Raw genomic sequence first — 72,089 nt, 5'->3', positions numbered from 1 at the left:
CTTGATGGCATGGGCACCGCTTAGCCCTTACGAGTTTCCGCTACTCGATGTATCCCTTTATTTGGCTTTAGGCCTTGCTCTTGAACCCGACCTTCTGGTCATTTGATGTAATAATTTGGTACTTGGATGTAAGACTCTATTATTCAGTATCTGTGTTCAGTGAACATTGATCCTTGGGTCACTGGGCACGGCGAACTCGACTTGCTAGTCGGGGTCCCCACAGAGAGTTAGGCTAACCTTCTTTGCATGTCCCAGAAACTTCCTCTCATTGTACCCAGATTCAAAAGCTCGTAACTTCACACATGGAAATTGATGTTGACCATGAACAGGAATGTCATCAGCTACCCCGCTCCATTCCTTGGAAGTGATTATCCTAGGTATCTACGAGAGAAATAAATGGCTCGAATTGGCTTGCCACTTTAATTAAAATCCCCAATTCCAACCGAAAACCCTAAGCCTAGTTGAGCCATAGAGAAGAGAGGCGAATTCCTGGCTAGCGAGAGATTAGTCGTCTGAGATGGTGCTTGAGGGGTCATTAGAGGAGACCATGGCGTGTCCGCAGCAGTCGGATGCTAGAGGGAGAGATGTGGCGGCGGTGGCCGGACGGGGGGGGGGGGGGGGGGGTAAGAGGGGAATGTGGCCAATGTCGAGGAAGCTCTTCTAGAAACGTCGGTGGCACTTGGAGGCGACGTGTTTTTCACGGCCACACGGTTGGCACACATGAGCGTTGGGGCCCCCACCCTAGGTCAGTGCAGGGGGGTGATACGTCTCCAACGTATCTATAATTTTTGATGGTTTCATGCTATTATCTTGTCAAACTTTGGATGTTTTGCATGCCTTTTATATATTTTTTGGGACTAACTTATTGACTCAGTGCCAAGTGCCAGTTCATGTTTTTTCATGTTTTTGACCCCTTTCAGAGGAGATTTTGAAACGGAGTCCAAACGGAAGAAAATCCCCGAAAAGATTTTTTCCGTAACGGAAGAAGATCGGGAAGCTTGAGAGCCAAGGCAGGGGAGCCCCAGGGGCCCCACAAGCCCCCACCCCACGGCCAGGGGGGAGGCCGCGGCCCACAGGCTTGTGGGCCCCCTGGGCGCCCTCTGCCCTAGGGGTTGCGCCTATATATTCCCTAAAAATCCCAAAAAATCAGGAGATCATCAAAAGTACTTTTCCGCCGCCGCAAGCTTCTGTCTCCGCAAGATCCCATCTGGGGCACGTTCTGGTGCCCTGCCGGAGGGGGGATTCGGATACGGAGGGCTTCTTCATCAACACCATGACCTCTCCGATGATGCGTGAGTAGTTCTCCATAGACCTACGGGTCCATAGTTAGTATCTAGATGGCTTCTTCTCTCTCTTGGATCTTCAATACAAAGTTCTCCATGATCTTCATGGAGATCTATTCGATGTAATCTTATTTTGCGGTGTGTTTGTCGAGATCCGATGAATTGTGGATTTATGATCAGATTATCTATGAATCTTATTTGAGTTTCTTCTGATCTCTCTTATGCATGATTTCATATCCTTGTAATTCTCTTCGAGTTGTGGGTTTTGTTTGGCCAACTAGATCTATGATTCTTGCAATGGGAGAAGTGCTTGGTTTTGGGTTCATACCGTGTGGTGACCTCACCCAGTGACAGAAGGGGTAGCAAGGCACGCATCGTGTTGTTGCCATCAAGGGTAAAAAGATGGGGTTTTCATCATTGGTTTGAGATTATCCCTCTACATCATGTCATCTTGCTTAAGGCGTTACTCTGTTCGTCATGAACTCAATACACTAGATGCATGCTGGATAGCGGTCGATGTGTGGAGTAATAGTAGTAGATGCAGAAAGTATCGGTCTACTTGTCTCGGACGTGATGCCTATATGTATGATCACTGCCTTAGATATCGTCATGACTTTGCGCAGTTATATCAATTGCTCCACAGTAATTTGTTCATCCACCGTGATATTTTCTATTTTGAGAGAAGCCTCTAGTGAACACTATGGCCCTCGGGTCTACTCCACACCGTATTTTCAGCCTTACACTTTTTACTTCGTTGCACTTTTCGCCTTCAGATCCCACTTTGCAAACAATCTTGAAGGGATTGACAACCCCTTTGAAGCGTTGGGTGCAAGCTTGTTTGTGTTTGCGCATGTACTTTGGACTTGACGAGACCCTCCTTCTGGATCGATACCTTGGTTCTCAAACTGAGGGAAATACTTACTGCTCCTGTGTTGCATCCCCTTTCCTCTTCAAGGGAAAAGCCAACGCAAGCCCAGTCTCCGTCAACGTGTCAATTTCTGGCGCTGTTGTTTGAGAAGTAGCAAGGGGCAGGGCGACCATGGCAGCAGACGGGGCCGCACGCGGGCGCTGGCTGCAAGAGGCCCAATAGGCCGTCGGTTGCTCGGCGATGGTGGCGGAGGAGCGGCGAGCCTCAACGCGCTACTCGGTGAAGAGGAGGCGTGAGTAGATCTCGTGAGGAGGCATCGGTGGCTTGGCGTTGTGGACGGCCTCGACGAGATTGTCGTATTCGGCGTCGAGGCCCTTGATGACGTAGTCGATGAACTCCTCGTCGTGAAGCGGCCGACAAATAGAGGTCAACGTGACCGCGAGTATCTTGATCTTGTTGAAGTAGGTCGTCACGGCGGAGTCCAGTTTCTTGATGTCGTCGAGCTTGTTGCGAAGAGCCATCGAGTGACAGGTGGAGACCTGGGCAAAGGCATGCTCCAGGGTCGTCTAGGCATCCATGGAGGTGGCATCGAAGAGGCAGAGGTCGGCGACCCCATCGCCAAGGGAACCTTGGATGGCAGAGACGATCGTTTGGTCCTGCTGCACCCACACACGGTGTTTCGGGTTGATGGCCTGGCTGTGGATCATGGCGATGACCTGTTCATGAGAGTTTGTAGTTTTTTGATAATACGCAATCGCTGCTGAATCATTGCTTTGAGAGTTTGTAGTTTGTTTTGGGGGGACTGAATCACTGCTGATGACCTCTACTGGAGGGGTAAATTTTCTGGTCCTTTGTTTCACTTTCACGACAACAATAGCCAGTAGGCTTCGGCAAGCAGAACAATAACAACAAAGGGAAATCTGAAAGTTTGATTGAAAGTTTGAATCACCCAAAGCTACCATCTTCATCCTATGCAAATTTTGAATAACAAGAAGAAATCTCCAAGCCTGGTTGAAAGATGAAACCAGAGTATTTCCTTCTTACAAAAATTTGAAACAACAAAGGAAGTCTGGAAGTCTGATTCGAAGTTTGAAGCAATCTTCTTCATCCTATACAAATTTGGCGCATGCTACCAATCAATCGGCTGATCTTTCTCTAAGATCAGCCTCCTTGTCAGTCGTTTGATCAGATGCGCATAGCCGTTGGATCACACGGTTTCAGCATGCAGTGCATCTTTCCTGCACTTGCCTCCCCATCACCATGACACCCCCGCTCGCAATGATCCTCTCAAGTCCCGGTGATGCTCCAATACAACACCGCCGGCCCAGCGATGTTTCATCACAGCACCAGCGGCCCCTGTTGATGCTTCAGTACAACACCAACGGCCTGGTGACGTTCCGTAGCATTAGCAACACCAGCGCCCCCCTCCCCTCGGCGACGCGGCATACAACACCGCCGGCCCGGCAATGTTTCATCGCAGTACCAGCGGCCCCCGTTGATGCTTCAGTACAACACCGGCGGCCTGGTGACGTTCCATAGCATTAGCAACACCAGCGCCCCTCCCCCCGGCGACGCTCCATAGCAACACCGGCTTGTTGCGTTGCAGCCTCGCCGCTGGCACTCACAACACCACGCCCGGTTACACCATAGCTTCGTCGCTCACCGCTTGTTGCACTGTAGCTCCGCCGACGGCGCCTGGCACCATGGTCGTTGAACTGCAACTCCTCCGCCTGCCACTCGCGTGTTTCATTGAAGCTTCGTCGTCGCCGCACGGCAGCACGGTTGTAGAACAGCAGCTCTGCAGCTCACCGCTGCCAACTGCATACTAGCGCGCAGGGATTGAGGAGCTCCTCCATCCACGACTGCAAGATTGCAACGCGGGCGTCTGTAGCATGGTGCGTGCTGCACAAGCGGGGTTATAGCAGTGGCCACGGCGTCGGTGCAGCCTCGCAGTGCGGTGGTCGGTGGAGCTGTAATAAATCGTCTCTTTACGAGATGGGGATGCAACCGATATTTCAACTGATGATGGATCGCCATGTCGTTGGGACGGCAGCGCTCGCATGGTGTTGCGGAGGATGGAGGTCAACCGGTGTGGGGAACAAATGAGAGCTGGGTGGAGATGTGAACGGAGATAGATAGGAGGTGTTCGAGAAAAGATAAGGCAGCAGATGGGTGGCTGTGGAGAAAATGGGTGGATCTCGAGGAAATGAGCGGTGCGTCATTCGTGGTCCTGCCCTGATACGTGTGGCGTCCAAGCAAAGCGGATGATTTCTTGTAGAAATCATCCGTTTGTTTCTAAACGTTTTCCAATTTTGAATAACAAAAAATAAATCTTCAAGTTTGGTTGAAAGATGAAACCAGCAGCAAAAAATATTTGGGAGTATTTTCCATCTTACTACAAAAAATTTGAAACAAAAGGAAACCCGAAAGTCTGATTTGAAAGTTCGAAACAAGCACCCAAAGCAACCATGTTCTTCCTATACAAATTTTGAATGACAGAAAAAACCCTTGAAGCCTGGTTGAAAGGGACGCGGCTCGTCTGCAGTGCCTTCATACACGGCAGAACTACAGTACGTGTCAAAATCAACCATTGGTTCACTTTTCATCCCATTCAATGGACTTGTGCTACTCACCAACAAACGAGCCGAAGGGTCCAACGGACTTGCTTGTTTCTCTATACTCTGAATCTTCTCGCGCCAAAAAAGTCGTGGATCATTGAGTCGCTATGCCCTCGTTGCTATTGAGCTGCAGCAGTTGTGTCGTCGTGCCGCCATTGCCACCGCCACGTTACGTCCAACGGAGCCGCCTCCACGTCGTCATCGTCGAGCTGCAGTCGCTGCATTACCGTCGAGCCACTGTTGCCGTCATGTTGCCCGAGATGCCGCAGTTACACAGCATCCCATCCTTTATCTTGTCCTCTGAAGTCTGAAGTGCCCCAAGTTTGCTAGTGGTCTGTAGGTAGAGCTATGCCAAGCACCAAATGATGCAGTAAACCCTACACATACATGCCAAGCACCAAAAATTGCAGGTACAACCGTGCCAAGCTGAAAGGATCGATATGGTTGATTAGAGGGGGGTGAATAGGCAACGACCACTTTTTAATTATTCTGAACAAGTTAGGGTTAACAACATAAAGGTTCTCTAAAATGACAACTAGATGATCAACCTATATGATGCTACCAACTATAATCGCTAAGGCAAGTAAGAAATAGTCTACAGCAATAACATACACAATGTAAAGATTAGAGATAACCGCAAGTGGAACCAATGAAGACGAGGATGTGTTACCGAAGTTCCTTCCCTTTGATAGGAAGTACGTCTCCATTGGAGCGGTCTGGAGGCACAATGCTCCCCAATAAGCCACTAGGGCCACCGTATTATCCTCACACCCTCACACAATGCAAGGTGCCGTGATTCCACTATGGGTGCTCTTGAAGGCGGCGACCGAACCTTTACAAACAAGGTTGGGGCTAACTCCACACAAAGCTTGGAGGCTCCCAACAAGACCACAAAGCTTCATCATAATGGAATGTGGCTCCGAGGTGACCTCAACCGTCTAGGGTGCTCAAACACCCAAGAGTAACAAGATCCGCAAGGGATTAGTGGGGGGAATCAATTTTCTCTTGGTGGAAGTGTAGATCTTGGAATTCTCAACCAATCCCTAGGAAATCAACAAGTTTGATTGGCTAGAGAGAGAGATCGGGCACTTTTGAGCTTTGGGAGCAACAATGGAGCTTGGGAGGGTCAAAAGGTAGGGTTCTTGAGAAAGAAGAACCCTTTATATAGTGGGGGAAAGAATCCAACCGTTTTCCTCACTCACAGCACGAGCCTAGCGGTACTACCGCTAGCTGCAGCGGTACTACCGCTGACCCACTAACGGTACTACCGCTGGCTGCAGCGATACTACCACTGACCCTGCAGAGGTACTACGCTGGCTGCAGAGGTACTACCGTTGTGCCCATGGTAGCGCAAAGATACTACCGGGCCAACCACCACCAAGAAAGTCTTCGCAAAAAGTCCGACGTAGTACAGCCGCAAGGATGACTGTAGTAAAGTCCTGCAGCGGTACTACCACTCGGCCAGCGGTACTACCGCCAACTCTAGCGGTACTACCGCCAGGGCCAGCGGTACTACCAACAGAGGACATTTTTGCAAGAAGAGAAAGACCAGAGAGGGGAAAAGCTCCATAGTTGCAAGGGAAAGGAGATGGAGAAAAAGTGTGTGCGTGCAAGATTGATTCCACCCAAACCTTCCCAATACGGATCCCCTCTTAATAGTACAGTGTTCCTACGACTCAAAACCACCAAAGAGAATCTTAGAAGACAACGTGCTTTTTTCATGGAGGATGCCGAGTCGTCTTGTGTCTTTGTCATGTATTATCTGAAATGCTCAATGCACACGATTAGTCCACTAAGGTACTGTCATCAATCACCAAAATTACTTAGGCATAAATATGCCCTAACAATCTCCCCCTTTTTGGTGGATTGATGACAATACCGGATTTGCACAGTAGAAAGTATGTGAGCATAAAGATAATTTAATAGAGATAATTGAAGAGCATATGACTCACAGCATATGATAAAAATAGGTCTCACAATAAAAACAAGTCTCACATCACACGTAGTAAAGATAGCAAATACGATCAAACCAAGTTCAAAGCAAACACGATAAAGATAAAGCAAAGCTAAAGCAAAGCAAATCCAGCTCCTAGACTCTCTCCCCCTTTGGCACAAGACACCAAAAAGGGGGCACACCTAAGACACAGGTGGTCACTCCTCATCCCCAGACACATCCTGGCATCCGGATCCTGCTCGTCCTGTTCCTCCTCAATGTCCTCCTCAGAAGCCTCCACCTAAGCATCAGACCCAGTCCACTGGTAACCTTGGGCCCTCATCCAGTCAGTATCTGGAGTGATGTCGTCCTTTGAGCCGCTTGAGATAGCCACATTAAGGGTCCTTAAGACACGCTTGTGCCTTTGATGGTTCTCCTTCTCGGCCACATGAGACTGATACTGTCCCTTGGCCTGCATACAAAAGAGAGTCTTCATCTGATCCTTCAGCTTCACAGCCCAAGATGGCATAGCAGAAGAGCGGGTATGCGAAGCAGGTCCTCCTCCAGCAGTAGTCTCTGCGTCAGTCTCCATGGGCTGAGAAGAAGTCAGGTGTTGGCCCATTTGTCCTTTACACGCAGCTTGATAGGATCATGCACAAAGTAGTCAGATTCAATAGGGAGGACCTCGTCCGGATAGGTATCTTTCCACTTCTTATGAGTAAAGGCAAACAGGTAAGGCCCTTAGATGGGAACCTTACGGTTCATGATGCAATTCCAGAGCTCACATAACATCACATCAGATATGTCGAGAGGCGCAGTGTCCTTATTCCTTGCCTCCTCACGCAGCCAAAGCATCTCAGCCAGATGTCCATGCACCTCGTCCTTGTTGCCAATACAAGGGAACAGGGTGTTGTGGAAGATCCGATGCATGACATCCAGATGCGTGGGAAGCACACCCTTTTTTATGTAAAGATGTTGCAGCCTGTCCTTGGGGGTGAAAGTAGACTGACTTGGAGCATGAGGACGCAGCCCAAGAACAGTTTCTTGTCCCTGGAAGTCGACCTTTAGGAGCTGCATGAACTCCACCCAGGTACCAGTCAGCTTGTGACCAGCCATCATCCAGGTCATGGTGTGCTCGTCATCAGGTTGAAAGTGAACGGTGACATAAAACTGGGCCACAAGATCTGGATCAAAGTCATTTCTAAAGGTGATGACTTCCGTAATGCTAAGCTTTTCAACCAAGGAGAGGGCCTCGCCAAAGTAGTCATGATGCCGCCGAAGGTGAGCGGTGTCGATCCACTACACTGGGACATAGATCTTCTTGAAGGGCATGATGATGTCACGAAAGATCATTGCCTGTTCCCGTGACCAAACATGATCGCAACCCTTGAGTTGAGCTTTTTCATTAGCATAGGGATCACGGGTACGGAGTTCCACAAAGTCCTTAGAAGGCATAGTGTGGACGTTGGGCCCTTTGGACTTGGTGGCAACCTTCTTGAAACACTTCTTTGTAGAGTTCAGACTGGAAGTTGCGGAACCTTCTGGAGCCTCTGGATTGCGGTACTGCTTTGAGTGGGTGTTACGTACAGGATTCGAGCGACGAGAACCACATGTGACACACAAGACACACACAAAGAAAGAGCGACAAAAGGAGTCATGGCAATGTTCAAAAATCATAAGAAGAAGCACACATTGCCAAGGGAAATCAAAAATAAAATGCCCCCCTGGAGGTAGTACCGTTCGCCCTGGCGGTAGTACCGTTGGGGTCATAGCGGTAGTACCGCGGGGCTAGCGGTAGTACCACTGCCCCTCAGCGGTAGTACCGCCAGGCTGGCGGTAGTATCGCTGCCTCCATAGCGGTAGTACCGCCCGAGTGGACCAGTAGTACCGCTAGGGGTTGACTTTCAGATCTAGTCAGATTTGAAGCAACTAAAAAATACTAGATTCGTTTCAAGAGATCTACGACTAACAGATAAACTTATCACAAGAACCACCATAGTTCTAAAACATGTGGAACTCTAGATCATCTAGATGAACACAAGCCTAGTCAATGGGATCCAAGTTTAGATCAAATCCATGAGATGTATGATAAGAGCTACCAGATCTAAAACATGGAGAACTAGGGCATGTCAAAATATTTGCAATGAAGAACTTTAGACCTAAAATCTCCTAATATGTCTCCTCCGTTCCATCCAAAAACTAAGCAAAAAGCATATCCATGGATCCAATGCAACAAGCTCCTAACCCTAGAAAAACATATACCAACCAAGAGAGGAAGGGAAGGAGAAGTACCGGAGTCCATGGCACTTGAAGGAGGAAGGGGGAGGGGATCAAGCCCTCCAACTGGAAAGAGAGGGGAGGCTCCACGGAAGGAGATCCAAGCAGGGAGATTTCAGGTGGAGGGAGAGAGCACCACGAAGAAGATGAAACATGGGCAAGAGAAATGGCCCCCTCTCCCTTTATATAGCCCTCAGGTCACGGGCGGAGCGATAGTACCGTTGGGTCATAGCGGTAGTACCGCTCCCTCTGGCGGTAGTACCGCTGGGGTCATAGCGGTAGTACCGTCATCCTGGCAGTAGTACCGCTCCCTCTTGAGAGAACCCTGAAAAGCCCTAGTCAAGCCATGATAGGTTGGGTTCCTGGCGGTAGTACCGCTCCCCTAGCGGTAGTACCGCTGGGGTCCTCGCAGTAGTACCGCTCACCCTGGCGGTAGTACCACTGGGGTCCTGGCGGTAGTACCGCTCCAGAAAAGCACAAAGAGACTTAGGACTTCGTGGAAATGATGTGGGCAACACCAGCAAGATATACTGACTAGTCATATTGTATCCTTTCTTCAACAAGAGAGAAAGGTGGGCGGTAGCTGGAGCCACCTATGTTTGAGACAAAGGTATGACACCGCGAAGAATTATCCTTGGGTTCATGAACAACGCTCGTCTTTGAAGCACAAGTGCCATTTTATAATGGCCAAAGTGAAAGACTTGATCGATTTATGCATAATGGGGGGAGGGAAAGTTCATTGAGAGAACAACACTCCCCCTATGTCCATGCCTACACCTAGAACAAGATATAATGCAGAGTGAGGTGCAAAGTGCCTAGTTTCAATCCACATTACTTGAATCAATGATATTTAGCTCATGTCTTAACTCCCGGAACCTTGCTTCATCTAGGGGCTTAGTGAAAATATCTGCAAGTTGCTCTTCGTTGTTGATGAAGTGAACCTCAATATCACCTCGCTTGATATGTTCACGAATGAAGTGATGGCGAATATCAATGTGCTTGGTCTTGCTATGTTGCACCGGATTGAGGGAAATCTTGATAGAACTTTGATTGTCACATACAAGATGCACTTTGTCACAAGTGACACCGTAATCCTTTAAAGTTTGCCTCATCCATAGCAACTGTGCACAACAACTCGCAGCTGCCACATACTCAGCTTCGGTGGAAGATAGTGAGACACAATTCTACTTCTTTGAAGACCAACTTACCAGTGAACGACCAAGGAATTGTCATCCTCCAGAAGTTGACTTCCTCTCCACACAGTCTCCCGCCCAATCTGAGTCAGAATAGCCCACTAGGTTGAAGCTTGCTCCTTTGGGATACCATAGGCCAAAGTTTGGGGTATGAACCAAATATCGAAAGATTCGCTTAACATCCATATAATGGCTTTCTTTTGGTGCAGATTGAAACCGTGCACAAATCCCTACACTCAACATGATATCCGGTCTAGATGCACAAAGGTAAAGAAGGGATCCAATTATGGAGATATATACCTTTTGATCCACTGCTTTACCATTGGGACCACTGTCAAGCTTGCATCTGGTTGGCATGGGAAACTTGACTCGCTTGAGATCCTCTAGCTCGAACCTCTTGAGCATGTCTTGAGTGTACTTGTCTTGTTTGATGAAGGTCCCTTCTAAGCCTTGTTTAATCTTGAACCCGAGGAAGAACTTCAACTCACCCATCATTGACATCTCAAATTTCTCGGTCATTAGTGCAGCAAATTTTTCATTGAAAGATTCGTTAGGGGAACCAAAAATGATATCATCAACATATAGTTGGCATATGAACAAATCCCCTTTGACCTTCTTGGTAAAAGAGTGGGATCTATCTTCCCAATTTCAAACCCACGATCTCGTAACAACTCAGTAAGGTACTCATACCACGCACGTGGGGCTTGTTTAAGGCCATAGAGTGCCTTATTAAGTTTGTACACATGATTGGGGAGCTTGGGATGTTTGAACCCAGGGGGTTGTTTGACATAGACCAACTCATTTAAAGGACCATTAAGAAAAGCACTTTTTACATCCATTTGTTGTAATTTTAAATTATGATGAGAAGCAAATGCAAGAAGCATGCGAATAGATTCTAGACGAGCAACACGGGCAAAGGTTTCATCGTAGTCGATACCCTCGACTTGGGAGTAGCCTTGAGCCACCAATCTTGCCTTGTTTCGAACCACAATCCCATTGGCATCTTGCTTGTTTTTGAAGATACATTTGGTCCCGATGACATTATGTTCCTCCTTTGGTCTTGGCACTAATTTCGAGACTTGATTACGCTCGAAGTTGTTGAGTTCTTCATGCATGGCCATAAGCCAATCCTCATCGTCGAGCGCTTCCTGTACCTGTTGAGGTTCACAATACGAAACAAACGCGTGATGCTCACAATAATTCGAAATTTGTTAACGAGTGGATACTCCCCTTTTTAAACTACCAAGAACGTTCTTCATAAGATGTGACTTGACTCTCAGCTTGTTTGCAATCTTGGCTGCACGACGCTCCAAGAGTTTTGCATTTGATAATTGGGGAGCATCGACTCCAGGGCCAGCGGTACTACCGCCAGAGGACATTTTTGCAAGAAGAGAAAGACCAGAGAGGGGAAAAGCTCCATAGTTGCAAGGGAAAGGAGATGGAGAAAAAGTGTGTGCGTGCAAGATTGATTCCAGCCAAACCTTCCCAATACGGATCCCCTCTTAATAGCACGGCGTTCCTACAACTCAAAACCATCAAAGAGAATCGTAGAAGACACCGTGCTTCTTTTCCACGGAGGATGCCGAATCGTCTTGTGCATTTGTCATGTATTATCTGAAATGCTCGATGCACACGATTAGTCCACTAAGGTACTGTCATCAATCACGAATTTACTTAGGCATAAATATGCCCTAACACAAGCACAATCTGAATATAGCAGTTTTTAGTTTTCTTAGGAAAACTGAAGTGCACTCTACTAACACATTTCTGAAATTTGTAGAACTGAAACTCAAGTGTTACTACAATATTTAGCACTGAATCATCCAAGCAATGAAAATCAAATAATTTTGCAACTCTGAGCATTGAAACTCAAGTATAACATAGTAATATTACTACTTATATAAACCCCCGAAATACAATGGCACCGAGAAGCCACATTACATGAGAGCACTTCCTTTAAATATCAAAAGAACTCGTTGCGGCAAAGGACTTCAATGTCTTCTACTCTAGAAGTATGCATTACAAAAAATAATTTTATCGCAATGTTCAGCTACATTATTGAACATACTAGCAGAATACAATTTCGGATCACACTTACCGTCAACAAATCAGTAAAACTAGTTGCAATATAATTATCTGTGAAACAATTACTCCCCGTCACATTATGATTGCTCCAATAATTATTGTTTTCTATGGAGTGGGATTGTGATGGTCCGATCTCACCTTCTCTTTGGTGAGACCAAAGATTACAAAAAGTTCCAGCGAGGTCTTAGTTTATATTTTAACTAACAAGAAATTTGTAATATATAAAGAACATACCTTAGTTAATTTCATTGCTCTCTTAACTTTAGTTTGTCCTTTCTTTGGAGCCCCTTTCTTCTTGTTCTTATGTTGCTTATCAATCCAGCTCAGTTTTTTCTTTCTAGTTTTTTTCTTAGGGGATTTTTTCTTTAGGCGTGCAGCAGCTAAGTGCTCATTTGATTCTTCATGTACCATGTGGGTAGAACATCCCTCCATGTGGTTACTTTGATGGGCATTTTTCATTCGACATAGAAATTCCTTAGTAAGGCTATCAAGTGCACTTTCAAGTAGAATACTTGCGATTGAGAGATTTGTAGCACCGATCAATATCAAACATCGGGTTGTCAACTACATTTCTACCACTTCTGTCCTGAATAGTTCCACATCGTGCTTCTCTAGTCCATCTCTTCAGAATATAATGTTCAGGCAATAACTTAGTGTTCATCAGATCAAGAAATTTTATAGCATGGGCACACAATATACCAATTCTCTCAAACTGGCGACAAATACAGGAAGTTGTTTGTTCAAAAGGATCCCCAATAACTTTGGATTCATCTTCGAAACTGATTGTTATGGCAAATTCATAGCCCACATCCAACTGTTTTTTGAATGATGCAATAGATCTCTCAAATTCCGCCTGAAAACTTTCAAATATGATAAGAGTGTAAACCTTGCTTGCTTGGACCAACATGGGAGTATTCATTTTGACCCTAGGCAATAGCTCCCTAGACTCACACTCTCAATTCAACCCAGCATCACGTTTCACTTGCACGGACCTTTCAAAATGTTTGAAAAAGCGAAGAATATCAAGATATGCTTTTAAGTGGTTCTTGAGGTCATTATTTAGGCTCTCATTTAGTTGTGTGCTTCGCATTCCCAAGGTGAAAGCATCCATCATAAAACATTCATCCCACTTATCTTTTACCTTATAGATGCTATCAAGCCAAGTTTGTTTTTCTATTTTACCTCGCATGGTGTAAAATGCTTCCTCAAATGTATTCTTGTCCCGATACTCATACATGCAAGCACTGGAGCCTGCAAGAATATGTGATTCATCGTCCTCCTCAGCCCCCCTGTGCTTGAACCTCCTTCTGCGCCTCCTGCGCCTCCTCCTTTTGAGAAGATAAATGTTTGATGGCATTCTGCATTATGTGAAAAGAGCATAAACCATGTCGCGACATAAGAAACACATCCTCAACCGCATTTTCCATTGCAACATCTTGATCTGTATATATAGTTCTTGGATGCTTCTGATTATGTACAAACAGAGAAGTTTCAAATAGCCATTTGAAAGCCTCATATGTTTCCGGAAATGCAATTCAGCTCCCGGGGCAAAAGAAAGTTTGAAACGAAAAAAATCAAGACAAAAATTATTTGTGTACTTTGTCACATATAAATGCTACCTGTAAATTTTGAGGCAAAATGGTAAAACATGTTGGCTTGTGCAAAAAAAAAATTGAACATCAAAAGTTACGTCAAAATGTCACCCTAAATTTGCTTTTTTTTCTGACGAAACATCGCTGCTCCTTATCGCATGAAAATTGTCATACATGTTTGCAACATTAATACAATCATCTACTCACTCTGTCCCAAAATAAGTGACTCAACTTTGTACTAGCTCTAATATAAAATTACATTAAGCTTGAGACAGTTATTTTGGAACGGAGGGAGTATAAAAAAATTCAGAATTTTTCAAAAACATTCAATACTTTTTTTCGTATTACTATTCACCCGGGAGAAAAACATCGCACCCCATATGTTTCACTATATAGAAGGCAGGCACCAAATATAACGGTTTGCCCGAATCGAACCCAACGAATACACCAAATGTCTATGTTCCTTGTTGGTTTCAAATATTGTGTCAAAAGTAACTACATTACCAAAACGAGCACCAAATGTCTATGTTCCTTGTTGGTTTCAAACATTGTGTCAAAAGTAACTACATTACCAAAACGAGCACCAAATGTCTATGTTCCTTGTTGGTTTCAAACATTGTGTCAAAAGTAACTACATTACCAAAACTAGCACAATCAATTAATATTTTTTTGCATCAGCCCAAAATATATTTGTGATCTGTTTACCATTGCCTAGTTAAATGGCATATTTGGGCGACAATTTATATTTGTGATCTGTTTTGACGCAACGGTACAAGCCTAGAAAACAGTCGTTCAAGTAAGATGGTGTGAGAACAAGCCGCGCCTCGTCTTATAAACCGGGGCAGCTTCCCATAAACCGGCGAGGTGGGACTAATGATACGACGCACGAGCAGCCGAGCGACGCAGCTCAGCGCGCGAGCGAGCAGCGAATGGCCCGTCGGTCCAGACTAGCATTTGCGGCCCATGCTAGAGAGCCGGAAAGGCCAGCCCAGACTAGCCGACCTTGAGAAATACTACTACTGCTGGGAGCACCATCTTGGATTTTGTATATACTTCTGCGTTTTGCTAATAATATCAATAATACACTTCTGCATTTTTTCACCATGCTTACATAATCATATGAAAATAAAAAAAATCTTATTAAGATAAAAAAAACTCATTGCTCATAGAATGAAAATAAACAGAGAAAAGGCGATCCTTTGACGCCCATCGTACGTGTAGGAAACGGTATTTGTCCTCTGCTTCACCATGTTTGGAGAGTCGGAGTCCACCAGCAGCCAGCGAGCTTCCACAAGCAAAGCAAAAGGAATAATCGCTCAATGCATCCAGTATTTTTTTTTCATTTTACACAAAGTGAAAATATGCAGCACTGGAGATACATGCATGCTCTTTCTTAGAGAAGAGAACATAGCCTCGTACGGAACAGGTGGCACGACAGGGCAAGGTTTATTAGAGCATCTATATCTACAACCGGAGCCTCATATTGGTCCAAATGTTCGAGCGGCCTGTCCGGTCACTATTCGAATAGAAAAGAGTCATACAATCTTATCTTGTAAATCTGGTCCAAATGTCCGAACGAACTGTCAGTGTCCATAGCCGGGGCAAATATAGGAAAGCCCAGGGGTGCCCATCACGTTTGACTCACCTCCAGGTCTCAAACGGAAACACATGTACAAGCCATCGGTCCGACAGACGCCTTCTTCTATTTTTGATGAGGACGCATTCAGGGCATCGTGTGACGTCGCTCACGCGTGCCATCTGAGGGATCAACTGCAACTATTTAAGCCCATCCAAGGATCTCATAGACCTAATAGCTTGATGCTGGGAATTCTTTGCCCTGATATCTACCTAACACGAGCTTCACATTAGACTTATTAAGTTCACCTCCAACATCACTCATACAATCACTCTTCTGAATCTATCCAACCGACTCGGACCAACTTGAATCTCTCCTTGGGTGGGGCTTTCCCAAAAATCCACATAGCCAGCTTCAGGTGCGCCTTCACCAGAGCATAAGCCCCCGCATCGCGTGCTCTCAAGCACACATGACCTTTTGGAGTCACCCAACAAAGTCGACGCCGCCCGCCGCGATCCTCTAGGATCCATCACCTTTGCGGGTAATGGATATGGAAATGGCACCAACGCCCTCATAGATCTCCTGCCACCGAACAACTTCGAGACCCACTCTGGGGGGGGGGGGGGGGCAGGGCTCGCACGGGTGGCATCTTGATGATGAGGGGGTAGTGGCTAGGAATCTTGTCGAAAAGGACGGGAACGTGGTGCGGTGGTCGAGGGGTGGGTGGCGGAGTGAGAGCGCTGATGAGAGACCGGGTTTCTCGGTCATCAAGATGCCGCATGATATTACACCTGTACATGACATACTTTAGAATTTCCAGTATGGCACATGTATGAAGAGGTATAATACATGACAATGGTCACAACAATAGATAACAAGGTCTCAATTGATGCATCGACAATTGACCCGGCAAAAGGTATATTTGATTTGCTACATGGTTTGATTCATCTCAAACGGAGAGTGCCTACCTTGTCCAAAGTCTGAAATCACATAGTTTTTACACCACAATAATAGATAGCTTACAACCAAATAAACATATCACAGTTTACATACCAAATAATTGGTTCAAGCGTGATTCCATATATGCTCAACAAAATCATTTTGAAGTTGAATGTGAGTTACCAAATCATGCATTTCATGATGAAATTAGATGAATTGTGTAAACATTCACATTCCATTCTCACGCACAACATTTTGACCCTGAAATTGAAACCATTGGTAGAAGATTTGATCCTCATTCTCATCCTCTGCAACTATGTTGTGCATGATGGAGGCGGGCGGTAAGGCGGTAAGGCGTCCATGTTGGAGGGCACCGATCCTTCCGCAGCGCAGTCAGGCCGGGGAGGCGTCGCTTGGGGTGGCTCGTTCGGGTCGTCGCCGTCGTCGGCAAGGCCCCACAGAGACCTTCGAAAGGATGGCGCGGCACACGAACATTTTCCCCTTCCTCTTCCTCATCATCCCATGTCGCCTCCAAATCCCCATGGATGTCTTCATCGCCTGAAGATGTCACCTCGACGAGGGTACTGTCGAACGACCCGGCAGGGCCGCTTGGCACAAGCCCCCTTCGTCGAAGGTGGGCATGCTGGCTACCTGCTCTGCCCCGTCCTCGTAGTTGTAAAACGGTAGCGCGACCTTGGGAAGATCCTTTGGGTCCATGCTGAGCAAAATTGACAGGGCCACGCTCAGCTCCACGGATGTGAGGCTGGCAGAGTGCAGCCTCATCGCGTCCCCGTTGCCGGTGTACTCCCACAATGTTCTCGAGCGCACGTGGAGGGGAGTTGTTAGGGAATATTTATGCCTAAGTAATTTTGGTGATTGATGACAATACCTTAATGGACTAATCGTGTGCATTGAGCTTTCAGATAATACATGAAAAAGGCACAAGACGATTCGGCACCCTCCATGGAACAGAAGCACAGTGTCCTCTACGATTCTCTTTGGTGGTTTTTGAGTCGTAGGAACGCCGTACTATTAAGAGGGGATTCGTATTGGAAAGGTTTGGGTGGAATCAATCTTGCACGCACACACTTTATCTCCATCCCCTTTTCCTGCAACTTTGGAGCTTTTCCCATCTCTAGTTTCTCTCATCTTGCAAAAAGGTCACCTAGCGGTAGTACCGATGGGCCTAGCGGTAGTACCGATAGAGCTGGCGGTAGTACCGCTGGCCCAGCGGTAGTACCGCCCCTGGTCAGCGGCAGTACCACTCCAGGACTTTAGTACCGCCATCCTTGTGGTTGTACTTCGTTGGACTTTTTGCGCAAACTTTCTTGGCGGTGGTTGGCCCGGTAGTATCTTTGCGCTACCATGGGCTCAGCGGTAGTACCGCTGAAGCGGGAGTACCGCTGGATTGCCAGCGGTAGTACCGCTTGGCTCGTGCTGTGAGTGGGAAAACGGTTGGATTTTCCCCCCGCTATATAAAGGGTTCTTCTTGCTCAAGAACCCTACCGTTGACCCTCCCAAGCTCCATTATTTCTCCCTAAGCTCAAAAGTGCCTGAGCTCTCTCCCTAGCCAATCAAACTTGTTGATTTCCTAGGGATTGGTTGAGAAGGCCTAGATCTACACTTCCACCAAGAGAAAATTGATTCCCCCACTAATCCCTTGCGGATCTTGTTACTCTTGGGTGTTTGAGCACCCTAGAAGGTTGAGGTCACCTCAGAGCCACATTCCATTGTGGTGAAGCTCCGTGGTCTTGTTGGGAGCCTCCGAGCTTTGTGTGGAGTTTGCCCCAACCTTGTTTGTAAAGGTTCGGTCGCCGCCTTCAAGAGCACCTATAGTGGAATCACGGCACCTTGCATTGTGTGAGGGTGTGAGGAGAATACGGTGGCCCTAGTGGCTTATTGGGGAGCATTGTGCCTCCACACCGCTCCAACGGAGACATACTTCCTGTCAAAGGGAAGGAACTTTGGTAAAACATCCTCGTCTTCATTGGTTCCACTTGCGGTTATCTCTAATCTTTACATTGTGTATGTTTTTGTTGTAGACTATTGCTGCGGCAACAAAAGTCCTTCCATGGCGCTTACTAATTCTTCTTGTTACTTCTCTGATTTGCGTTGGTTTTTCCCTTGAAGAGGAAAGGGTGATGCAGCACAGGAGCAGTAAGTATTTCCCTCAGTTTGAGAACCAAGGTATCAATCCATCAGGAGGGCCTCGTCAAGTCCAAAGTACCTGCGCAAAAACAAACAAGCTTGCACCCAACGCTTCAAAGGGGTTGTCAATCCCATCAAGATTGTTTGCAAAAGTGAGATCTGAAGGAGGAAAGTGCAACGAAGTGAAAAGTGTAAGGCTGAAAATATGATGTGGAGTAGACCCTGGGGGCCATAGTGTTCACTAGAGGCTTCTCTCAAAATAGCAAATATCACGGTGGGTGAAAAAATTACTGTCGAGCAATTGATAGAACCGCACAAAGTCATGACGATATCTAAGGCAATGATCTAGCATATAGGCATCACGTCCGAGACAAGTAGACCGATACTTTCTGCATCTACTGCTATTACTCCACACATCGACCGCTATCCAGCATGCATCTGGTGTATTGAGTTCATGACGAACAGAGTAACGCTTTAAGCAAGATGACATGTGTAGAGGGGTAATCTCAAACCAATGATGAAAACCCCATCTTTTTACCCTTGATGGCAACAACACGATACGTGCCTCGCTACCCCTTCTGTCACTGGGTGAGGTCAACGCACGGTATGAACCCAAAACCAAGCACTTCTCCCATTGCAAGAATCATAGATCTAGTTGGCCAAACAAAACCCACAACTCGAAGAGAATTACAAGGATATGAAATCATGCATAAGAGAGATCAGAAGAAACTCAAATAAGATTCATAGATAATCCGATCATAAATCCACAATTCATCGGATCTTGACAAACACACCGCAAAAGAAGATTACATCGGATAGATCTCCATGAAGATCATGGAGAACTTTGTATTGAAGATCCAAGAGAGAGAAGAATCCATCTAGTTACTAGCTATGGACCCGTAGGTCTATGGTGAACTACTCACGCATCATCGGAGAGGTCATGGTGTTGATGGAGAAGCCTTCCGTGTCCAAATCCCCCCTCCGGCAGGGCACCAGGACGTGCCCCAGATGGGAACTTGCGCAGACAGAAGCTTGCGGCGGCGGAAAAGTGATTACGATGCTCCCCTGATTTTTTGGGGAATATTTGGGAATTTATAGGCGCAAGATCTAGGCCAGGGGACCTCCAGGGGGCCCACAAGCCTGCATGGCACGGCCCCCTGGCCGCGTGGTGGGGGCTTGTGGGGCCCCTAGGGCTCTTCAGGCTTGGCCCCCAAGCTCTCCGATCTTCTTCCGTTCCAGAAAACATATTTTCGGGAATTTTCTTCCGTTTGGACTCTATTTCAAAATCTCCTCTGAAAGGGGTCAAAAACATGGAAAAAACAGGAACTGGCACTTGGCACTGAGTTAATAAGTTAGTCCCGGAAAATAAATAAAAGGCATGCAAAACTTTGAAAGTTTGACAAGATAATAGCATGAAACCATAAAAAATTATAGATACGTTGGAGACGTATCAAGCATCTCCAAGCTTAACTCCTGCTCGTCCTCGAGTAGGGAAGTGATAAAGAATGAATTTTTAATGTGAATGCTACCTAACATAGTTGTCCTTTGCAACTTCTTTCACGTGGCATGAATATTCAGATCCGTACGATTCGAAACAATAGTTTGCTATTGACATGAAAACAGTAATACATCAAGCAAACTAGCAAAGTAATCATGAACTTTCAAAATAACAAGGCCAAAGAAAGTTATCCCTACAAAATCATATTGTCTGGCTATGCTCCATCATCCTCACACAACTAATGTAAATCTTGCACAACCCCGGAATTGGCCAAGTAATTGTTTTCGCACTCTTACTTTCTCAAACTTTTTATAACTATCACGCAATACATGAGCGCGAGCCATGGATATGGCACTATAGGTGGAATAGAGTGTGTGGTGGTTGTGAGACAAAAAGGAGGAGATGGTCACATTGACTCGGCGTATCAATAGGCTATGGAGATGCCCATTAATAGATATCAACGTGAATGAGTAGGGATTGCCATACAAGAGATGCACTAGGGCTATAAGTATGTGAAAGCTCAATGGGAAACTTGTGGGTGTGCATCCAACTTGCTTGCTCACGAAGACCAAGGGCAATTTTGAGGAAGCCCGTCATTGGAATATACAAGCCAAGTTATAAAACGAAGATTCCCACTAGCATATGGTAGTGACAAAGCAAGAAGCTCTCAATCATGAAGAACATGGTGCTATCGTGAAGCACAAGTGTGGAAAAAGATAGTAGCATTGTCCCTGCTCTCTTTTCTCTCATTTTTTTTATTTGGGCTCTTAGGCCTCTTTTTTTTCTTTTTTATTTTTTTATTATTTTTGGGCTCTTTGGCCTCTTTTTTATTTTTTTATTTCCTCACACGGGACAATGCTCTAATAATGATGATCATCACACTTTTAGTTATTCAAAGCTCAAAAATCACAATCATGATGACTCCATAGGAAATGCCTCAGGCAGTGTACCGGGATGTGCAACGATCTAGTATGATCATGCAATGGCAATATGAAAGTGACGGCACAAGTCATGAGACGGAACGGTGGTAGTTGCATGGCAATATATCTCGGAATGGCTATGAAAATGCCATAGTAGGTAAGTATGGTGGCTGTTTTGAGGAAGGAATTTGGTGGGTTTGTGCATCGGCGAGAATTGCGCGGCGCTAGAGAGACTAGCAATGGTGGAAGGTGAAAGTGCATTTATACCATGGACTCAACATTAGTCATAAAGAACTCACATACTTGTTGCAAAAGTTTTTATTAGTAATCGAAACAAAGTGCTAAACGCATACTCCGAGGAGAAGGGTTGGTAGGTGTAAACCATCGCGCGATCCCGACCTCAACACAAAGGATGACAATCAATAGATCAATTATGCTCCGACTTCCTAACATAGCGGTTCACCATACGTGCATGCTACGGGAATCACTAACTTCAACACAAGTATTTCTAGATTCACAACACCCTACTAACATAGCTTTTAATATAACCAAATCCGTGTCTCAAAACTAATTGAGAGGAATCGAAACTTCTCTTTCTACTCAATGCACATGAAGATGGAGGTTTTTGCATCCTCTTTGGGTACCTAGCACATGGGACTTCTTTCATAGCATAAGCCAACTACCAAATCACGCATCGTCGTGCTCTAAAGATATAAGTGAAGCACAAGAGCAAAAGTATCTAGCTCACAAGATATAAGTGAAGAACTAGAGCAAAAGTATCTAGCTCAAAAGATATAAGTGAAGCACAATGAGCATTCTAGCAAAATCACGATGAGTGCATGTCTCTCTCTCTCAAAAAGGTGTGCAGCAAGGATGATTGTGACACAACAAAAAGAAAAGACTCCTATGATACAAGATGCTCCAAGCGAAACACATATCATGTGGTGAATAAAAATATAGCCCCAAGTAATGTTACCGATGGATTGAAGACGAAAGAGGGGATGCCTTCCCGGGGCATCCCCAAGCTTAGGCTTTTTGGAGTCCTTGAATTTGGCTTGGGGGGACTTGGGCATACCCAAGCTTAAGCTCTTTCCACTCCTTATCTCTTTGTCCATGAGAACGTCACCCAAAACTTGAAAACTTCACAACACAAAACTTAAACAGAAATTTGTGATAACATTAGTACAAGAAAATAAATTATCACTTCTTTTGGTACTGTAGCAAACTTGAATTCCATCTATATTGATGATGAGCTACTGTATTCTCACTTTTCCATGGCTAGTACCCCCCCCCCCCCCCCGATACTAACCATAGTTTCATCAAAACAAGCAACCAACTCAACAAAAACAGAATCTGTCAAAAACAGACCAGTCTGTAGCAATCTGTATACTTCGTATACTTCTGGTACCTCAAAAAATCTGAAGAATTACGACGGTCTAGGGAAAAACATATCAATCAGCAGCAAAAAGAATCAACTCAAAATCTCTTTCTGATTAAAAATGAAAAATCATCTCGTGAGCGAAAATTTGCTATCTTTTTCCAGCAAGATCAAACAACCATTACCAAGACCAATCATAAAGGTTTTGATTGGCTCAAACACAAAAAGAAACACACAAAAAACAATCACAACAGAATTGTGAAAGTGTGGATTCAACAAAACAGAAAGAAAAAAGATAAATTCATTGGGTTGCCTCCCAACAAGCGCTATTGTTTAACGCCCTTATCTAGACATAGTAGCGATAGAATCACGTATCATCGTCTTTGGTGCTCAAACCATAAGTAGACCTCATCATGGATTCACAAGGCAATCTTATTTTCTTTCTAGGAAAGTGTTCCATGCCTTTCCTTAAAGGAAATTGAAATATAATATTCCCTTCCTTCATATCGATGATAGCACCGATAGTCCTTAGGAAAGGTCTACCAAGAATAATAGGGCATGTAGGATTGCAATCAATGTCAAGCACAATGAAATCCACGGGTACATAGTTCCTATTTGCAATAATAAGAACATCATTGATCCTTCCCATGGGTTTCTTGATAGTAGAATCAGCAAGATGCAAATTAATAGAACACTCTTCAATCTCATTAAAACCCAGAATATCACATAAAGACTTTGGAATCGCAGAAACACTAGCACCCAAATCACACAAAGCATTGCACTCATAGTTTTTGATTTTTCTTTTGATGGTAGGTTCCCACTCATCATGAAGCTTTCTAGGGATAGAGACTTCCAATTCAAGTTTCTCTTCAAGAGCTTTTATCATAGCTTCGACGATATGATCGGCAAGGCTTTGTTTTGGCTATAAGCGTGCGGAGAGTTTAACATGGATTGCATCAAAGAAATGCATTCAATCAAGGAGCAACTATCATAATTGAATTCCTTGAAATCCACAGTAGTAACTTCATTACTACTCAAAGTTTTAACGTCTTCTACTCCACTTTTAACGCTTTTAGCATCAAGATAGATGGACTCCGAATCATTGGGGCACTTTTCAACCAAAGTGGATTCATATCCAGCCCCATAATCATTAGGTTTGACACTAGAAAACAAAGATTCAATGGGAGTCACACCAGACACTTTAAGATCTTCGTGATTCTCATCATGAGAACACGCCTTTTTAAGCCATTCATGTCTAGCACGAATTTGTGCAGTTCTTTCTTGGCTCTCAATCATGGAAACACGCATAGCTTTCAAAGTTTCATCCATGTTGATTTTGGGAGGAGCACATCTAACTTTCAAAGCATCAACATCACAAGAAATCCTATCAACGCTCTTAGGCAAATCGTCGATTTTGAGTAGTTTTTCTTCTATGGACGCATTGAAAATATTTTGAGAGTTGATGAACTCTTTGATATTACTCTCTAGATCAGAGGGTAATCTATTGTAATTTCCATGGGTCTGTTGTAGGAGTTGCCAAAGTTATTAGAGGAGTTACTAGGAAAAGGCCTAGGAACATAGTTTCCTCTAAAAGCATTGTTGTTGCCAAAATTATTCCTACCAACAAAATTTACGTCCAAGCTAGCGTTGCTACTCTCAATCAAAGAAGACAAAGGCAAATCATTAGGATCCAAAGGAGCACTTCTACTAGCAACCAAATTCATTAACTCATCCATCTTAGCACTCAACGAGTTAATTTCTTCTATAGCGTGTACTTTCTTACTAGTAGGTGACCTTTCAGTGTGCCACTGAGAGTAGTTCGGCATGATGTTGTCTAAGAGCTTTGTGGCTTCTCCTAACGTGATTTCCATGAACGTTCCACCTGAGGCGGAGTCCAAGATATTTCTAGAAGCGAAATTCAAGCCAGCGTAAAAGATTTGAATAATCATCCAAAGACTCAAGCCATGAGCGTGACAATTCCTAATCATTAATATCATTCTCTCCCAAGCTTGTGCAACATGCTCATGATCAAGTTGCTTGAAATTCATGATATCATTACACAGAGAGATGATCTTAGCCGGCGGAAAATACTTGGATATATAAGCATCTTTGCACTTATCCCAAGAATCGATACTATTTTTGGGCAAATAAGAAAACCATGTTTTTGCACGAACTCGCAACGAGAAAGGAAAAAGCTTCAATTTAATCACGTCATTATCCATATCTCTTTTCTTTTGCATATCGCAAAGCTCAATGAAGGTATTGAGATGGGATGCGGCATCTTCACTAGGAAGGCCATAGAATTGCTCTTTCATAACAAGATTCAGCAAAGCGGCATTAATTTCGTATGATTCCGCACTAGTGGCGGGAGCAATCGGAGTACTAATAAAATCATTATTATTAGTATTCGAGAAGTCACAAAGCTTGGTGTTTTCGTTCATGGTGACTTCAGCAACCAAGCAAGCACACGAGCAAACAAAAAATGGGTGAGAAAAAGGGCGAACGAAAAGGCGAACGAAAAGGCAAACAAAAAGGCGAACGAAAAAGGAAAATTGGTGAAGTGGGGGAGAGGAAAACGAGAGGCAACTGGCAAACAAAGTAAATGCAAGAGATGAGTTTGCGACACTTACTTGGATGAGTTCTTGACTTGATCTTCCTCCCCGGTAACGACGCCAGAAATTCTTCTGCTGTGGCAACAAAAGTCCTTCCCTGGCGCTTAGGAATTCTTCTTTTTCTTCTCTGATTTGCGTTGGTTTTTCCCTTGAAGAGGAAAGGGTGATGAAGCACAGGAGTAGTAAGTATTTCCCTCAGTTTGAGAACCAAGGTATCAATCCAGAAGGAGGGCCTCGTCAAGTCCAAAGTACCTGCGCAAAAACAAACAAGCTTGCACCCAACGCTTCAAAGGGGTTGTCAATCCCTTCAAGATTGTTTGCAAAACTGAGATCTGAAGGCGGAAACTGCAACGAAGTGAAAAGTGTAAGGCTGAAAATATGGTGTGGAGTAGACCCTGTGGGGCATAGTGTTCACTAGAGGCTTCTCTCAAAATAGCAAATATCATGGTGGGTGAACAAATTACCGTCGAGCAATTGATAGAACCGCGCAAAGTCATGACGATATCTGAAGAAATGATCTGGCATATAGGCATCACGTCCCAGACAAGTAGACCGATAATTTCTGCATCTACTACTATTACTCCACACATCGACCGCTATCCAGCATGCATCTAATGTATTGAGTTCATGACGAACAGAGTAACGCTTTAAGCAAGATGACATGATGTAGAGGGATAATCTCAAACCAATGATGAAACCCCCATCTTTTTACCCTTGATGGCAACAACACGATACGCGCCTCGCTACCCCTTCTGTCACTGGGTGAGGTCACCGCACGGTATGAACCCAAAACCAAGCACTTCTCCCATTGCAAGAATCATAGATCTAGTTGGCCAAACAAAACCCACAACTCGAAGAGAATTACAAGGATATGAAATCATGCATAAGAGAGATCAGAAGAAACTCAAATAAGATTCATAGATAAAATCCACAATTCATCGGATCTCGACAAACACACCGCAAAAGAAGATTACATCGGATAGATCTCCATGAAGATCATGGAGAACTTTGTATTGAAGATCCAAGAGAGAGAAGAAGCCATCTAGTTACTAGCTATGGACCCGTCGGTCTATGGTGAATTACTCACGCATCATCGGAGAGGTCATGGTGTTGATGGAGAAACCTTTCGTGTCCAAATCCCCCCGCCGGCAGGGCACCAGGACGTGCCCTAGATGGGATCTTGCGGAGACAGAAGCTTGCGGCGGCGGAAAAGTGATTACGATGCTCCCCTGATTTTTTTGGGAATAATTGGGAATTTGTAGGCGCAAGATCTAGGTCAGGAGACCTCCACGGGGACCACAAGCCTGCATAGCGTGGCCCCCTGGCCGCGGGGTGGGGGCTTGTGGGGCCCCTGGGGCTCTTTTGGCTTGGCCCCCAAGCTCTCCGATGTTCTTCTGTTCCAGAAAAAATATTTTCGGGGATTTTCTTCCGTTTGGACTCCGTTTCAAAATCTCCTCTGAAAGGGGTCAACAACATGGAAAAAACAGGAACTGGCACTTGGCACTGAGTTAATAAGTTAGTCCCAGAAAATAAATAAAAGGCATGCAAAACATCCAAAGTTTGACAAGATAATAGCATAAAACCATCAAAAATTATAGATACGTTGGAGACGTATCAACTATCTCTTACTTGCCTTAGTGTTTATAGTTGGTAGCATCATATAGGTTCATCACCTTGTTGTCATTTTAGAGAACCTTTATGTTGCTAACCCTAACTTGTTAAAATTAATTAAAAAGTGGTCGTTGCCTATTCACCCCCTCTAGTCAACCATATCGATCATTTCAATTGGTATCAGAGCCACGTCTCTTTATTAAGGGTTTCACCATCCGAAGAGTATGGAAGATGATGAGGGAGTTCCCCATGGGCAACCCGAGGCCATGGCCTTGACTTCGGTCACAAGGGACGACTTGAATACGACTATGGCCACCCTCAAGACGTCCTTGACGAACGAAGTCAAAACCATGCTTAAAGAGTTAATTAAGGGAATTAAAGGTTCACCTGAACCGGCGTTGGTAGTTAAACCCACCAACAGAGATTCGGAGGCCAATTCCTCTAAGTAAACTGCTAAATGTATGCGACCTTCTTCCCCTCTCGAAAATGATGGGACTGGAACCTATGCCTCAGTTCCACCTCCCATGGTCTATGGAGGACCTGTTACTACACCGCGTCTTAATCATGTTGGTCCTCCTCCTAAGCTTGTTAAGGGTGATTTTGCTAACTAGGTGTTTTCTATTAAGTCTCATTTGAATCACAACTCAACAAATTTATGGAGAATCATCGAGCAAGGCTACTGTCATCATGACCCAAGCAACCTCACTCCAAGAGAAGAAGCGGACAATCAATATAATCACTCTGCATTGTTTATTCTACAGTCCGCAGTACCTCGTGAAGATCTTCCTCACTTGCGCCCATTCACTCTGGCGAAGGACAGTTGGGAGAACATTATGGTGCTATACAAGGGAAGCTCAAGCATTCAATGGTCCAACTATGAAGTGGTACTTGATAAGGCCGATGAGTTTGTGATGAAGGAATATGAGGACCCTCGTGATATCTATCGAAGGGTGACAGCTATTGCTGTTGCTCTCAAGGATCATGGGAGCAAGGATGTGGATGACACATGGATCAAGCGCAAGTTTCTCAAGGCCATCATGTGTTTCAACAAAGCCATGTCATCAGTCATTCGCCAACGAGCAGATTTCCACTCCTTGTCTTCCAATGAGGTGTTGGATGAATTCATTGCAATGTCAATCATGAACGAGACCGCTGACAATGCACTTGCTCGCGTTCGGTCAAGGACAGCTTCACCCAACCTTGCTTTAAAGGCAAAGGCTGCCTCTGAAGAAGAATAAGAGGATGAGGAAGAGGAGAGCTGCCCTGAAGACACTAAGTATGCTTATCACGAGCACATGGCTCTTGCGTCAAGGCAATTCTGGGGCAACAAGAGGAACTCAAGACCCAACTTCACCAAGAACAACTCAAGTGGTTTCAAATCCAAGCAACGAGTGAGGACATGCTATAACTGCGGTAATGTGAGTCACTTCGTGGCAGAATGTCCTTATGAGAAGAGGGAAGATAATGGGGGCAAGCTCATTCGCAAAGACAAAACCAAGTCATTCCCAAACAAGAACATCTTTGTCAAGAAACCCCACCCAAAGGGTATGGTGGCACTTGAAGAGTACCCCTCTGATGATGATCACGATGACGATATGGTGGCAACTGCGATTGTCTCCATTGCCACCCCTTCTCCCAAGAGTGTGTCTCTCTTCAACGCCCCCAACGATAACCACATCACCAAGTGCCTCATGGCCAAATGTATCGATCAGGTAACACCCAGCATTAAGACCAACATCACTACTGCTCCTTCATTGTTGAATTGTGTTGATGATAGTGATGTTGTGGAACTTAATGAGCATGATCTTGACAAATTTTTGTGTACGATCAAAGGAGAACACAAGAAGCACTTTGTTGTTCTTTTGGAACAACTGGGTGAGGCTAATGACCTCATCGAGTCTCATGAGGAGACCATCTCCGAGCTGCAAGGACATAGTCGTGACTATGCTGATGAGATTGCTGAACTATCTATTGCACTAGAAAAGGAGCGCACTCTTCGTTTGGCTCGTGAGGAGTCATACAACGATGACTGCGCTAAATTGCAAAAGGAACTAGATCATTCTATTGTTCTTACTCGTATGCTTAAGTCTGAAAAGGATACTCTTGGGGTTGGCCATGACAAACTCAAAGTGGAGTTTGACACACTTGACAAGGCTCACAAGGTCTTGAAAGGTGCTCATTTCTCCCTGAAAGAGTCTAATGATCAACTCCAAGCAAAGCTTACCAAGGAGATCTCTACTTGTCCTCCTTTCGTTATAATTGATAATGCTTTTACAACTAACCCTTGTTGTGAGCATGTACATCTTGTGGAGGAAAATGCCAAGTTGAAGGATAAACTTGAGAAGGGCCTTGTGTCATGCATCCACGGCGAGAAGAACCCGAACGACCTCTTGAGCAATCAAAAGGGTTTGGTAGGAAAGGAGGGACTTGGACTTACATCCAAGTCAAAAAGAAAAAGGAAGAACAGGAACAAACGATCCCCTACCCTCATGGACATCTTTGTCAAAGAGGGCGAAGGGACTCAGGAGGTGAACAGGAACAAGGTGGAGAATGGTAGCGTCAAGAAGGGCAAAACCATTCCTACCAACACAGCCGGCAAACTCAATCCTTCCTTTGTTTTATGTCGTGTTGGTGATGGGCATGTTTATGCCAGATTTGTTGGTTCTTACTATGAGTCCATTGAATGGGCTAATTGGGTTCCTAAGACCCTTGTCTCTCACATTAAAGGACCCATTCAAAAATGGGTACCTAAAACCAAGCCTTGATCTATTGCAGGAGTTTGCTTCCGGTGGGGTGTCATGGTTGCCCGAGAGTGGAGCAACAAATCATATGACCGGAAGCAAGGACTTAGTGGTGGATGTGCATCCTTCCCCATCTATGCCCACCCATGTCCAATTCGCCGATGCATCATCGTCAAAGGTATTGGGATTTGTCAAGGTGGTCATCTCTCAAGAGTTATCTATTGAGAAGGTCATGCTTGTTGAGTCCCTTCCTTACAATTTACTTTCGGTTCGTCAACTTGCAATTATGGGCTTTTCCACATTCTTTAATCTTGATACTGTGGTCCTTTTGTGGAGCAAGACTCTTAAAGTAGCCTATGTTGGATATGCGAAAATGGTCTCTATGTGGTGAACTTTTCAAAGCGACCCACTAAGACTGCGTCTTGTCTAATGGCTAAAGTTGATGTGGGATGCTTTGGCATCGCCGACTAGCTCATGTCAATATGAGATCTTTGCAAAGTCTCCTCAAAGGGGACCATATCCGTGGACTAACGAATGTGAGTTTTGCCAGAGATCGTGCTTGCAGTGCCTGCATTGAAGGAAAGATTCATGAAACTGCTCATTGTCCAACGGCTCTCATTTACACTAAGAGGCCGTTGGAGCTCCTTCATATGGATCTCTTTGGTCCTCCATCATTTGATAGTCTTGGGGGCAGAAAGTACTGCTTGGTGATTGTCGATTACTACTCAAGATACACCTAGGTATATTTCTTCAAGAGGAAGAGTGAGACTCAACAAACTATCATCAACTTTGCTAATGAAGCTCAACGTCAACATGAAGCAAAGATTCTGATGATTAGAAGTGACAACGACACCGAGTTCAAGAACTACACCTTGGATGAGTTTCTAGGTGATGAGGGAATTAAACATCAATATTCAGCACCATACACCCCTCAATAAAATGGTGTGGAGGAAAGGAAGAACCGGACGTTGATGGACGCTGCAAGAATAATGATGGCGGAATTCAAATCTCCATATAACTTTTGGGCCGAAGCCATCAACACAACATGTCATGCGTCCAATCGGCTCTATATCCGCAAAGGCTTGAACAAGACCCCATATGAGATTCTCACCGGAAACAAACCCAATCTCAAGTACTTCCGGGTATTCGGGTGTAAGTGTTTCATTCTCAAGAAAGGTGCACGTTTAGCTAAATTTGATTCTAGATCACAAGAGGGCATCCTTGTTGGTTATGCTACAAACTCTCGTGTTTACCGTGTCCTCAACAAGTCCACCGGGCTCATTGAGGAAACGTGTAACGTGGAGTTTGATGAAAATAATGGCTCCCAAGTGGAGCAAAGTGGTCTATGTGATATAGGTGATGAAATTCCTCCCCAAGCCATAAGAAGAATGGGGATTGGTCAAATGCTCCCCATTGAGGAACCCCTTGTGGCCGAAGGAGAAGGACAATGCTCTACTCAAGTGGAGCCATCATCCTCACAAGCCCCATATGCTTCCTATGAACAAAGAGAAGACCCTCAACCAGTTAAACAAGTTCAAGGACAAGATCAATTGCTCAAAGATGGTGATGTGTCCCATGATGTCCAAGTGCTTACACAAGGTTCCGAATCTGCTCAAGATCAAGATCAAGTGCAACTACAAGATCCAGACCAAATAGAAGCACAAGATCAAGATCAAGAGAAACCACAAGAACAAGGACAAACGAGTGAACCTTTTCAAGTCGAAAATCAAGTTGATCAGGATGTCGTCTCTCAATTCCCTTCTGCGGCACCTAAGAGGGCTACTGGTGCCAAGGGAGGATCATAACGCAAGGGCAAGCAAAGTAATCAAGTCGATGCTCCCCAGTTATCCAATGCAGAACTCTTGGAGCGTCGCGCAGCCAAGATTGCGAACAAGCTGAGAGTCAAGTCACATCTTATGAAGAATGTGCTTGGCAGTTTGAAAAGGGGAGTATCCACTCGTCAACAAATTTGGAATTATTGTGAGCATCACGCGTTTGTTTCATATTGTGAACCTCAACAGGTACAGGAAGCGCTCGATGATGAAGATTGGCTAATGGCCATGCATGAAGAACTCAACAACTTCGAGCGTAATCAAGTCTGGAATTTAGTGCCAAGACCAAAGGAGGAACATAATGTCATCGGGACCAAATGGATCTTCAAAAAGAAGCAAGATGCCAATGGGATTGTGATTCGAAACAAGGAAAGATTGGTAGCTCAAGGCTACTCCCAAGTCAAGGGTATCGACTACGGTGAAACCTTTGCCCATGTTGCTCGTCTAGAATCTATTCGCATGCTGCTTGCATTTGCTTCTCATCATAATTTCAAATTACAAAAAATGGATGTGAAAAGTGCTTTTCTTAATGGTCCTTTAAATGAGTTGGTCTATGTCAAACAACCCCCGGGGTTCGAACATCCCAAGCTCCCCAATCATGTGTACAAACTTAATAAGGCACTCTATGGCCTTAAACAAGCCCCACGTACGTGGTAGGAGTACCTTACCGAGTTGTTACAAGATCGTGGGTTTGAAATTGGGAAGATAGATCCCACTCTTTTTACTAAGAAGGTCAAAGGGGATTTGTTCATGTGCCAACTATATGTTGATGATATCATTTTTGGTTCCCCTAACGAATCTTTGAATGAAGAATTTGCTGCATTAGTGACCGAGAAATTTGAGATGACTATGATGGGTGAGTTGAAGTTCTTTCTCGGGTTCGAGATTAAACAAGGCTTAGAAGGGACCTTCATCAAACAAGCCAAGTACACTCAAGCATGCTCAAGAAGTTCGAGCTAGAGGATGTCAAGCCGGTCAAGTTTCCCATGCTAACAAGATGCAAGCTTGATAGTGATCCCAATGGTAAAGCAGTGGATCAAAAGGTATATCGCTCCATGATACATCTCCGTCGTATATACTTTTCCGAACTCTTTTGCCCTTGTTTTGGACTCTAATTTGCATGATTTGAATGGAACTAACCCGGACTGACGCTGTTTTTAGCAGAATTGCCATGGTGTTGTTTTTGTGCAGAAATAAAAGTTCTCGGAATGTCCTGAAAATTTACGGAGATTTTTTCTAGAATAAAAGAAAAATACATGCGCAAAGATCCATCGGAGGGGGCGTGCCAGTGGGCCACAAGCCCACAGGCCGCTACCACCCCCCCTAGGGCGCACCGTGCAGGCTTGTGGGGCCCACGTGGCACCACCGCCCCCAAACTCAGCTCTATATCTTCCGTCTCGCCCGGAAAAAAATCAGAGAGAAGGTTTCATCATGTTTTGCGATACGGAGGCGCCGCCACATCCTGTTCTTCATCTGGAGGGCAGATCTGGAGTCCGTTTCGGGCTCCGGAGAGGAGAAATCGTCGCCATCGTCATCATAAACCTTTCTCCATCGACAATTCCATGATGCTCTTCATCGTTGGTGAGTAATCTCATCGTAGGCTTGCTGGACGGTGATGAGTTGGATGAGATCTATCATGTAATCGAGTTAGTTCTTGACGGGGATTGATCCCTAGTATCCACTATGTTCTAGATTGATGTTGCTACTACTTGGCTATGCTTAATGCTTGTTACTAGGGCCCGAGTGCCATGATTTCAGATCTGAACCTATTATGGTGTCGCCAATATATGTGTGTTTTAGATCCTATCTTGCAAGTTGTAGTCACCTACTATGTGTTATGACCCGGCAACCCCGGAGTGACAATAGCCGGAACCACTCCCGGAGATGACCATAGTATGAGGAGTTCATGTATTCACCGCGTGTTAATGCGTTGGTCCGGTTCTTTATTAAAAGGAGAACCTTAATATCGTGTAGTTTCCATTAGGACCCCGCTGCCACAGGAGGGATGGACAATAGATGTCATGCAAGTTCTTTTCCCTAAGCACGTATGACTACATACGGAATACATGCCTACATTAGATTGACGAACGGGAGCTAGTTACTTATCTCTCCGTGTTATAGCTGTTACATGATGAATCACATATGTCATACTCATCCATCACCGATCCACTGCCTACGAGTCTTTTACTACTGGTCCTCGCTACGTTACTTTGTCTAGGCTTGTCCCTTGCTACAAAAGGGATTGGGCCACTTTGCTGCTACTGCTGTCACTTTGCTGCTACTGTTGCTACTGTTGTTACTTTGCTCCTGCTGCTACTGTTGTTCCTTGCTACTCCGTTGTTACTTGTTGCAAGCCTTTTCCGACACCGTTGTCGGGGAAGAATATTTCCCGTCCACGGGCAACTTACTGGCGCCATTGATACAACAGTTAGGAATAGTCTGCCGTCAACAGATCGTTTCTGGCACCGTTGTTATCATACTACTTTGCTACTGATACTTTGCTTGCAGACACTAATCTTTCAGGTGTGGTTGAATCTGACACATTCAGCTACTAATACTTGAGAATATTCTTTCGCTTCCCGTCGTGCGAACCAACAAATTTGGGTTGAATACTCTAGCCTCGAAAACTGCTGCGATCCCATACGCTTGTGGGACATCACTCCATGATTGGATCCCTTCTTTACCTTTGTGCATCTAGACCGGATATCATGTTGAGTGTAGGGATTTGTGCATTGTTTCAATCTGCACCAAAAGAAAGCCATTTTATGGATGTTAAGCGGATCTTTCGATATTTGGCTCATATCCCAAACTTTGGTCTATGGTATCCCAAAGGAGCAAACTTCAACCTAGTGGGCTATTCTGACTCGGATTGGGTAGGAGACTGTGTGGAGAGGAAGTAAACTTCTGGAGGATGCCAATTCCTTGGTCGTTCAGTGGTAAGTTGGTCTTCAAAGAAGCAGAATTGTGTCTCACTATCTTCCACCGAGGCTGAGTATGTGGCAGCTGCAAGTTGTTGTGCACAGTTGCTATGGATGAGGCAAACTTTAAAGGATTACGGTGTCACTTGTGACAAAGTGCCTCTTCTGTGTGACAATCAAAGTGCTATCAAGATTTCCCTCAATCCGGTGCAACATAGCAAGACCAAGCATATTGATATTCGCCATCACTTCATTCATGAACATATCAAGCAAAGTGATATTGAGGTTCACTTCATCAACACTGAAGAGCAACTTGCAGATATTTTCACTAAGCCCCTAAATGAAGCAAGGTTCCGGGAGTTAAGGCATGAACTAAATATGATTGATTCAAGTAATGTGGATTGAAACTAGGCACTTTGCACCTCACTCTGCATTACATCTTGTTCTAGGTGTAGGCATGAACATAGGGGGAGTGTTGTTCTCTCAATGAACTTTCTCTCCCCCCATTATGCATAAATCGATCAAGTCTTTCACTTTGGCCATTATTAAATGGCACTTGTGCTTCAAAGACGAGTGTTGGTCATGAACCCAAGGATAATTCTTCGCGGTGTCATACCCTTGTCTCAAACATAGGTGGCTTCGGCTACCGCCCCCACCTTTCTCTCGTGTTTAAGAAAGGATACAAAATGACTAGTCAGTATATCTTGCTGGTGTTACCTTTTTTGTTACACTGACTAGTTGGTGCCCACATCATTTCCATGAAGTCCTATGTCTCGTTGTGCCTTTTTGAGCGGTACTACCGCCAGGGTAGTGGTACTACCGGCATGACCCAGCGGTACTACTGCCACGACCCCAGCGGTACTACCGTCAGGGGTAGCGGTACTACCGCCAGGACCCCAACCTATCGAGGCTTGACTAGGGCTTTTTAGGGCTGTCTCAAGGGGGTGCGGTACTACCGCCAGGGGGAGCGGTACTACCACCAAGGTACCGGTACTACCGCCATGACCCAGCGGTACTACCACTGGGCCCGTACCCCTTGGACTATATAAAGGAGGGGGAGCCGTTTTGTCTTGCCCTGCTTCTTCTTCCTCGTGGATCTCTCTCACTCTACACCGAACTCCCCCCGTTTAGATCTTTCTCTGCGGAGCCCCTCCTCTCCTTTCAGTTGGAGGGTTTGCTCCCCTCCTCCTTCCTCCGTCAAGTGCCATGGACTCCGGTAAAGCTCCTCCCCCTCTTCTCTTGGTTGGTGTGTTTGGTTCTAGGGTTAGTAGCTTGTTGATTTGGATCCATGGATATGATTTCTGCTTGATTTTTGGATGGAATGAGGGAGATATCTTAGGGGATTTTAGGTCTAATGTTCTTCATTGCAAATATTTTGACATGTCCTAGTTCTCCATGTTTTAGATCTAGTAGCTCTTATCATACATCTCATGGATTTGATCTAAAACTTGGATCCCATTGACTAGGCTTGTCTCCATCTAGATGATCTCAAGTTCCATACGTGTTAGGGCTATGGTATTCTTGTAATGAGTTTATTTCTTAGCCGTGGATCTCTTGAAACGAATCTAGTAGTTTTTGTGGGTTCAAATTTATCCAGATCTGAAAGTCAACCCCCTAGCGGTACTACCGCCAGCCGGGTGGTACTACCGCCAGGGGGAGCGGTACTACCGCCAGGGCCCCAGCGGTACTACCGCCAGGGTGAGCGGTACTACCGCGAGGAGGGTATTTTCTTTTTTATTTTATTTTGATTTCTCTTGGCAATATGTGTTTCTTCTTATGATTTTTGAACATTGCCATGACTCCATTTGTGGCTCTTTTTGTTGTGTGTGTGTCTTGTGTGTCACAGGTGGTCCTCATTGCCCGAATCCTGCACGTAACACCCAACCAAAGCAGTATTGCACTCCACAGGCTCTAGAAGGTTCCACCACTTCCAGTCTGAATCCTAAGAAGAGGTCTGATACGTCTCAAACGTATCTATAATTTTTGATGGTTTCATGCTATTATCTTGTCATCTTTGGATGTTTTATGTACCTTCTATATCTTTTTTGGGACTAACTTATTAATTTAGTGCCAAGTGCCAGTTCCTGTTTTTTCTGTGTTTTTGGCTCTTTTCAGGTCTGATTTTGGAACAGAGTCCAAACGGAATAAAATCCCCGAAATAAATTTTTCCTGAACGGAAGAAGATCAGGGGGCTTCTGGGCCAAGCCAGGAGAGCTACAGGGAGCCCACAAACCCCCTATCCGCCACCATGGGGCGGCGGCCAGCAGGCTTGTGGCCTCCCTGGCGCCCCCCTGACCTAGCTCCTTCGCCTATATATTCCCTAAAATACAGAAAAAATCAGGGAATCCTCGAAAACACTTTTCCGCCGCCGCAAACTTCCGTTTCCGCGAGATCTCATCTGGAGACCCTTCCCGATGCCCTGCCGGAGGGGACTTTGGACTTGGAGGGCTTCTACATCAACATCATCGCCCCTCCAATGACTTGTGAGTAGTTCACTTCAGACCTACGGGTCCGTAGTTAGTAGCTAGATGGCTTCTTCTCTCTCTTGGATCTTCAATACAAAGTTCTCCATGATCTTCATGGAGATCTATCCGATGTAATCCTCTTTGGCGGTGTTTTTGTCGAGATCTGATGAATTGTGGATTTGTGATCAGATTATCTATGATATATATTTGAGTCTTTGCTGATTTCTTATATGCATGATTTTATATCCTTGTAAGTCTCTCCGAGTCTTGGGTTTTGTTTGGCCAACTAGATCTATGATTCTTGCAATGGGAGAAGCGCTTGGTTTTGGGTTCTTACCGTGTGGTGACCTTTCCCAGTGACAGTAGGGGCAGCAAGGCACACATCGTGTAGTTTCCATCAAGGGTAACAAGGTGGGATTTGTCGTAGATATGAGATTGTCCATCTACATCATGTCATCTTTCTTAAGGCGTTACTCTGTTCTTTTGGACTTAATACACTAGATGCATGTTGGATAGCGGTCGACGTGTGGAGTAATACTAGTAGATGCAGAAAGTATCAGTCTACTTGTTTTGGACATGATGCCTATAGATATAATCATTGCCATAGATGACGTCACGACATTGCACGGTTCTATCAATTGCTCGACAGTAATTTGTTCACCCACCGTCTACTTGATTTCATGAGAGAAGCCACTAGTAAACACTACGGCCCCCGGGTCTATTCATACCTATCGTTTCCACTTTCGTGTTTACTTTGCTTTGTTACTTTGTTGCTTTCAGTTCTCACTTGGCGAACAATCTATAAGGGATTGACAACCCCTTCATAGCGTTGGGAGCAAACTTTTTGTGTTTGTGCAGGCACTTGAGATACTCCTTCACTGGATCGATACCTTGGTTCTCAAACTGAGGGAAATACTTACCACCGCTGTGCTACATCACCCTTTCTGCTTTGAGGGAACACCAACGCAAGGCTCCAAGGCCACGGGGGAAATCATTTGCATATTTTCCTAGGAAGTCCCTTAAGGCGTAGCCGTAGCAGAAGGATTCCTGGTGCCGTAGCACGTTTCTGGCGCCGTTGGAAGGTCTTTTGTTGCAGTAGCAGAAGTATTTCTGGTGCCGTTGCCGGGGAAGGAGAGATCTATCCAAGTAGGTCTCACAAAATCATCTCTTGCATTTACTCTTTTTCCAGTTGCCTCTCGTTTTCCTCTCCCCCACTTCACATTTGCCGTTTTCATTTGCCTTTCTCCCTTGCCGTTTTCATTTGCCTTTTTGCCTTTCTCCTTTGTCTTTTTCGTTTGCCTTTTTCGTTCGCCCTTTTCTCTCGCTTGCTTTCTGTTCGCTTGTGTGCCATGTGCCTTCAATATGCTTTCATCTTCGCTTGCTGAAAATCTATTGATATGGATCCTCATCCACTAGCTAATCTCTTTAAGAGACCCACTTATGTGGAACCAATTGCTAGTGAGTTGAGTGCACTTGAATTTTTCTATGGAGTTTTGCTTGAGATGCGTGAATCTGAAAATCGTGATGAGGAAATTTATGAAGTGATTCACGAGGGCTCCTTGAATGAAAAGCATGATTGCAATGGTTTCACTATAAATTCTATTAGTGACAATCATGCTAAAAATATGCAAAACCCTAAGCTTGGGGATGCTAGTTTTGCTTTGTCCACTACTTGTTGCAATAATCATGATTGGGGTGATGATCTTTCTTATGATCTTGAAAATTTGTTCAAACCTCATGATGAATATGATATTTGCAACAATATTGAAAGTGGGATTGGAGAAGTCATGACTTTATTTGATGATAATCCCACTATTTTTGAAGAGCGTCAACTTTGCATGCATGTGGATCATGAAAAGAATATACTATGGGATAGCTATATTGTTGAATTTGAATATGATCCCACATGTAATTGCTAAGAGAAAGAAAAATTATGTGGTAGAAACTGTCATGTTACCAAATTACCTCTTGTTATGTTGAGATTGCTATTGTCTCTTTCTTCTTCCTTGCATATGGTAACTATTGGTTGTCTTGACAATGTGTTTTTCTATAAAATGCCTATGCATAGGAAGTATGTTAGACTTAGATGTGATTTTCACATGCTTTAGGATGCTCTCGTTGTGCTTCAATTCTTGTCTTTTGTGAGAGCATCATTCAATGCCCAGCTAAGGGCGTTAAACAAAAGCGCTTGTTGGGAGGCAACCCAACGAATCTATCCTTTTTCTTTCTGTTTTTTGTTTTTCACACTTTCATAATTATGTTATGATTGTGTTTTTTGTGTTTCTTTTTGCGTTTGTGCCAAGCAAAACCGTTATGATTAGTCTTGGGGATGATCGTTTGGTCATGCTGGAAAAGACAGAAACTTTCTGCTCACGAAACGAATTTTAATTTTTTTTCTATAAGAGCTTTTGAGTTGATTCTTTTTTCTGCTGATTACTACGCAAATTCTTCAGACCTTAGTAATTTGTAAGAATTTTTGAAGTACCATAAGTATACACAGTATACAGATTGCTACAAACTGGTCTACTGTTAACAGATTCTGTTTTTGTTGTGTTGGTTGCTTATTTCGATGAAACTATGGATAGTATCGGGGGGTATTAGCCATGGAAGATTGAAGATACAGTAACCCAACATCAACAAAAGTAGAATTTCAGTTTGCTACAGTACCTAAGGAAGTGGTGGTTTGCTTTCTTATACTAATGTTATCACGAGTTTCTGTTTAAGTTTCGTGTTGTGAAGTTTTCAAGTTTTGGGTGAAGTTCTTATGGACAAAAAGATAAAGAGTGGCAAGATCTCAAGGTTGGGGATTCCCAAGGCACCCCAAGAGATTCAAGGATGCCGTAAAAGCCTAAGCTTGGGGATGCCCCGGGAAGGCATCCCCTCTCTCGTCTTCAATCCATCGGTAACGTTACTTGGGGCTATATTTTTATTCACCACATGTTATGTGTTTTTGCTTGGAGTGTCTTGTATCGTAGGAGTCTTTTATTTTTGTTGTGTCACAATCATCCTTGCTGCACAACTAGAGAGAGAGACATGCACTCACCGTGATTTTGTCGACCTTCACTTATATCCTTTGGTAGACAATTCAGCTCACATGTGCTTCACTTATATCTTTTGAGCTAGATACTTTTGCTCTGTGTGCTTCACTTATATCTTTTAGAGCACAGCGGTGCATGGCTTGGTAGTTGACCTATGCGTTGGAAGTAGTCTCAAAAGGGGTAGTTATCCAAAGGGATACGAAAACTTCCACCTTCATGTGCATTGAATAGTTAGAGAAGTTTGATTCCTCTCAATTAGTTTTGAGATATGGTTGTGGTAATATTAAAGTTATGCTAGTAAGGTGTTGTGGATCTAGAAATACTTGTGTTGAAGTTAGTGATTCCCGTAGCATGCACGTATGGTGAACCGCTATGTGATGAAGTCTGATCATGATTAGTCTATTGATTGTCATCCTTTGTGTGGCGGTCGGGATCACGCGATGGTTTATACCTACCAACCCTTCCCCTAGGAGTATGCGTTGAATGCTTTGTTTCGATTACTAATAAAACTTTTGCAACAAGTATATGAGTTCTTCATGACTAATGTTGAGTCCATGGTTTATATGCACTTTCACCTTCCACCATCACTATCTTCTTAGTGTCGTGCAACTTTCGCCGGTGCACAAAACCCACCATTAGCCTCCCTCAAAACAGCCACCACACCTACCTACTATGGCTTTTTCAAAGTCATTCCGAGATATATTGCCATGCAACTACCACCATGACATGGGCCACCACTTCTACATTGCCATTGCATGATCGTAAGATAGCTAGCATGATGTTTCCATTAATGTCTATGCCATGCTAGATCGTTGTCACGGTACACTACCGAAGGCATTCCATATAGAGTCATCGTTGCTCTAAGTTTTGAGTTGAAAGTGTGATGATCATCGTTGATGGAGCATTGTCCCATGCGAGGAAATAAAAGAGGCCAAATATGCCCACCAAAAAAAGAGAGGCCAAAGAGCCCACATAAAAAAAGAGAAAAAGAGAGAAGGGACAATGCTACCACCTTTCCACACTTGTGCATATTAAGCACCATGATCTTCATGAATGAGAGTATCTCGTTTTGTCACCACCATATAGCTAGTGGAAATTTTCATTATATAACTTGGCTTGTATATTCCAATGATAGGCTTCCTCAAAATTGCCTTAGGTCTTTGTGAGCAAGCAAGTTGGATGCACACCCACTAGTTTTCTTTAAGAGCTTTCACATACTCTTAGCTCTAGTGCATCATTTGCATGGCAATCCCAACTCATTCACATTGATATCTATTGATGAGCATCTCCACAGCTCATTGATATGCCTAGTTAATGTGATCATCTTCTCCTTATTTTGTCTTGCAACCTCCACCACACTCCACACCACTTATAGTGCTAACACCATGGCTCACACTCATGTATTGCATGAGAGTTGAAAAGGTTTGAGAAAGTAAAGGTGTCAAACAATTACTTGGCCAATATCGGGGTTGTGCATGATTTAAATTCGTTTTGCAATGATGATAGAGCATAGCCTGACTATATGCTTTTGTAGGGATAACTTTCTTTTGGCCTTGTTATTTTGAAAGTTCATGATTACCTTGCTAGTTTGCTTGAATTATTATTGTTTCCACTTCAATAGCAAACTATTGTTTTGAATCTAATGGATCTGAACATTCACGTCACATAAGAGGAGTTACAAAGGACATCTATGCTAGGTAGCATGAAAGCATCAAAAATTCATTCTTTAGCACTTCCCTACTCGAGGACGAGCAAGAGTTAAGCTTGGGGATGCTTGACACGTGTCAAACGTATCTGTAATTTTTTATGGTTTCATGTTGTTCTGTTTTCATCTTTGGATGTTTTATGTACCTTTTATATCTTTTTTGGGACTAACTTATTAATTCAGTGCCAAGTGTCAGTTCTTGTTTTTTCTGTGTTTTTGGCTCTTTTCAGATCTGATTTTGGAACGGAGTACAAACGGAATAAAATCCCCGAAATAAATTGTTCCCGAATGGAAGAAGATCAGGGGGCTTGTGGGCCAAGCCAAGAGAGCTACACGGAGCCCACAAGCCCCCTATCCGCCACCAGGGGGCGGGGCCAGCAGGCTTGTGGCCTCCCTGGCGCCCCCTGACCTAGCTCCTTCGCCTATATATTCCCTAAAATACAGAAAAAATCAGGGAATCCTCAAAAACACTTTTCCGCCGCCGCAAGCTTCCGTTTCTGTGAGATCTCATCTGGAGACCCTTCCCGGTGCCCTACCGGAGGGGACTTTGGATTTGGAGGGCTTCTACATCAACATCATCGCCCCTCCAATGACTCGTGAGTATTTCACTTCAGACCTACGGGTCCGTAGTTAGTAGCTAGATGGCTTCTTCTCTCTCTTGGATCTTCAATACAAAGTTCTCCATGATCTTCATGGAGATCTATCCGATGTAATCCTCTTTGGCGGTGTGTTTGTCGAGATCCGATGAATTGTGGATTTGTGATCAGATTATCTATGATATATATTTGAGTCTTTGCTGATTTCTTATATGCATGATTTGATATCCTTGTAAGTCTCTCCGAGTCTTGGGTTTTGTTTGGCCAACTAGATCTATGATTCTTGCAGTGGGAGAAGTGCTTGGTTTTGGGTTCTTACCATGTGGTGACCTTTCCCAGTGACAGTAGGGGCAGCAAGGCACACATCGTATAGTTGCCATCAAGGGTAACAAGGTGGGCTTTGTCGTAGATATGATATTGTCAATCTACATCAGGTCATCTTGCTTAAGGCGTTACTCTGTTCTTTTGGACTTAATACACTAGATGCATGCTCGATATCGGTCGACGTGTGGAGTAATAGTAGTAGATGCAGAAAGTATCGGTCTGCTTGTTTTGGACGTGATGCCTATAGATCTAATCATTGCCATAGATGACGTCACGACTTTGCGCGGTTCTATCAATTGCTCGACAGTAATTTGTTCACCCACCGTCTACTTGCTTTCATGAGAGAAGTCACTAGTAAACACTACGGCCCCTGGGTCTATTCACACCTATCGTTTCCACTTTCGCTTTTACTTTGCTTTGTTATTTTGTTGCTTTCAGTTCTCACTTGGCGAACAATCTATAAGGGATTGACAACCCATTCATAGCGTTGGGAGAAAGCTTTTTTGTGTTTGTGCAGGCACTTGAGATACTTCTTCACTGGATCGATACCTTGGTTCTCAAACTGAGGGAAATACTTACCACCGCTGCGCTACATCACCCTTTCCGCTTCGAGGGAACACAAACGCAAGGCTCCAAGGCCACGGGGGAAATCCTTTGCATATTTGCCTAGGAAGTCCCTTAAGGCGTAGCCATAGCAGAAGGATTCCTGGTGTCGTAGCACGTTTCTGGCGTCGTTGGAAGGTCTTTTGTTGCAGTAGCAAGGTCCTTCAAGAAGACTGCTACCAAGACCAAAGGGGTCAACGTTCGCACTATGGCCCCTAAGGATTTTCTCGCACTCCGCATCCGTGATCCCTATGTTGATGACAAGGCTGAGCTCAGGGGCGTCGATCATGTTTGGTCACGGGAACATGCCATGGTCTATCGTGACATCATCATGCCCTTCAAGAAGCTCTTTGTCCTAGTGTAGTGGATCGACCTCACTCACTTTCCGCGGCATCCAGGCTACTTTGGCGAGGCTCTCTCCTTGATTTAAAAGCTTGGCCTTACAGATATCATCACCTTCAGATAGGACTTTGATCTAGATATTGTGGCCTAGTTTTATGTCACTTTCACTTTCAACCTGATGACGAGTGCACCATGACCTGGATGACCGGTAATCAGAAGTTGACTGGTTCCTGGACGGAGTTCATGCAGTTCCTCAAAGTCGACTTTCAGGGGGAAGAAAATGCTATTGGGATGCGTCCTCATGCTCCTACTTCGTCTACTGCCACCCCCAAGGACAGGCTGCGACAACATTACATAAAAAAAGGTGTGCTCCCCACGCATCTGGATATCATGCATCGGGTCTTCCGCAACTCTCTATTCCCTCGTATTGGCAACAAGGACGAGGTGCATGGTCATCTGGCTGAGATGCTTCTGTTGTTTGAGGATGCAAGGACTAAGGAAACTGCGCCTCTCGACATAGTTCATGTGATGTTCCATGAGCTCTGGAATTGCAACATGAACCGTAAGGTTCACATCTACGGGCCTTACCTGTTTGCCTATATTCAGAAGAGGTGGAATGATATCTATCTGATAGATCCCTTCCCTATTCAGGCTGACTATTTTGTGCATGATCCTATCAACCTTTGTATAAAGGACAAATGGGCCAACCCATCAACTTCTTCTCAGCCCATGGATACAGACACAGAGACTGCTGCAGGAGGAGGACCTGCTTCGCATACCCGCTCTTCTGCTATGCCATCTTGGGCTGTGAAGCTGAAGGATCAGATGAAGACTCTCTTCTATATGCAGGCCAAGGGACAGTATTAGTCTCATGTGGCCCAGAAGGAGAACCATCAGAGGCACAAGCGTGTCTTAAGGACCCTTAATGTGGCTTTCTCAAGCGGCTCAAAGGACGACATCACTCCAGATACTGACTGGATGAGGGCCCAAGGTTACCAGTGGACTGGGTCTGATGCTTAGGTGGAGGCTTCTGAGGAGGACATTGAGGAGGAACAGGACGAGCAGGATCCGGATGCCAGGATGTGTCTGGGGATGAGGAGTGACCACCTGTGTCTTAGGTGTGCCCCCTTTTTGGTGTCTTGTGCCAAAGGGGGAGAGAGTCTAGGAGCTGGATTTGCTTTGCTTTAGCTTTGCTTTATCTTTATCGTGTTTGCTTTGAACTTGGTTTGATCGTATTTGCTATCTTTACTACGTGTGATGTGAGACTTGTTTTTATTGTGAGACCTATTTTTATCATATGCTGTGAGTCATATGCTCTTCAATTATCTCTATTAAATTATCTTTATGATCACATGCTTTCTACTGTGCAAATCCGGTATTGTCATCAATCCACCAAAAAAGGGGAGATTGTTATGGCATATTTATGCCTAAGTAATTTTGGTGATTGATGACACTACCTTAATGGACTAATCGTGTGCATTGAGCTTTCAGATAATACATGACAAAGGCACAAGACGATTCGGCAACCTCCGTGGAACAGAAGCACGGTGTCCTCTACGATTCTCTTTGGTGGTTTTTGAGTCGTAGGAACGCCGTACTATTAAGAGGGGATCCGTATTGGAAAGGTTTGGGTGGAATCAATCTTGCACGCACACACTTTATCTCCATCCCCTTTTCCTGCAACTTTGGAGCTTTTCCCATCTCTGGTTTCTCTCATCTTGCAAAAAGGTCACCTAGCGGTAGTACCGCTGGCCCTAGTGGTAGTACCGCTGGGCCTAGCGGTAGTACCGCTAGAGCTGGCGGTACTTCCGCTAGAGCTGGCGGTAGTACCGCTAGAGCTGGCGGTAGTACCGCTGGCCTAGTGGTAGTACCGCCCCTGGTCAGCGGTAGTACCGCTCCAGGACTTTAGTACCACCATCCTTGCGGTTGTACTTCGTCGGACTTTTTGCGAAGACTTTCTTGGTGGTGGTTGGCCCGGTAGTATCTTTGCGCTACCATGGGCTCAGCGGTAGTATCGTTGCAGCCAGCGGTAGTACAACTGGAGTGCCAGCGGTAGTACCGCTGGAGTGCCATCGGTAGTACCGCTGCCGCCAGCGGTAGTACCGCTGGGCTCGTGTGTGAGTGGGAAAACGGTTGCATTCCCCCCCCCCCGCTATATAAAGGGTTCTTCTTGCTCAAGAACCCTACCTTTGACCCTCCCAAGCTCCATTGTTGCTCCCTAAGCTCAAAAGTGCCCGATCTCTCTCACTAGCCAATCAAACTTGTTGATTTCCTAGGGATTGGTTGAGAAGGCCTAGATCTACACTTCCACCAAGAGAAAATTGATTCCCCCACTAATCCCTTGCGGATCTTGTTACTCTTGGGTGTTTGATCACCCTAGACGGTTGAGGTCACCTCGGAGCCACATTCCATTGTGGTGAAGCTCCGTGGTCTTGTTGGGAGCCTCCAAGCTTTGTGTGGAGTTTGCCCCAATCTTGTTTGTAAAGGTTCGGTCGCCGCCTTCAAGAGCACCTATAGTCAAATCACGACACCTTGCATTGTGTGAGGGCGTGAGGAGAATACGGTGGCCCTAGTGGCTTATTGGGGAGCACTGTGCCTCCACACCGCTCCAACGGAGACGTACTTCCTGTCAAAGGGAAGGAACTTCGGTAACACATCCTCGTCTTCATTGGTTCCACTTGCGGTTATCTTTAATCTTTACATTTTGTATGTTTTTGTTGTAGACTATCTCTTACTTGCCTTAGTGTTTACAGTTGGTAGCATCATATAGGTTCATCACCTTGTTATCATTTTAGAGAACCTTTATGTTGCTAACCCTAACTTGTTAAGATTAATTAAAAAGTGGTCGTTGCCTATTCACCCCCCTCTAGTCAACCATATCGATCCTTTCAGGAGCAATGCGACACCTCAGTAACTCGTGAACAATCATCGCCCCCGTTAATTATGCGTCCCCGTGGGTGGCGATTCGCTCCAGGATCGGCGTCGCCCTCGGGTCAGTGAGCTTCTCGTGGCCCCACAAGAGAGGCTGCTCCGACAGGCCGTGGGGATAGTCATAAGAGAGCTGACTTGGCCGCGTCCATGAAGATCCAGCGTTGCCGATAACCTTCTACCTTCTTCCCGGCCTAAAGGCGAATGGTATTGCCCTTGACGTCGACAAAGGAAACACATGGGAAGCGCTGGTCATGGGCGATGAACTGCAGGCTGAAGAAGTGGCGAAAGAGCGCCACCGAGGGCTTCACCCCACGAAAGCTTCACAATAGAAGACAAAGATGGTCAAGAGGAGGACGGAATTGGGTTGGAGATGCAACGCCTGGATCCCGTAATGAGAAAGGATGGCGTAGAAGAACTCGGAAAAGGGTGAAACCAACCCAACATAGACGCTATGGAGAAAAAAGGGGTAAGCGGATTTCGCGAGGTTGCTCTGTGAGCCCGGCCAGATCTTCTCGCCCCCACTCATTCTGGTCGCCGGCGACCATTGGCAGCACCTGACCCAAACCCTTGCTCCTAAATATGGTGGAGTATTGGAGGGCAGGCCCGACGACGGGAGGATTCGCGGCAGACGTCGCGGCCTTCGCCTTCTTACTAACCGACGCCATCGACGCTAGGTGGTCTGAGATGGGGAAGAAGAGCCGCTGCACCCAAGATCACATCGAAGTGGACCGCACGCGGAGGAAGGAGGTGCCGTGGGATGAATGTGAAACAAGGGAGAGCAATGATGGGCCTGCGCCGTGCACATGCTTTATAAAGACGTGGGTAGTTGCCGAGGCGTCGTGGGGAGTGGGGGTATCCCATGCACATCGCGCACCATTTGCCATGCCTGTCCCGCAAGCGGTTAGGACCCACGCTGTCCTGCCTCGCCTACTGGCGGACTCATACCTTCGGCCTTGGATGCGGCGTCGGCCTCGCGTCCAACACATTTAACTGTTGGGCTTCACGGACTAGGCCCACTCGAGGGTCCCCACCACCCGAGGCGCGTGTCAGCAAGCCACGCCAGGGGTCACGCCAAAGTCCCCCTCCTCACGAAGTCGCCCCTCGAGGTTGTGTCGGGTGTGGATAGGGAGGTGAAGAATGGTCGATGTGCCATCGACGACCAAGAGGACAAGGGTGGGAGTCGTGCACGTCTGCTTCGTGTCCACGTCACCGCAAACCTGATCCAAATTTGGGCCGAAAGTACATTGTGGATGGACGAGAGACGGACGAAGGTCTCTTTACGTTCACACGAGCCGTATTTTCTATCGAACGGACGCATATGGATAAAATGGGTTCAATGTGGTTGGAGTTGCCTTAATGCCACGGCTATAACTAAAAAGCAGTACATTGCTAGCAGTGAGTACAAAAGACATTTTCTTCTTCATGATGTCACTAACTATATGAAAACGGTGTATGGACTAGTGTATTCACTAATTTTCATTTCAGGCTCTATATATACCCCCGGGTTAATAAGCGAATACGGAGTATATTGGAAAACTTTATTGAAAATAAAACACACAATGGCGCATCGGCCGTTGAAGTTGACGGCTGTCCCAGGGTCAGCGAACTCGCAACTGCCAGTTCTAAGAGCATCTCTAGTAGAACCCTCAAATCCTTAAATGTAAAATCAGTTTTAAGGGTTGAGAATTGCCCAATTTTAACACTTTTAAGGGTTGAAAAACAGGGGTAAAGAGTAGAACCCTCAAACCCAACCCTTATAACGGAATATTCCGTTATAAGGGTTGGGTTTGAGGGTTCTACTCTTTGCCCCAACCCCAACCCTTAAAACTGTTATTTGGCATTGCATAATTTTCACTAGAAAAACATAATAAACCTCCAAACAAACACGGAAATAAAGATCATTGATGCATGGTTTAATAGTTTTTACATCAGACAATCATCATCTTCCCCCTCTCATCGGCACCATCACCAAAAAATTACACTTGGCGCCATTTTCTAGACCACTTCCACGTTCATCAAGCACCTCCATTGTCGCCGGTGGTGGAGTCTTCCACATTGCCATCGCCACCACAACTCATCGGAGTGTCACCTCGAAGAGTAGAGGACGCACCACGGAATATCCTCTTCCTCTCCGCGATGTCCTCCTTATAGTCCTTCCACCATTGCAATTGTTCTTGATCCATGTCCTTCTTGGACATCATCATGTGCTCCTTCTCTTCCACCATGAGTTCTTTCCATACCTTTGCCTCTTTCACCTTGATCATCCTCTCCTCCAAGTCGGCCTTGCGCTTTGCTTCTTCACGCTTTGCTTCCACTTGTGCAAGCTTGACCTCTTTCTTCTTCTCGGTGATAAGAAGCTTCGTCTCCAATGTCTTCGTTGTCAATTCCTCTCTTGCCTTCATCATTTGCTCCATCTTCTCCCTTAGGCTTGACGCCTCTCCTTCCATCTTCACCCTTACCTTGCCTTTCTTGGTTCCCTCGGGCTTGCCCAAGTTCCTCTCCCCCTCCTCATCTTCACTATCATCCATCCTAAGCATTGCCGACTTCTTGGGTGCGGTCTCTTGATCCCTCAACTTCCACTTGTCAAAGGTTTGAAGAATTGCCCAAGCATGTTTAAATGGGAATGGCTTGCCCTTGGAAGCGGCCATCTCCTTGTACCTCATGCCGACAATTGTCTCCTATCAACCACACATAATCACATAAGAACACAACAATAGCCACACATAATCACATAATCAAAATAGTGAAGAGATATGTACTCACATAATCACATCAACTCCCACCGGCCTTGAAGCGACCGGTAAGTGCGAGAGTTGAACCCACTATTCTTCGGCTTGATCCTACAATAGTTGTCCTCGATCCTTTGCCAATACCGTTTACCGGTTTGGTCGGTGCCGATGGTTGCATCCATCCCCACAGCTGCCCAAGCACAAACTAGTTTGAGGGTTGGACCTCTAAAAATATTTACGGGTTTAAGGGTTTAAGGGTTCTAATCTACGCCGTTTTTGGATAAAAACTGTAAAAAAACGGTTATTTTTAAGGGTTTAGGGGTTTGAGGGCTCTACTAACTTGCTCTAACACCAGAGGAGCGTCCTCCACGCGGGACGGTTCCTCCCAAAGACGACAACCTCTACCCATTCAAGCGCCGCCGATACGCCGCCGCTGGTGCCAACGACCCCGCCGACCCCGCCGTGGACCCCGCCGAGCCCGTCGAGGACGCCGAGGACGCCGCCGAGCCCGTCGAGGACGCCGAGGACGCCGCCGAGCCCGTCGAGGACGCCGAGGACGCCCCCGAGCCCGTCGAGGACGCCCGTCGAGGATGCTGCCGCGGCGGCCGTGGCATTCGTCGCGAATGTCGACATCCTCGCCGACACCATCGCCGCGCACGAGGTCGCATTCGCCGCGCACAAGGAGGCCCTCGCCGCTGCAGAAGCCCTCACATCACCGGCAGCCATCGTCGTGGCCCCGGCGGCCGCGAACGAGGAGGCGCTCGAGGTGGCCCTCGACGCGCTCGCGCAAGCGGAGTCCATGGCGGCGCACAAGCCGGCCCTCGCCCAGTTATTCGCGACGTTCGCTCAGCTCCTCGCCGAGCGCTCGGCTACCCTTCGCCCGCGCGTGCAGGCCCTCACCGCGCCAGCCGCGCCCGCTCACCCGGGGCCACAGCCGCCGTCAGAGGTATGTTTAGCATTGTTCCTGCACGGTGATTTGAGTCAGGAGCAGTTTGCTGCATGATATGGTTGAGAATTGGAGATGTTGTTTATCTGTCTCAAATGTTGCGGTCTGTGAGTGTGTAATTTACTCTTTCATCTCCTTTTCCGAGTTGTAGCTAAAGGTAACTTGCATCGTTCTAACTTCTAAGAGAAGCTCCATCACTTTAGCGGTCAGTTTATTTCGAAGTAAATCATTTCGAGATGTTGTGAACTCGTCACTTTTGCAGTCCAAGAGCGAACTTGTATCCTGTGTGCCCGCGTCCAGGTGCTCGCCCATAAACAGAAGTTTTGTCGTAATCTCCATACCATACCCTGTAGTCTGCAGATGGTCAACACTGCAATTTGATTGTATTTACGGGCATTTTTTTCATTTATAGTCGCTGCAGTCCAAACTTCCTTCGCACAATTCTGCTTTCTAAGTATATGGTCACAATTCTGCTATGTTATTTTTGTTTGTTGTAGTAAAATTATGGAACTTATAATGCAAAATCAGTTGTTTTCATTCAGCCTTTACAAAAAAGATTTAGCCCATTTATTTTGTGTTGAATAACCTGTGAACAAAATGTTGATCCATATATAGTACCAAATTAAATCTAGTTTCTGCACATGAGCTGTATTTCCTGGTTTTGTTATTTTATTTTATTTTTACAAAACTCAAGAAAAAAACCAGTGGACTTAAATCTGTTTTGCACAAGTGCACATATGTTGGTGTAGATATTGTTTGGTTTCTTCACTTGTTTCTTGATTAGTTGAAGTTGATGATGGCAAAGTACAGCATGTTTTCATGGCCTCTTCTGATCCAAATTACCGTGCAGGAGCCATGGGAAGACACGCACGCGAATTTGGCCTACAACGGCGATGAAATCAAAAACTAGGTATGTGGAGTCAGGAGCAGTTTGCTGCATGGTATTGTTGAGAATTGGAGATGCTATTATGTTGTTTATGTGTCTCAAATGTCGCTGTCTGTGAGTGTGTAGTTTACTCTTTCATCTCCTTTTCCGAGTTGTAGCTAAAGGTAACTTGCATCATTCTAACTTCTAAGAGAAGCTCCATCACTTTAGCTGTCAGTTTATTTCGAGGTGAATCATTTTCGAGACGTTGTGAACTTGTCACTTTTGCAGTCCAAGAGCAAACTTGTACCCTGTGTGCCCGCGCCCAGGTGCTCGCCCATAAACAGAAGTTTTGTCGTAATCTCCATATCATAATCTGCAGTCTGCAGATGCTCAACACTGCAATTTCATTGTATTTACGGGCATTTTTGTCATTTATAGTCGCTTCAGTCCAAACGTCCTTCGCACAGTTCTGCTTTCTAAGTATATGAGCACAATTCTGCTTTGTTGTTTTTGTTTGTTGCAGTAAAATTATGGAACTTATAATGCAAAATCAGTTGTCTTCATTGAGCCTTAACAAAAGAGATTTAGCCTATTTATCTTGTGTTGAATAACCTGTGAACAAAATTCTGATCCATATATAGTACCAAATTAAATCTAGTTTCTGCACATGAGTTGTATTTCCTGGTTTTGTTATTTTATTTTATTTTTTCAAAACTCCGAGAATTGGATTGTTAATCTTCTGCAAGAAAAAAACCAGTGGACTTAATCTGTTTTGCACAAGTGCACATATGTTGGTGTAGATATTGTTTGTTGCATGAGCATGATATTTGGTGGCTTACTTTAGTGGAGTGCTAATATGACTGCTTGGAAAAACCATATTATGATAGCTTTTGTTAGGACTTGGGACTTTTCTGAAGTTGTTGTACTCTTGTACAAAACCAATAGTAATTGATTGGACATAGTAGGTGCCATGTGGAGAAACGCATGAATCTCTCTGCGTTTTCTCGAAAAAAAAAAAGAGATGGTCTGCAGCAAGTAAAACCTATTTGCTGGTCGTGTTATTTTATTTTATTTTTCCAATACTCTGAGAATTAGATTGTTTATCTTCTTTGGCGATAAAAAAATGTTGTAGTGGTCTTGAATCTGTTTTGCACAAGTGCACAGATATTGGTGTAATGCTATTTGCTGCATGAACATAATATTTCAAGTCTTACTTTAGTGGAATGTTAATATGATTGTGCTTGGAAAAACTATATTATGATAGGTCTTGTTAGGACTTGGGACTTGTCTGAAACTGTTGTAGTATTGTACTTGCTTGGGAGGTGCCTTGTGGATATACGAGTCTTTGTGCACATGATAAAAGATGGGCTGGAGCGAGTAAAACGTACTGATTCCACATTTCTGTCCTTCGTTTAGATAAGTATCATCTGCTGCTAGCAGAAATTATGGAACCTACAAAACCAAATTCATGTTGTATCTTGTGATATATAGTATAAAAGCTTAGTTGCACATTATATTACCTCAGGTTTTAACTTGATCTTATTGTAATTGATTATTAATTTGTCAATGCAGAGTAGATCAAGGTTAGAGCGCGGAGAGTTGACAATTCACCTCTTCAGAAGTTTGCCCCCCACAGACACGACGACAGAAACACCGAGCACCTACTTTTGACATGTAGATAGATAGGTTCAGGTTCAGAAATCTCAGCTGCTAAACTTGCTTCAATATTCTTTTGTCTTGCGGTTCCATGATTCAGAACTGCTTGGACCTTAATTGGAAAATGCAGTGGGTTTTCCCATGAGTTGCTGGCATGTTTGCAGCAGTGCTGTACGAACAAAATCCTGATTTTATCCAACAACACTTCTTCCAGATACTGGAGGTTTTTCTCCGGTCTCCATGACCGATCTCTTTCCTTTTAAGAATGGTGGAACCGGGTGAGAAGTGTAGTGCCTCAAGTGTAACCCTTCCTTATATGGAACCTATTGCATGTGGGTCCACCTTGTCAGAGTTATGATGATATCATTTGTGCCATGAGTTCTTGTGATGACCTTTGTATTTTTTTCCTTCCTTCCCATGCATGCATGCATATCATATCATTGTTTGCCTTGTCTTGTGTTGTGTTATACATTTCTTGAGATGTGGTGATCTTGTGGTTAGCTACTTTGTGATGTTGTGTATGTGTCGGGGGTGATCTATGTTTTCATGTGTGTGTGACTAGTTTCAAATAAAGTGGGCTTGTCATATTTGCAAACCTCTCTCTCTCTTTTATATCTCAAGCCAATATTCACTTGTTCCAACCCTGATTCAAAAATGCCCATGATTTAGTACATTTTGTGGTGGATGTCAAGATGTGTTTTTGCTGTTTTGTAACTTAGTTTTAAGGGTGCAACTATTCATAAAATAGACCTAACAAATTCTGTTTTGTAAATATTTAATTGCTCCAGATATTTCTTTTCTATTTTAATCAATTAGGTCATAATTTCTTATGACCAGGGGCATTTTTGTTTTGATTTTAACCCCAACAGATTTGTGTGTGATTTACATCCTTTTTCTTGTTTGTTTTAAATAGAAAAAACCCCTCAGGTTTTTCTCCTCTCCTATCTGGCGCCAACTAGTGGGCCTCCTCCCACTAGCAGGCCCAGCACCCCTCTCTCGCGCGTGGCTTCTCCTATAGACGGCGTGTTCGTTCCCCCCTTCTTCCGTCATAGCTCCACTCCAGCAGGTTCAGATTAGCGTCGACTTGACGGCGTCACGGACACCGAGGAATGTTCCTCGCTCCTTCCCTCCATAAAAGCGACCCCCTTGGCGTCCGTGCAGTAGGGTTCCTCTCTCTCGCGCCGCCACCTCCTTTCCCCTCTCCACCTCGCTCTCGGAAGATCCGCGTCAGGTAAGGTAGTGCTCCTCCGCCATGGCCGTGGATTGAGGTCCTCCTCGCCGCCGCGTACGAGCTTCTTCTTCCTCCCCGACGACTCGGCGAGCACGCGGGGTCATCCACGAATCCATCCCCGCGGCTAGGACGACGCGAGCGCCCCTGCTTCCTCTTCTCCACGACGGAGACAAACCTCCTCGACGAGCAGGCCAGAACGGCGACCACCTCTTCTTCCCCTGCTTCCTCCCCGTCGCAGCCGACTTCTCCTACCCTAGGGTGAGCAGATCCGTCTCCTACCCCCTTCCCTGCAGTAGATCGTCGCGTAGGAGCAGTAGCATGTCGACGTACTACGTCTCTGTCGCCGGCGCCGCCGTGCACCGTAGCTAGGCTGCTGTGATATGTCTCGGGCGGTATTAGCACCGGAAATGAGTTCGTGTGTGTGCGGGCTCCCTGCCCTCCACGAGCCGGAGTTGGATTTGGCTCGCATCGCCGACGAGAGCCCTCCCCTGTTCCGGTCTGCCGCCGGTAGCAGTTCAGCAGAGACGACCCCCTTTAGTTGATTCTTTGCGCGATATAGTTCAGACGTCGTAGCGTAGCCTAGTGGTATGTGGTGTGGTGTGCCTGTGTTGAGGGCGTGGGTTCGATCCCTCCCCTCGGCAACCCTTTTTCTTTCTCGTGTAATTTTTTTTCGACACAGTAGCAGGAAGATCAACCATACCTGGAGAGAACCCCCTCTCTGGTCAGATCAGTGACCGTAGCACAGTGGTGGCTGCCTTGTGCATGTGTGTGCTCGAGCAGCAGGTCTGTGGTTCGACCCCCACTACCTTCCTTTTATTTTTTCTGTCCCTTGTTCTCTGTTTCACTATTTTTGCAGCCTTGTTCTTTGTAGTGAGGTAGCCATTTTTGGTGCACATACATGTTTGTGCTACCTCCCCTCATAATCTGCAAGTATGTCCATTTGTTGGTGGCTTGTGAATAAGTGGTGATGCACTTGTGTGTGTGTGTATATGCACTTAGTAGAGTGGTGGATGCATGTGCTTATAGTCTTGTGATTATCACTTTAGTTGAGATTGGTTTTTATCTCCTTGCTTGTGCTGTATAGTAGTGGATGATGATGTGGTGTATGTTTGGGTGCTTGTGAGAGGTGCATGTGTGTGTGTGTGTGTGCATACACATGAGGTTAGTCACACATGGATGTGTGTGTATGGTGATGCTTCCTAGTATACGATCTTATGTAGGCGATGTGCATGTGTGTGTGTGTTGCACACACATGAGGTGTTGCTAGTGTAGGTATGCATGTGAGTGCGATTACCATATGCATGTGTTAGCATTCTTTGTGTTGCTAGCATGTGTAGGTGGTGTGGGTTTCTACTAGATGACATGCATATACGTTGAGGATATGCATGTGGTGAAAACAGACCCACTTTGCAACACTTGTGCACCTTCACATGTCCATATGTGAGAGGGCATGGTGATTTGTATGTGTGGATAGCTTGGTAGAAGTGGTTGTGAAGTTGATGTGCATGACACAAACATGGGGTTCAAACCCCCATGTCACTTTTTCATTGTGCACATGGGCTCAACCATGTAGTAGTTGATATAGTGAAACTACATGAAATGATGCACTAGTCCCTAGTCATGATTTGGAGTAGTTTCCTCTTCCTTAATTTGTGGTCACTTGTTCCAAGTAAGTGCCCACATATTATATAAGATTTTGTGGTAGAATTTCCCAAGGAATCCATTGGTGAACTTAGATTTGCCATTGGAGCATTTTTTTGGAAATTCATATTTGCATTTTCTTCTAAGTTTAGAGCTTGGTTCCATGCATGGTGATGTGCTCTTGTATTTGATTCTTGGTTGTGGTAGTAGAGGGTGACCCCCTCTACCACATGTGGGTTTAAATTCATGATTTGGAATCCATGTGTGCAAGTGGTGCCCATCCAAAGTGGTCATGTGGCTGGAAATTCCAGCTTAGTGAAATCTGGAATTTCACCAAGTCTGAGAATCTGGAAACATTTTCTTATCCTGTAGATGAGGTTGTGCTGGTAATTGTGTTGTGATCTAGCCTTAGTTCACTGCTAGGAATTTGGACCTGATATGTTTGTGAATCTCCCTGTTAAATTTCATCCCATTTGGAGTCCAGTAGGTTATGTTTTGGTTGCTATCAAAAAGCTTCAGAACAAAGACAGAAAGTCACGTGCAGGAATTTTCACAAAGTCCCTGAGATCTGATGGTTTTGGGAAAGTTTGTAGCCTTGTATCTTCCTGTGTTTAATTCCTTTTTGTGTGATTATTGCTTGTGCTGGTAGTAATCTTGTCTAGATATAGCCACATATATTATTTGTCATATTTGGAGGGCTGTAGCTATGTTGCATGTAGCTCACAAAGTGCTAAGATGCAGATTATGGCAGATTGTGTAGTATTGTCATTTTGATGTTTGTGAGTGCTTAGTTAATGTTGTGGTGTTCTTCCTTGCTCCAATCCATTCATGTTGGGTTGTTATATGTCTTGGCAACCTGGGAATACCAGATTTGTGCCAATTGAGTGTGTGGTGAAGATTTTGACACGTAGGGCTTCATATCTTGTTTCGTTGATTCCCGTTGATCCGTATCTCCGATTGTAATGTTCTTTGCATGGTTTTGCATCGTTTTCGCGAGACGCATCTGATCATGTCATTCTCATGCATGTAAAAATAGCTTAGAGTACAGTACTGTCCAGGAACTTGTATTAGCTTCTTTTGCTTATGCTAGTGATAGGAATAGTGATGCATGCTCATTTTTCATCTCATGCATCATGTGCTTGTTGCATCTTGAGGTGCTGTTGTTCATTAGATGTTATTATTATGTTGGGTAGCACCGGGATCGGAGAACGAGTACGTGGATTCGGGAGAGTACGTGCAGGACGAACAAGAACCATTCCAAGCTGAGGATATCACATGCAAGATGATATGACCTTGATTCCATCTCTAGACTTGTTATGCTAGTTTGCGTTTCCATGTCATATTGCTCGCTGCCTACCACTGAAATATTTGCCTCTTGATATGCCATGAACCCAAACACTGATATCTTCCTAGCAAAACTTGTATGGCTAAGTAGGCTTTGCTCAACTACTAATGTTAGCGTTGCTAGATGCAGGTGCTTTGACTCATGTGACAACATGAGCTTGATATCAGTATCTTAAATTCTGTTATTTAATTAACGCACCTATATACTCCCTCCGTTCCTAAATATAAGACCTTTTAGAGATTGCACTATGTACTACATACAGATGTACATAGACGTATTTTAGAGTATAGATTCACTCATTTTGCTTCGTATGTAGTCTTCTAGTGAAATCTCTAAAAGGTCTTATATTTTGGAACGGAGGGAGTCTTGGTAAATGATGGGAGGCCTAGCCTTTTGTCGGGTGCTTTGTTCCGTTATTGCCGCCTTAGTTACCGGTTACCGGTGTTTGATTCCATAACGATCGCTCCTAACACGTCCGGGGTTGTTATGGGGACCCCCTTGATAAATCGCGTAGTGCTAAGGCTCGTCCGGCAGGACCCAACATTGGTGTTAATTTGCTAATCACTTAATAATAATCTGCATAGGGAGTAGCTACCCCGAGGAATTTAATCAACAACCCGGGCCAGTGCTCCTCATGAGTGTTGGTCCAACATGGACAGACTGCGGGGGACACCATAGGGAAACTTGAGGTTTGGCTCCTGTAGGCTTTTCCATCCATCGTGTCCTGAGACTGAGATACGCGGCTATTATCAGGGTCGTCGACACGTCGGGAGGTCCTGCTAGTCTTGCCTTACCTTAGCGATATATCCTGCGTATAGGAATCTTAGTGAAGCTTTGGTTTCCCCGAGAGTTGAGGTTTTCCTCTAAGGAATCCGACGAGATCACGAGATTCGTGATAGAGGATTACTTTGCGGCCCGTGTACGTTTGTGATGGACTAGTTGGAGCACCCCTGCAGGGTTTAATCTTTCGGAAAGCCGTGCCCGCGGTTATGTGGCAACTTGGAATATTTTGTTAACATCCGGTATTAGATAACTCAAACATAAGCTAATAAAATTGCCAACTGTGTGTGTAACCGTGACTGTCCCCTCGAAGATCTCTCTTCGATCGAGAACACGGTGGGGTTATGAATGTCGTAGGTAGGTGATCAGGATCACTTAGTGATCAAGTAATCACGACCGCTAGAGTAGACCACCTTCATAAATGCTACGTAAGATAGCCACCAAATATAGCTTAGGATGCTGCAACCTTAAACACTTCACCTTACCCCACCTAATAACTTGACTAGTTCTGGCACCAAGGTCTTAGATTGCTGAGTCCCCGTGGCTCACGGATTCCTCCAAAATCCCAACAGGTAGAGGTACCCCAGAGACAGAGGATCCCGACGGCACTCAGCTGGCGTGGCAGTACGACGAGGAGACAGACCGCCTTTACGTGAACTATCCAGAAGATTGAGGCGTGGTCGAGATCGTGGGCCTGCAGGCAGGGTAGCATAGCATTTCTATGTTTTGTAGTCCGTAGCGGAACTACCTTGGTTGTATGTGTGTTGTACTCTGAGATATTTATGAGAAGGCAATTGAATCCCTGATTGTCTACCTTTATTATTATGTATGTGCTGTATTACCCGTTTGCGAGACGCTTAGATGCGCTCCTTTCCAATTCGGGGCCTCGACCCCCAGATCGGAAAGGACCGCATCTTGGTCGTTACAAGTTGGTAATCAGAGCCTTACGACCATAGGAGCCTTTGTGTGATCGTACTTGGCCGAGTCGAGTCTAGAAAATGTTTTGAGTCTTAGTTATATCGGAGAGTAGGATTCTTTTTTCTCCTCTTCTATGCTCTGGTGAGGTTCCCGTCTTAGGAAATCTTTAACTCTACTCCTTTTCTCGCTCAATTTTTTTTAGGATCACGCGGGTATTTGTGAAGTCTATATGATTTCGATGTGACGGAATCCTGTCTTGGTGCCTCCTATCTGCTCTAAGTCTCAGGGGAGTTGAGCTCTAGGGGATTCCCGCGCACATCACCATCATTCAGATTTCTGAGTATCTAAGAACGGAGGGTGTTCGTTATTGCTTCAATACTGGTAGTGGTGATATAACCCCGATGTCCCCTGTACTGGTGTAGATTGTTCGGGGGTACTACCACACTTGGTATCGTTGTGATCACGAGGATCTGTTGTAGATGAAGGTCCGAGATGCTGGTTGTGTGTTGAAGGATGTGATACAGGTGACGGGTTAGTTTAGGAGTTGTGTGAAATACTCCTTGTATCCGTGTACCAGATTGCATGAACAGTTATTTCGGGAATTCATAGGTGGGATATCTAGTAGTATCTTATAGGACTATCTTCCTACAGACGCTTGATTGAGGTTTGGGAAATCTCGGTCATATGTTTGTTCCGAGCAGTTCTAGCTCACACTTGTTTGAAGTGGTCCTTATCGGAATTTTGTCGTCCGTCACTTTGAGGATGCATTCTTGCTATGTTGTTCAAGTGCAATTGCTAAATTCTGTTCACATATTCTGTCTTTTGATTCAACAATATCTTCAATTATTCTGTGGACTAATATGTTGTCCGTCTTCAGGATGGCTCCACCGACTCGTCAGACCCTAGGGCGTGAGGATATGCCGCCTCCACCACCTCCTCCTCCTCCGCCGCCGCCGCTTCCTCCTGTAGAGGCCTGGCAGGGGATGATGGCATCTACTAATGCAAACAGTCAGATGCTGTTACAGTTGATCCAGGAGAGAGCCAATCAACAGCAGGGCAATTTCCAGCAGGGTGGCAATCACTTCGCCAATCTGAGTCAGTTCCTGTCGAATCAACCAAAGACGTTCACTTCTTGCGACCAGCCATTTGATGCAGAAGATTGGATCCGTGATATGAACAAACATTTCGAGTGTAGCAATGTGCGTCCGGAGGACTATGTCAAGTTTGCAATGTTTCAGTTGAAGGGACAAGCTTCTATATGGTGGCAGCAGCTCAAGGACTCCAGAGGCGACATGGTGATGTCTTGGGACGAGTTTTGTCGTGCCTTCAGGTCCCACTACATCCCTTCCAGTTTTGTAGAGGAGATGCGTGAGAAGTTCAGGCGTTTGAAGCAGGGCACCAATTCTGTGTACAAGTACAATGTCGAGTTCCACGAGCTGGCCCGTTACGCGCTGGAGGATATCCCAGATCAGAAGAGCAAGATCTATCAATTCAGGGGTGGCTTGAAGGAAGACTTGCAGTTAGCTCTTTCCTTGCACGATCCTGAGGAGTTTGACAAGTTCTACAACCTAGCTCTCAGAGCAGAGGCAGCCTTGCTCAGGGTGGAAAATTCCAAGAAGCGCTTCAGAGATTCCAGCTCTTCCTCGACTCAGGTGGTTCGGAAGCAACAGAGGTTTTGGGTTTCTCCTCCTCCTCCTCGGCACTCACAGCAGCTGAAGCACTCAGGTGTTCGTGGTTCTTCCCACCCACCCAACCCTGGCTTTCAGCAGAGATACCAGCATCAGAAGCAAGGGCCTCCTCAGATTCAGTTCCGGCAGCCAGCAGATGTCACTTGTCACAAATGTGGGCAGAATGGTCACTATGCCAACAAATGTACTTCTCAGCTCCGTCTGCCGCCTCCTCCTCCAGGAAAACCTCCAAGCAATGCTCTTGTCAAATTCAACCCCAGATCAGCTCGAGTCAACATGGTGAACGCAGCTGAAGCAGACAACTCCTCTGATGTGATCATGGGTATCCTCCTCGTCAATGATATTCCTGCTAAAGTGTTATTTGATCCTGGTGCTTCGCATTGCTTCGTGTCATATCCTTTTGCATCCAAGCATAACCTGCGTCAGGAGCAGTTGCCTAAGCCATTGGCAGTCGTTTCTCCTGCAAAGCATTTGAGTTCTAGTTTGTTCGTTCCGGAGGTTTCTGTTAAGATGGGTGCTTATGCTTTTCTGGCTTCTCCTATTGTCTTGGGAAATTCCGGCATCGACTTGATTCTTGGTATGGACTGGTTGGCCATGAACAAGGCGTCAATTGATTGTGAAGCTAAAGAAGTGAAACATACCCACTCTTCGGAGGATGTGATTATATTCGCGGCGCGTGATGATACAATCCGTCTGTTCTCCTTGAATGAAAAGGGTGAGATCAATCCTATTGAGCAAGCCCAGTGGTCTTCGAATATCAGGATGTGTTTCCTGAAGAGCTGCCTGGCATGCCTCCGCACCGTGAAGTTGAGTTTGTCATTGAGCTTGAGCCAGGCACAGAGCCAGTGTGCAAACGGCCGTACAAGCTGGGTCCAGAAGAATTGAAGGAACTTAAGAGGCAACTCGATGAGCAGGAGCGTTTGGGTTTGATCAGACCGAGCTCGTCTCCGTGGGGATGTGGTGTTCTCTTTGTCAATAAGAAGGATGGCACGGACCGGCTGTGTGTCGATTACCGTCCATTGAACAAGAAGACAATCAAGAACAAATATCCACTTCCGAACATAACTGAGTTGTTCGAACAGTTGAAAGGTGCTAAAGTATTCTCCAAGCTTGATCTCAGAATGGGCTATCATCAAATTCGCATTCGCGAGGAAGACATTCCGAAGACGACATTCAGGACTAGTTTTGTCTCGTATGAGTATACGGTCATGTCTTTTGGTCTGGCTAATGCTCCTCCGACATTTTGTCGATTGATGAACTATATTTTCTCCCCATACAAGAATGAATTTGTCTTGCTCTATCTCGACGACATTCTGGTCTTTTCTGAGACTGAGGAAGATCATGAAAAACATCTCAGATTGGTGCTTGATAAACTGAGAGAATACAAGCTGTATGCCAAGTTTTCCAAGTGCGAGTTCTGGCTGAAAGAAGTGGTTTATCTTGGGCATATTATCTCTGCCGAGGGCATTAAGGTTGATCCGTCCAAGGTTCAAGCCATTGTTGAATGGGATCCTCCGCAGAATGTGAAGCAGCTTCGAAGATTTCTCGGGCTTGCTAGCTATTGCAGAAGGTTCGTTGAGAACTTCTCCAAGATCGCCAAGCCGCTCTCTAGCCTTCTTCAGAAGGGTGTTAAGTATGTTTGGTCTCCAGAGTGTCAACTAGCTTTCGATACACTCAAAGAGAAGCTTATCTCCACTCCGGTTTTGGCCCCTCTGGATGATTCCAAGCCGTACCAGGTCTTTTGCGACGCTTCTCTCCAGGGTCTTGGTGCAGTCTTGATGCAAGATAGGAAGGTGGTTGCTTATACCTCGAGGCAGTTGAAGCCTGCAGAGAAGAACTATACTATGCACGATCTCGAGCTAGCAGCTGTGGTACACGCCTTGATGACTTGGAGACATCTCTTGTTGGAACGTAAGGTTGAAGTTTTCACCGATCACAAGAGTCTCAAGTACATCTTCACTTAGCCTAACTTGAATCTTCGACAAACACGTTGGGTGGAAATGCTCCAGGATTTTAATTCGAGTGTTGAGTACACGCTAGGCAAGGCAAATGTTGTGGCGGATGCATTGAGCAGGAAGGCATATTGCAACAGTCTGATTCTGCAACCTCTCCAGCCGGTCTTTGTGAGTCTTTCAGGAAGCTCAACCTTCAGTTAGTACCTCAGGGTTTTCTTGTGAACCTTCAGATCTCTCCTACCTTGGAAGATCAGGTCAGAGCAGCTCAGCTTCTTAACGCTATGGTGAAGAAGGTCAAGATTGGCGTGGGAAAGAGTCTCCCCAAGTATAAGTGCTTCACTGTTGATGCCAGGGACACGTTGTTTTTCGAGGATTGCCTTGTCGTCCTGAAAGGTGATCTCAGGAAGGTATCATGGAAGAAGCTCATAACTCTCTGCTCTCTATTCATCCTGGAAGCTCCAAAATGTACCATGACTTGAAGCAGACATTCTGGTGGACTCGTATGAAACGTGAGATTGCTCAGTTCGTAAACGAGTGTGATGTATGTCGAAGGGTGAAAGCAGAACATCAACGCCCAGCAGGCCTCTTGCAGCCGTTGCCGATTCCCGAGTGGAAGTTTGATCACATTGAGATGGACTTCGTCACCGGGTTTCCGAAGTCCAAAAAGGGCAATGATGCTATCTTCGTCGTCATCGACAAGTTGAGTAAAGCGGCTCATTTTCTTCCAGTCAAGGAGTCCATTTTAGCAGCTCAGCTGGCAGAGTTGTACACCTCCAGGATTGTCTCTTTGCACGGCGTGCCTATGATGATCTCTTGAGATCGCGAAAGTATCTTCACTTCCAAGTTCTGGGATCCTTTCAGTCTGCTATGGGCACGAAGATCCGCTTCAGCACAACGTTCCATCCTCAGACTAGTGGTCAAGTGGAGAGAGTGAATCAAGTTCTTGAGGATATGCTGAGAGCCTGTGTTATCTCTTTTGGCATGAAGTGGGAAGATTGTCTGCCTTTCGCGGAGTTCTCGTATAACAACAGTTATCAAGCTAGTTCTGGCAAGGCTCCGTTTGAGATTCTCTATGGTAGAAAGTGTCGTACTCCGCTCAACTGGTCCGAGATAGGCGAGCGTCAGATCCTTGGGAATGATATGATAGAAGAAGCTGAGGAGATGTGTCGGATCATTCGCGACAACCTTAGAGCAGCTCAGTCCCGTCAGAAGAGCTATTACGATAGCAAGCACCGTGACATGTCTTTTGAGCTTGATGACTTTGTCTATCTCAAGGTGTTGCCTATGAAGGGTATGCAGCGCTTTGGCATCAAAGGCAAGCTTGCGCCTCGTTTCGTTGGTCCGTTCAGAGTGGTTGGCAAGAGGGGCGACCTTGCGTACCAGCTCGAGCTTCCGCCAACCTTTGCAAATGTCCATGATGTGTTCCATGTTTCTCAGCTTCGGAGGTGTTTCAAGTGTTGGAATTATGCCCTAGAGGCAATAGTAAATATAGTTATTATTATATTCCTGTATCAAGATAATCGTTTATTATCCATGCTATAATTGTATTGAATGAAGACTTATATACATGTGTGGATACATAGACAAAACACTGTCCCTAGCAAGCCTCTAGTTGGCTAGCCAGTTGATCAAAGATAGTCAGGGTCTTCTGATTATGAACAAGGTGTTGTTGCTTGATAACTGGATCACGTCATTAGGAGAATCACGTGATGGACTAGACCCAAACTAATAGACGTAGAATATTGATCGTGTCATTTTGTTGCTACTGTTTTCTGCATGTCAAGTATTTGTTCCTATGACCATGAGATCATATAACTCACTGACACCGGAGGAATGCTTTGTGTGTATCAAACGTCGCAACGTAACTGGGTGACTATAAAGATGCTCTACAGGTATCTCCGAAGGTGTTCGTTGAGTTAGTATGGATCGAGACTGGGATTTGTCACTCCGTGTGATGGAGAGGTATCTCGGGGCCCACTCGGTAATACAACATCACACACAAGCCTTGCAAGCAATGTGACTTAGTGTAAGTTGCGGGATCTTGTATTACTGAACGAGTAAAGAGACTTGCCGGTAAACGAGATTGAAATAGGTATGCGGATACTGACGATCGAATCTCGGGCAAGTAACATACCGAAGGACAAAGGGAATGACATACGGGATTATATGAATCCTTGGCACTGAGGTTCAAACGATAAGATCTTCGTAGAATATGTAGGATCCAATATGGGCATCCAGGTCCCGCTATTGGATATTGACCGAGGAGTCACTCGGGTCATGCCTACATAGTTCTCGAACCCGCAGGGTCTGCACACTTAAGGTTCGACGTTGTTTTATGCGTATTTGAGTTATATGGTTGGTTACCGAATGTTGTTCGGAGTCCCGGATGAGATCATGGATGTCACGAGGGTTTCCGGAATGGTCTGGAAACGAAGATTGATATATAGGATGACCTCATTTGATTACCGGAAGGTTTTCGGAGTTACCGGGAATGTACCGGGAATGACGAATGGTTCCGGGTGTTCACGGGGGGGGGGGGGGGGGGGGGGAAACCCACCCCGGGGAAGCCCATAGGCCTTGGGGGTGGCGCACCAGCCCTTAGTGGGCTGGTGGGACAGCCCAAGAAGGCCCTATGCGCCATAGGAAGAAAATCAAAGAGAAAAGGAAAAAAAAGAGGAGGTGAGAAAAAGGGGAAGGACTCCTCCTTCCAAACCTAGTTGGATTCGGTTTGGAAGGGGAGGACTCCCCCCTTGGCTCGGCCAAACCCCTTGGGGGTCCTTGGACCCCAAGGCAAGGCTCCCCCTCTTCCCCCTATATATACGGAGGTTTTAGGGCTGATTTGAGACAACTTTGCCACGGCAGCCCGACCACATATCTCCACAGTTTTACCTCTAGATCGCGTTTCTGCGGAGCTCGGGCGGAGCCCTTCTGAGATTAGATCACCACCAACCTCCGGAGTGCCGTCACGCTGCCGGAGAACTCATCTACCTCTCCGTCTCTCTTGCTGGATCAAGGAGGCCGAGATCATCGTCGAGCTGTACGTGTGCTGAACGCGGAGGTGCCGTCCGTTCGGCACTAGATCGTGGGACTGATCGCGAGACGGTTCGCAGGGCGGATCGAGGGACGTGAGGACGTTCCACTACATCAACCGCGTTCACTAACGCTTCTGCTGTGCGATCTACAAGGGTACGTAGATCGGAAATCCCCTCTCGTAGATGGACATCACCATGATAGGTCTTCGTGCGCGTAGGAATTTTTTTGTTTCCCATGCGACGTTCCCCAACAGTGGCATCATGAGCTAGGTTCATGCGTAGATGTCTTCTCGAGTAGAACACAAAAGTTTTTGTGGGCGGTGATGTGCGTTTTGCTGCCCTCCTTAGTCTTTTCTTGATTCCGCGGTATTGTTGGATTGAAGCGGCTTGGACCGACATTACTCGTACGCTTACGAGAGACTGGTTTCATCGCTACGAGTAACCCCGTTGCTCAAAGATGACTGGCAAGTGTCAGTTTCTCCAACTTTAGTTGAATCGGATTTGACCGAGGAGGTCCTTGTATAAGGTTAAATAGCAATTCATATATCTCCGTTGTGGTGTTTGCGTAAGTAAGATGCGATCCTACTAGATACCCATGGTCACCACGTAAAACATGCAACAAAAAAATTAGAGGACATCTAACTTGTTTTTGCAGGGTATGCTTGTGATGTGATATGGCCAACGATGTGATGTGATATATTGGATGTATGAGATGATCATGTTGTAATAGATAATATCGACTTGCACGTCGATGGTACGGCAACCGGCAGGAGCCATATGGTTGTCTTTAAACTAACGTTTGTGCTTGCAGATGCGTTTACTATTTTGCTAGGATGTAGCTCTAGTAGTAATAGCATGAGTAGCACGACAACCCCGATGGCGACACGTTGATGGAGATCATGGTGTGGCGCCGGTGACAAGAAGATCGTGCCGGTGCTTTGGTGATGGAGGTCAAGGAGCACGTGATGATGGCCATATCATGTCACATGAATTGCATGTGATGTTAGTCCTTTTATGCACCTTATTTTGCTTAGAACGACGGTAGCATTATGAGGTGATCTCTCACTAAAATTTCAAGACGAAATTGTGTTCTCGCCGACTGTGCACCGTTGCTACAGTTCGTCGTTTCGAGACACCACGTGATGATCGGGTGTGATAGACTCAACGTTCACATACAACGGGTGCAAAACAATTGCACACGCGGAACACTCGGGTTAAGCTTGACGAGCCTAGCATGTGCAGACATGGCCTCGGAACACATGAGACCGAAAGGTCGAACATGAATCATATAGATGATATGATTAGCATAGGGATGTTTACCAGTGAAACTATACTCAACTCACGTGATGATCGGACTTGAGCTAGTGTAAGTGGATCATGAACCACTCAAATGACTAGAGAGATGTACTTTTTGAGTGGGAGTTTAGCAAGTAATTTGATTAAGTTAAACTCTAATCACAGTAGCAGGCAGATCAACCATACCTAGAGAGAACCCCCCTCTCTGGTCAGATCAGTGACCGTAGCACAGTGGTGGCTGCCTTGTGCATGTGTGTGCTCGAGCAGCAGGTCTGTGGCTCGAGCAGCAGGTTTGTGATGTGCATGTGTGTGTGTGTGTTGCACACACATGAGGTGTTGCTAGTGTAGGTATGCATGTGAGTGCGATTGCCATATGCATGTGTTAGCATTCTTTGTGTTGCTAGCATGTGTAGGTGGTGTGGGTTTCTACTAGATGACATGCATATACGTTGAGGATATGCATGTGGTGAAAACAGGCCCACTTTGCAACACTTGTGCACCTTCACATGTCCATATGTGAGAGGGCATGGTGATTTGTATGTGTGGATAGCTTGGTAGAAGTGGTTGTGAAGTTGATGTGCATGACACAAACATGGGGTTCAAACCCCCATGTCACTTTGTCATTGTGCACATGGGCTCAACCATGTAGTAGTTGATATAGTGAAACTACATGAAATGATGCACTAGTCCCTAGTCATGATTTGGAGTAGTTTCCTCTTCCTTAATTTGTGGTCACTTGTTCCAAGTAAGTGCCCACATATTATATAAGATTTTGTGGTAGAATTTCCCAAGGAATCCATTGGTGAACTTAGATTTGCCATTGGAGCATTTTTTTGGAAATTCATATTTGCATTTTCTTCTAAGTTTAGAGCTTGGTTCCATGCATGGTGATGTGCTCTTGTATTTGATTCTTGGTTGTGGTAGTAGAGGGTGACCCCCTCTACCACATGTGGGTTTAAATTCATGATTTGGAATCCATGTGTGCAAGTGGTGCCCATCCAAAGTGGTCATGTGGCTGGAAATTCCAGCTTAGTGAAATCTGGAATTTCACCAAGTCTGAGAATCTGGAAACATTTTCTTCTCGTGTAGATGAGGTTGTGATGGTCATTGTGTTGTGATCTAGCCTTAGTTCAGTGCTAGGAATTTGGACCTGACTTGTTTGTGAAGCTCCCTGTTAAATTTCATCCCATTTGGAGTCCAGTAGGTTATGTTTTGGTTGCTGTCAAAAAGCTTTAGAACAAAGACAGAAAATCAGGTGCAGGAATTTTCACACAGTCCGTGAGATCTGATGGTTTTGGGAAAGTTTGTAGCCTTGTATCTTCCTGTGTTTAATTCCTTTTTGTGTGATTATTGCTTGTTCTGGTAGTAATCTTGTCTAGCTACGGCCACATATATTATTTGTCATATTTGGAGGGCTGTAGCTATGTTGCATGTAGCTCACAAAGTGCTAAGATGCAGATTATGGCAGATTGTGTAGTATTGTCATTTTGATGTTTGTGAGTGCTTAGTTAATGTTGAGGTGTTCTTCCTTGATCCAATCCATTCATATTGGGTTGTTATATGTCTTGGCAACTTGGGAATACCAGATTTGTGCCAATTGAGTGTGTGGTGAAGATTTTGACACGTAGGGCTTCATATCTTGTTTGTTGATTCCCGTTGATCCGTAGCTCCGATTGTAATGTTCTTTATATGGTTTTGCGTCGTTTTCGCGAGACGCATCTGATCATGTCATTCTCATGCATGTCAAAATAGCTTAGAGTACAGTACTGTCCAGGAACTTGTATTAGCTTCTTTTGCTTGTGCTAGTGATAGGAATAGTGATGCATGCTCATTTTTCATCTCATGCATCATGTGCTTGTTGCATCTTGGGGTGCTATTGTTCATTGGATGTTATTCTTATGTTGGGTAGCACCGGGATCAGAGAACGAGTACGTGGATTTGGGAGAGTACGTGCAGGACGAACAAGAACCATTCCAAGCTGAGGATATCACAGGCAAGATGATATGACCTTGATTCCAGCTCTAGACTTGTTATGCTAGTTTGCATTTCCATGTCATATTGCTCGCTGCCTACCACTGAAATATTTGCCTCTTGATATGCCATGAACCCAAACACTGATCCCTTCCTAGCAAAACGTGTATGCCTAAGTAGGCTTTGCTCAGCTACTAATGTTAGCGTTGCTAGATGCAGGTGCTTTGACTCATGTGACAACATGAGCTTGATACCATTATCTTAAATTCTGTTATTGAATTAACGCACCTATATACTTGGTAAATGACGGGAGGCCTAGCCTTTTGCCGGGTGCTTTGTTCCGTTATTGTCGCCTTAGTTACCGGTTACCGGTGTTTGATTCCATAACGATCGCTCCTAAAACGTCCGGTGTTGTTATGGGGACCCCCTTGATAAATCGCATAGTGCTAAGGCTTGTCCGGTAGGACCCAACATTGGTGTTAATTTGCTAATCACTTAATAATAATCTGTATAGGGAGTAGCTACCCCGAGGAATTTAATCAACAACCCGGGCCAGTGCTCCTCATGAGTGTTGGTCCAACATGGACAGACTGCGGGGGACACCACAGGGAAACTTGAGGTTTGGCTCCTGTAGGCTTTTCTATCCGTCGTGTCCTAAGACCGAGATACGCGGCTCTTATCGGGGTCGTCGACACGTCGGGAGGTCGTGCTAGTCTTGCCTTACCTTAGCGATATATCCTGCGTATAGGAATCCCAGTGAAGCTTTGGTTTCCCCCAGAGTTAAGGTTTTCCTCTAAGGAATCCGACGAGATCACGAGATTCGTGATAGAGGATTACTTTGCGGCCCGTGTACGTTTGTGATGGACTAGTTGGAGCACCCCTGCAGGGTTTAATCTTTCGGAAAGCCGTGCTGGCGGTTATGTGGCAACTTGGAATATTTTGTTAACATCCGGTATTAGATAACTCAAACATAAGCTAATAAAATTGCCAACTGTGTGCGTAACCGTGACTGTCCCCTCAAAGATCTCTCTTTGATCGGGAACATGGTGGGGTTATGAATGCCGTAGGTAGGTGATCAGGATCACTTAGTGATCAAGTAATCACGACTGCTAGAGTAGACCACCTTCATAAATGCTACGTAAGATAGCCACCAAATATAGCTTAGGATGCTGCAACCTTAAACACTTCACCTTACCCCACCTAATAACTTGACTAGTTCTGGCACCAAGGTATTAGATTGCTGAGTCCCCGTGGCTCACGGATTCCTCCAAAATCCCAATAGGTACAGGTACCCCAGAGAAAGAGGATCCCGACGGCACTCAGCTGGCGTGGCAGTACGACTAGGAGACAGACCGCCTTTATGTGAACTATCCAAAAGATTGAGGCGTGGTCGAGATCGTGGGCCTGCAGGCAGGGTAGCTTAGCATTTCTATGTTTTGTAGTCCGTAGCGGAACTACCTTGGTTGTATGTGTGTTGTACTCTGAGATATTTATGAGAAGGCAATTGAATCCCTGATTGTCTACCTTTATTATTATGTATGTGCTGTATTACCCGTTTGCGAGACGCTTAGATGCGCTCCTTTCCAATTCGGGGCCTCGACCCCCAGATCGGAAAGGACCGCATCTTGGTCGTTACAAGAAGGTCAGGAGCTGCGTGCGCGGCGTAGGAGGTTGATTTCTGCTGCCACATTTCCTCTATGCTTATGTCGTCAAGGATGATTTCTGTTGTTTTGATTCTGTGCTTGCAGAGTCACAACACCGTTGGAGTTTGGTTTCGCAATGCCTCCGAAAGAACTTGTTGATGTAATTAAGATACATAGTTAGCCATCCTCTTGGATGCTTAATTAGTGTTAAATGTGCCATTTATTTAGTATAAATCCATTTTTTTTTTTTGAGTTGGGCCATGCATGAGTCAGTTAATTCACATTTCAGAGACATGTCCAAGAGAACAATTAAGCTGTGCAGATATAACTGGTGTACACTTTTCTTCTCTTTGTACTTCACATCTCCTCTTAGTTAGAGTATATCATTTGGTTATACGTTTCAAGAGTCAAACACAATATAAGTAGCATTTTATCTGTTGTTTGTTAGATCACCTATTGTTTGTTAGTTCCTTTTCTTGCTGTTGATGTTTGCCAAACTTTATGCAGGATTTGCACTAGTGTTGCTACCGTGGGGTCATAGGTGTATGTTTTCTTTTTAATTTTGTTTTTGCAGTCGGTACTCGAAGGCATAGATTGTGTTCAGTAAGTCCCTCCTGAGTTGCTTTGTTTTTTGTTTTATTTTTCTTTCTCTTTATCTTGCTGTCTTAGGACCATGATATTTTCTGTCACGTGAACAATGGAGGTTTACGATGGGATATGCACTTTATTTCATCGTGTTTTGTGTGTGCGACAGACCATGGTATAAGTGTGTGTTTAGAGCAACCTGACTGGGCAAATCCACCCTCCTATACGCCTGCTGACGCATCCGAATGGTCTTTCATATTTCGTTTCGTGCATTCACATACCTTTTATCCGGACTTTCAAATTCATGTAAAGTCATACACGTCGATCATAAGAAGTGTTTACATCAATTTTATTTAAGCTTAAAGTAGTCATGTGGGCCTCCACTTCCTCCACAATGCGCAAAAACGACGACGAAAAAATGTATCATCTAGAATGTTGGGTCCGGATCAAAGTAATCCTTCTACAGTAGCTTTGCTCCGGATACCCTATCCCGATTGATGACTCTTCTCCCTTTAATTGGGCCCTTGAAATTAAGAATGTGCTCTACTTCCCGGTTCATTTCCTCTTGCATGCTCGTGAGCACTTCTTCGTTTGAATCCGATGAATCGAAGAACTCATCTTCAATTAGTTGATCTAGCTCCGTCGGTCCATACTCCTGGCCGGACGAAGCATCGAAATCCATCGTTTCCCCTAAAAAATTGACCAACAATCCGGTCAGACACCCCGTCGAACACATCTGATGCAAGGCACATCAAGAGAGTTACCGGACGTACCGTGGTGTCCTACGCGGAGAGGTCGGGACAGATGATCCCTCTGACCGAGCGTCCGGGGTGGCAGAGGCTACTAGAAGACGGAGCGCGCGCGGCGGCGGAGCTGCGAGACGGACGACACACGGAGGAAGAAGAGAGGAAAACAGAAAATGGATCTGGCAGTTCTACAGGATGGATTTGAAGCAATTGCGCTAGGGTCGGAATGTCGGGTACTCGGGTACGATGTGGCGGGCGTGCCCGGGCTCCCCCATATGTGCCCAATATTTGGGCTGGATATGAGTGATATTGGTAAGTCCGAGCGTTTGAGGCCCGTTTAAGGAGTCTGTCTAGGTCGCTTTTTCGTGACTGGTCAGTGACTGGACGACATGCCCGGGCATTTGAGTAGGATTTAAAACGTCCGGTTGTAGATGCACTTATTGTACTATCTCGGCTCAGTAGCATTAGGAGTGATTTTTAGTCACTTCTCTTTCTCACGAATGGAGTGATCTTTTTTCAGAATTCTTCTTTTTCTTTAACGTCCTCCATGCCCGTCCTTTTTCTTCCGAGGAATGTTGTTTTCTTATATAAACCCTATATTCATGTATAATTTAGAGATACATGAAAATCTTACATTTTTATATGTTTATGTAATATTTAGAAAAGTCTCCACATGTTTTAAAAATGTTCACCGTGAATTTGAAAAGTTAACACGGTGTAATTTATCGTTAGCGTAATTTAAAACAAATAAATGTTGATAATATTCCCCCAAAAATATTCGTGACATTTAGAAAGTGCTCACACGTTCAAAAGAATGTATGTGAATTGTTGAAAAAATGTTATACAGCGTAAAAAATGCCCATGTAATTCAGAAAAAATGTTTCCTACCATTCAAAAGAATGTACGTGGCATTTTTTTATGTTTGTGCCATTTAAATTAAATAATGTACAATCTAGAAATGTTTGTGTAGTGTAAAAAATTGTTTCGTATCATTCAAACAGATGTTCAATGTGTATTCACGAACAAATGTTAA

At 45.2% G+C, this 72,089-nt stretch overlaps 1 protein-coding gene across 1 annotated transcript; it reads left to right on the top strand.

Annotated features, from left to right (window-relative positions):
• Window positions 1-46,605: 46,605 nt before the first annotated feature.
• On the top strand, window positions 46,606-52,600 carry LOC123398633 (mucin-7-like). The gene is made up of 4 exons (XM_045093087.1): window positions 46,606-46,878; window positions 49,111-49,701; window positions 50,552-50,611; window positions 52,142-52,600. Exons 1-3 carry the CDS (start codon window positions 46,606-46,608, stop codon window positions 50,609-50,611), a joined length of 924 nt encoding a protein of 307 aa, XP_044949022.1. The 3' UTR covers window positions 52,142-52,600.
• Window positions 52,601-72,089: the final 19,489 nt, after the last annotated feature.

Source organism: Hordeum vulgare, chromosome 1H (assembly GCF_904849725.1).
Source record: "Hordeum vulgare subsp. vulgare chromosome 1H, MorexV3_pseudomolecules_assembly, whole genome shotgun sequence".
Lineage (NCBI taxonomy): Eukaryota > Viridiplantae > Streptophyta > Magnoliopsida > Poales > Poaceae > Hordeum > Hordeum vulgare.
The sequence above is the reverse complement of the archived record's forward strand: the minus strand, read 5'-3'. Positions and strand labels throughout refer to the sequence as shown.

Bases quoted from the DNA above. Each gene is read 5' to 3' on its own strand.
- LOC123398633 (XM_045093087.1), top strand. From the start codon at position 46,606: ATGGTGGAGTATTGGAGGGCAGGCCCGACGACGGGAGGATTCGCGGCA. The intron at 46,879-49,110 runs GTATCCCATGCA...CTCTAACACCAG, and splicing joins AGGCGTCGTGGGGAGTGGGG to AGGAGCGTCCTCCACGCGGG. The intron at 49,702-50,551 runs GTATGTTTAGCA...ATTACCGTGCAG, and splicing joins GGCCACAGCCGCCGTCAGAG to GAGCCATGGGAAGACACGCA.